At 37.6% G+C, this 72,089-nt stretch overlaps 1 protein-coding gene across 2 annotated transcripts; it reads right to left on the reverse strand.

The window, feature by feature from the left end:
• Positions 1–15,912: 15,912 nt before the first annotated feature.
• Positions 15,913–19,823, reverse strand: LOC122003986 (mediator of RNA polymerase II transcription subunit 20a-like). 2 transcript variants are annotated; one of them, XM_042558945.1, is made up of 4 exons: positions 19,689–19,823; positions 19,257–19,608; positions 17,213–17,302; positions 15,913–16,332 (listed from the first exon to the last, which is right to left on the reverse strand). In XM_042558945.1, the coding sequence occupies exons 1-4, from the start codon at positions 19,700–19,702 to the stop codon at positions 16,060–16,062; spliced, it is 729 nt and encodes a 242-aa protein (XP_042414879.1). In that variant the 5' UTR covers positions 19,703–19,823; the 3' UTR covers positions 15,913–16,059. The 2 variants fall into 2 exon arrangements, with proteins under 2 accessions (XP_042414879.1, XP_042414872.1); XM_042558938.1 differs by having other exon boundaries at positions 19,257–19,757.
• Between the last annotated feature and the right edge of the window lie 52,266 nt (positions 19,824–72,089).

The following is a 72,089-nucleotide window of genomic DNA, read 5'->3' on the forward strand; positions in this document are numbered from 1 at the left end:
CTGTTCGCTGGGAAAGGCCTGGATCGATCCACTGATCGATCCAGCTCTTGGTTTTTGCCCAAAACCAAGTCCCTAGCCTCTCAATCCAACATTCGGTCAACCTTGACCTATTGGTATATCATGCCTAGCATCTGGTCACTCCCTTGACCTGCCAGGACTCCCCACCAAGTGTCCGGTCAATCCCTTTGACCCACTTGGACTTTTCTCTTCGTGCCAAGTATCCGGTCAATCCCTTTGACCTACTTGGACTTTCACCAAATGTCTGGTCAACCTTGACCCATCTGGATTTCCCCATGCCTGGTTTCACTCACCTGGACTTTCACCTAGCTTCACCCACTAGGATTTCTCTCCTGCCTGGCTTCACTCACCAGGACTTTCACCTAGCTTCACTCACTAGGATTTCTCTCCTGCCTGGCTTCACTCACCAGGACTTTCACCTAGCTTCACTCACTAGGATTTCTCTCCTGTTTGGCTTCACTCACCAGGACTTTCACCTAACTTCACTCACTAGGATTTCCCTCCTGCCTGGCTTCACTCACCAGGACTTTCACCTAGCTTCACTCACTAGGATTTCCTTCTGCTTAACATCCCAGTCAAGTATCCGGTCATCCTTGACCTACTTGGCTCTTCTTCAATCAACCTTGCATTGTCAAACATCGAAACCCAAACCAAGACTCAAGCTTGGTCAACCAGGTCAACCTTAACCTGAGGGATGTTGCACCAACACACACTATCGGGGCATGCAAAATTCACGGTGTTTGAGGTGTTGATGAATTTAAATAATATTGTTTGAGGAATCAATGTTATTTTAAATTCAAAAGTTTTGACCAAATATTTGATCAAAGAAAGATCAACTATTAATTTTATTCGTCATAAAGTAAAGTTGACGAGATAATAAAATTAATGGATAAAATCTCTTCTTTGATTTTGTATATGTCCACACTATCGTAGCATACAAAATTCATGGGGATTTTAAGGAATTGATCTTGACCAAATATTTTTGTGATTCTTAGGATTTAAAATGTTTGTCAATTCCCTAACTGTTATACTATAGAAAAGACTTAGTAGTCTCAATTGTAATGATTGGAAATAGGACTTGGACATTAAGGTAGTCTGTCTTCTTAAAACTAAGAACAATATAGGTGTATTTAATTCATTAGTTGAAACATGTTTAGTGGTGTTATCTACCAGAACCTGGAGTGTAGATACAGATGCCATTAATCATGTCCGTAATTCATTGCAGGGTTCCAGGAAACCCGACAACTAAATGAAAATAAAAACACCGTCCACATGGGCACTGCTATAAAAATGGCAGCTGTTGCAGTGGGAGATGTTTATCCTTTGATAAGAATAAAATATGGATTTTAAGTAATTGTCTTTATGTACCAAGTTTAGAAAGAACTAGTTTTCAGTTTCTAAACTATTCAAAGAACTTGATATTCTGCCTCTTTTAATAACAAAGTTGTTATTAAGAAAAAGAGGAAAGTTATCTGTTCTGGTACGTTGGTTGGCAATTTATAAATCCAATAACTCCTACGATGCAACAAATGGAAATTAGTAACACATCTTCTAACTTTAAGAGAAATCAACCTTCGGAAATGAACCAATTATATCTTTGGCATCTAAGGCTAGGTTATATTAACTTGAGTAGGATTCATTGGTAGCTGATGAACTTTTGGGTTCATTGGTAGTGGAAATCTTTCCAACCTGCGAGTCTTACTTGGAAGGAAAAATAATCGAGAAGCTTTTAAGTATAAGGGTATGGAGCCAAAGATAATTGGAATAGGTTCATTCTGATTTGTGTGATCCTATGACAAGAGTTAGTATCAAATATTTCATCTATTTTATAGACAACTATTCAAGATACAAATACATTTACTTGATGTGCCGCAAGACTAAGTGCTTTGATTAGTTCAAAGAGTACAAGGCTGATGCGGAGAAATGTTAAAGTAAAAGTATCAAGTCACTATGGTAAGCTCGTAGTGGCAAGTACCTCTTGGGATAATTTAGAAGTCACTTATCAGAAGTCGGGACTCAATCCCAACTAACTGCACCTAGTACACCCCAACAGAATGGTGTAGTAGAAAGAAGGTATAAGACTCTTATGGAAATAAGTAGATTGATGATGAATTAATTACAAATTCGTTTTAAGGATATACACTAGAAACAGAAGTGAACATAATACCTTCTAAAGTCAGAACTCTCTACTCCCATAGAATTGCAGAATGGGCGTAAGCCTAGTCTGAAGCATATTCGGATTTGGGTGGTCTAGCACATGAGAGACACTGATAAGTTGGGTAGGAGTTCACTTGTTCGTGAGTTATCCTAAAGAAACAAAAGTAGGTTTATAGTCTTAAAAATCAGAAGGTCATTGTTAGAATCAATGACCGATTTTTAGAAAAGGACTATGTAATAAACCACAAGCCCATAAGTAAATTTGTTCTTAAAGAAATTATAAAGGACATGTCTAATTTAGTACCAACTGTATAAGATGAAATATCACAAGAAACTGCAACACGTGTCATAAATGATACACAGACAGTGGCTCATCGTAGTGGGAGGGTTGTCAAGCAAACCTAAAAAATTCATGTTTTGGGAGAGTTTTTGGACTTGATCCCAAATGAACATGAGTCTGATCCCGGACATATGATGAAACACTCCAAGATAAAGATGCAGTATCTTGGCAAAGAGCAATGAATACAGAATTAGAATATATGTATTCTAATAAAATCTGGAAGCTTGTAGAACCACCAGATGGTGTAAAAGTCATTGGGTAAAAATAGGTCTACAATAGGAAAAGATGGATAGACAGGAAGGTGGAAACTTTCAAAGCAATGCTTGATGAAAAAGGAAACATTTTCACTGGTAGCCATGCTTAAGTCTATCTGGATTCTTTTATCTATTTGGCAAGTGGATGTCAAGAGAGCATTCCTTAATGGAAGTCTTGAAGAAAGCATCCATATAAAGTAACCAGAAGAGTTCATTGCAAAGGGCAAAGAGAATCTTGTGTGCAAGCTCAATCAGTCTATGGACTGAGGCAAGGCTTCAAGGTCTTGGAACATCCGGTTTAACAAAATAATTCAGACCTATGGATTTATTAGTAACCGGATAAGTCTTGTGTATACAAAAAGTGTGATGGAAACGTGGTGGTATTTCTTGTACTATACGTAGATAACATTTTTGATAGTTGGAAACAATATCAAAATGTTGTCAGAAGTAAGGGTATGGTTGTCCAAACAATTCGATATGAAGGACTTGGGAGAATGTATATATTCTTTGGATCAAAGTAATAAGGGATCGCAAGAAAAGAATATTTTACTTATCCCAAGCTTCATATATCGAAAAAATCCTTGCTCGTTTTAAGCATGCAAAACTCCAAGAAAGGTATCTTACCTTTTTAGCATGGAGTAACTTTATCTAAAAAAATGTCTCCGTAGACATCAAAGGAGATAGAGGAAATGAAAGTAGTTCTTTATGCTTCGGCTGTCGGAAGCCTAATGTATGCACGAGATCAGAAATCTGTTTTGCCAAGGGCATAGTTAGCAGATATCAAAGTAACCCTGGACAAGGACATTGGACTGCAGTAAACCATATATTGAAGTACCTTAGAGGCACTAGAGATTATATGCTAGCTTACAATGCAGTTAATTTTGTCCCTGTGGGTTGCACGGATTTTGACTTCCAGTCGAATGGGGACAATAGTAAGTCAACCTCGGGGTTTTGTGTTTACTTTAGAAGGTAAAGTCATAACTACGGAAGAGTGATAAGCATAGGTGTTTTTTTGGACTCCACCATAGAAGCTGAGTATATGGCAAACCTCTAAGGTAGTCATAAAAGCTGAATGACTCAATAACCTCAAGATAGACTTAGATATGATTTCTGGTTTGTCCAAAGATTATTATAATTTATTGTAATACTAGTGGTACAGTAGCAAACTCGAAGAAACCATGAGTCTATAAGGCAAGTAAACACAATAGAGCGCAAGTACCACCCAATACGAGAAATCATATAAACGAGGAGAAGTTGTTGCTACCTAGATTACATCAGATGATGAACTATAGATCTTTTCACTAAGGCCCTTAAGGCAAGAGCTTTTGATGGGCATGTTGAAGGGTTGGGAATCAGATGTATGGCAGCAGATATAGCAGCTTAGTCTTTTAGTATAAGTGGGAGATTGTTAGGATGTATACTAAAAGTCTAGCTTTTGGTATAAACATTTATCTAGAAATAAGAATCACATTGGTCAAATGTCTACATTTATGATAAATGTAGTTGTTCAATTAATTTATATTGTAGATAACATGGTGTGTGGTGTCACACACAGAGGATCATGTTATCAGTACCTTATAAATTATAAACAGTAGCTCACGACCAAGATGGAAAGGAACAAACCATTGGAAGGTCGTAGTGTAATTAGGTATTAGTTTATCTTAACTATATAATTACACTAGTACACTTAGATTGTATTGAGTAGGACCATTAGAGGTCGTTTCTTTTTATGCTGACTTTATAAAGGAACAAAGACCTCAGTTATTATGGAAGTGTGTGCTCTTAATCCTAATATAATAACAAGCATATATATTTGATATTTATTTCTTTAATTTATTAATGGGTGAGAATTAGTTCGATAAATCAATAAACCCGATAAGTTGGGAAATGATATCACTTATAGTGTGTGTTGTTGATTATAGAAGGAAACTGTGTCCTAGTAATCTAGGTTGAGAATGTCCCCAAGAGGAGCTCATAAGGATTGTCATGTTAAACCCTGCAGGTGGACTTAGTCCGACATGACGATGAAGTTGAGTGGTACTACTCTTGGAGCTAGATATAAATTAAGTGAGTTGTCAGTAACTTACTTAATTAGTGGACATTTGTTATCTTAAACACAGGGAGACTAATACACTCATAATAAGAAGGAGCCCAAAATGTAATTTGGGATTGGTGCGATAGTTCAATAATAGTTCTTTAGTGGAATGAATTATTATTGATGAAATTAAGTTGTGTGTTCGGGCGAACACGGGATGCTTAATTTCATCGGGAGACCAAAACTAATTCCTCCTCTCGGTCCCTATCGTAGCCTCTTGTATATAGAGATTTATACCCACCACATACCCACCTTCTTACCCATCCAATGGAGCCGGCCAAGCTAGCTTGGAACCCAAGCTAGGGCCGGCCAAGACCAAGTGGATGAGCCAAGTTGGTGGTCGGCCAAAGTTTGGGTCCCAAGCTTAGGTAGCCAGCCACTAGAATATTAAAAAGGATTTTTATTAAAATTATTTCTTATGTGGATACCATGGTTCTAAAGAAAGTTTAAAAATTAAAAATTTCCTTTTATAGCTTTCTACAAAAGATTAAGAGAAGAGAATAATCTCTTTCCTTATTTGTAGATTAAAAGGATGGTTTTAATTTTTTTTTTGGTAAAAACTTTCCTTATTTGTAAATCATCTACATGTTTAAAAGAGAGTTTAAAAATTGAAATCTTTCCTTATTTGTTGATTAAAAGGTGGATTTAAAATTTTAAGAAAACTTTCCTTTTTAACCATGTTCATGATTTAAAAGAGAGTTTAAAAATTAAATATTCTCTTTTATAAGTTTCTACAAGAGATTAAGAAAAGATTTGATATCTTTCCTTATTTGTAGATTAAAAGATATTTTAATTTTTAGAGATAACTTTCTTTTTATCCACATGTTTAAAAGAAAGATTTTAATTTATAAAATTCCTTTTTTATTAACCAATCATGAAGGGATGAAAATTATTGGAGAAATTTTTATAAATTTCTGGAGACAAATTAGGAAGTTTTAATTAATTAAAACTCTCCTTGTTTATAGCTTTAATATGGCCGGCCATTATAATTGATGAGAAGAAAATTGTTTTGAATTAAATAAATTTTCTTTTTCAATGGCAAAAGAATTAAGGAAGTTTTTATTAAATTTTCCTTATTTTCCAAGACCAAGGATTATAAAAGAGGGGGTAGAGGAGGCTTTATGCGAATGACTCTATTCTATTTTCTCCCTCTTTTCTTCCTTGGTGTGGCCGACCCTTCTCCTTTTCTCTCTTCCTCTTGTGTGGTCGAAATCCTTTATCTCTTGGAGCTTGGAGGAGGTGGCCGGATCTAGCTTGAGGAAGAAGGAGAGAAAGCTTGCATCCCTTGGAGCTTGGTTGGTGAAAAAGGTTCTTCATCCTTTAGAAGATATGCTTGGCTGAAACTTGAAGGAAGGAAGAAGAAGGTGCCTTGGTGGTTCTCGTCTCGGAAGATCGTTGCCCACACAACGTCCGGGATTAGAAGAAGAATATGGTAGAAGATCAAGAGGTCATTATCTACTAAGTAAGGTATAACTAATATAGTTTTCCGCATCATGTTAGTTTTATCTCCATGTAAAAATACCAAATACAAGAGGCATGTGATTCTAGTATTTCGAATTAGTTTTCGATGTTGTGTTCTTTTGTTTTTCTTTTCTTTGTGATTTGATTGTTCCTTTTGGTTGACCTAAAGTTATTTAAGAAAATTAAATATTAGATTTCCTTAAAAGGCTTTGTCTAGGCGGTAGTGGTTGTTCCCATATCCAAGAAGGTCATGTGCCTCGCCATGCAGTCCTGGAAGCTAATTTTGGAAATTAATATTTAATGGAATTAATTGTTGGTGCAACCTTAGGTCAAGGTTAACCTGGTTGACCCGACTCGAGTTGACCTGACTCGAGGTATATTTTGATGTTTGACAAAAATAGAGAAGTTATATTTTGATGTTTGACAAGAATAGGAACTTGGGGGATTGTGGATGCAACGTTTGGTCAAGGTTGACCTGGTTGACTCGACTTGTGTTGACCTGGTTGACCCGACTTGTGTTGACCTGATTCGGGAAAAGTCCAAGTATGGAGACTTGGCACGGAAAAGTCCAAGCAGGGAGCTTGGCACGGGGAAAAGTCCAAGTATGGAGACTTGGCACGGAAAAGTCCAAGCAGGGAGCTTGGCACGGGAAAAGTCCAAGTATGGAGACTTGGCACGGAAAAGACCAAGCAGGGAGCTTGGCACGGGAGAAGTCCAAGTATGGAAGCTTGGCATGGGAAGTCGGAGAGGGCTCGGCAGCTCGTTCTCAGGACTAGGTCAGAGAGGGCTCGGGAGCTCGTTCTCTGGACCAGACGAAGTCGGAGAGGGCTCGACAGCTCGTTCTCTGACCAGGCCGAGAGGGCTCAGTAGCTCGCTCTCGGACCGGATGAAGTCGGAGAGGGCCTGTAGCCTGCCTCCGCACTCAGGTCGAGAGGGCTCAGCTCGCTCGACCGGATGAAGTCGGAGAGGGCTCGGTAGCTCGTTCTCCGGACTAGGTCAGAGAGGGCTCGGTAGCTCGTTCTCTGGACCAGATAAAGTCGGAGAGGGCTCGGAAGCTCGTTCTCCGGACTAGGTCAGAGAGGGCTCGGTAGCTCATTCTCTGGATGGGACGTGGAAATCGGAGAGGGCTCGGTAGCTCGTTCTCCGGACTAGGTCAGAGAGGGCTCGGTAGCTTGTTCTCTGGACCGGACATGGAAGTCGGAGAGAGCTCGGCAGCTCGTTTCTCCAGACTAGGTCAGAGAGGGCTCGGTAGCTCGTTCTCTAGACCAGGAAGGCTTTAGGATTTAGGGTTGGGAAGCTCTAAGGCATTGGATCGGTCTGGTGACCGATCCAGTGATACTCAGGGTTATCTGATCGGTCCATAGACCGATCAGAAAACGATTAGGAAGCTACTGATCGTTGCCTGATCGGTCTGTGGACCGATCAGGCTTCAAAGCCAACCCTCACAGAGATTGCTGACCGGTCTGGGGACCGATCAGCCTAGGGCTTGATCGGTCCACAGACCGATCAGATGGCTCCCAGACCGATCAGGGTGGAGCCTGATCGGTCCAGGCCTAGCCGTTGCGACACAACGGCTAGATTTCTGTGTTGCTCTTTGTCTTCTTCACAGGTGCAGCAGGTGCAAGATATATATCGAGGTCAAGGGCCTCTATAGGAACAGTTCTTGCTCTTCCTCCTTACTACGATTTGATCTTTGCTGAGCTCCTCTTTGCTGAAGCTTCGTGTGAGCTTCCCTCGACTGGTTGATCAGCTGCTGTTGGCATCATCCGTGAAGTTGCTGCTTCATCAACGGACTCCAGTCGACGAGAAGAAGGCAAGCAAACTTGGTAGAGTGTATTTACATTCATATTATCCATTGTTTCTTGCTTTATTTCTTGTACTCCTTTATTGCTGTTGCAAAAGAGATTGTGGCGAGGTTTCTCCACCCAGAAGGAGTTCATATTAGCCGGTTATCCGGGGTCTCATCCACCGACGGATTGATAGGCTTCGTCCACCTTACGGACACGCCGAGGAGTAGGAGTATCATCTCCGAACCTCGTTACATCATCGTGTTTGAGGTTTGATCTTCTCCACTTTCGTTTCTACATTGTATTTCCGCTGCGCTAACCTAAATTGTAGGAAGAAACGATAATTTGAGGTCGGCTATTCACACCCCCCCTCTCTAGCCGCGTCCGAAGGTCCTAACAAGGTTGCTTTTCGTCGGACTAACACCCGGGGGAGCACAAGCTAGAGAATGGATCTACTTGGAGAAGACATCACGATTCCACCCTTCTACGATCGTGACGACTTCGCGTATTGGAAGGTAAGAATGAAGTATTTTCTTATGACTAACCTAGTGAATTGGAATTGTGTACGAGTAGGTTTTACTCCTCCGGTGGATAAAAAGGGAGAACCTCTCGAGAGAAGAAGTGGACGAAGGAACAAATCCACCAATCCACAATCAACGATGAGGTAACGAAAATCCTTGAATTTTCATTACCTAATGATATCTTGTGTAAGATATGTGGATACAACGATGCCAAGGAGTTGTGGAACAACTTGGCTAAGTTCCATGAGGAGAGCTCCAATTCAAGTCATGAAGAGGAGTCAAGTGAGCCAAGTAGCTCACATCATGGAGGTATGGAATTAGAAGTTGAGGGCTACTCAACATCTAAGGAAGAAGAGGAGGAGAGTTCTTCATCAAGATTGGTGCAAGAAGAAACCTCTACCTCCGGAAGGGATGAAGAAGAGAGCGTATATCCATCCTCAACCCTAGGTAACTCAAGCAACTTAATTTCAAATAAATTACATATAATATGCTTTGAGTGTAGGGAATATGGGCATTATAAGAGTAAATGTCCAAAGAGGATTAGGAAGACTCCATCGGCGCCAAAGGTCAAGAAAGCCGGAGTCCCGATACGCAAGGGCAAGGAGCACGTGGTGTGCTTCCAATGCAAGCAAAGGGGACATTATAGGAGCCAATGTCTGAGGGGGAGGCAACCTCACAAGGACAAGAGACCAAGCACATCTATAGGGGGAGCTAAGGCAAACCCTAAGGTACCCTTTAAGGCACATTATTGCAATTCTAATAAGAAACATGCTAGTAGCTTTATTGCAATTGCCAATGATGATAAGCATGATAACCATAGAATCCGATACATGTGCTTAGGTGCCAAACATGTTAGTCTAGGTAAGGATAATACTAGAAATGTCAACCCTAGAATTAACTCATCTAAGGTTAAGGAAAACCTAGATAGGAATCCCAAAACAACTAGACATATGCCTAGGAATACCTCAAAGAAAAATGACAAATTAAAACTTGAGGTATTAGAGAAGGAAAATCAAGTCTTAAGGTCAAGACTTGACACTTTAGAAAAGGCCCTTAAGAATTTGGATAAGTCAACTCTAGGGTCTAAGGGTCAAAAACAAAAGCCCAAGGACATGAGAGGTTTGAGTCACAAACCTAAGTCTCAAGTGGTCAAGCCCACTTATCATAATGTTCCATTCGATTATGGAACAAGACTTAGGGCTAGGAAGACCATCACCAAGGTCACAAGGGGAGTCACCCCTAGAGTTGATCTTGATGAGTCTCAAATGACCAAGGCTTTAAAGCCTAGGAGGGTCATTAGGAGGGTTGCTAGGGAAGTCATCCCTAGTGAATATTTAGTGAACCCAATGAGCTCAAATAGGTTTTGGGTTCCTAGGAGCGTGATTCCATCACGCTAGATGGGTTAGGGTGTGCCAACCTTATTTGGATAGGTAGTTAACTTAATCATGGCAAAAGGTGACATTTTAGGAAGTTTCAAGGTATAACCAAGCCTTGAAAATGAAATTAAAAATTATTCCTAAGGTGATTAGGATGCGCCAACCACATTTGAGGAATTTTCTAGGGTCAATCTAATTGGCACATAGTGATATAAAAATCTTTAGCATATGATTTTAGGTCTATTACACTTAGGAATATAGAATTTATGGCAAAATGATCAAAATTATCAAAATGACAACTAAAGCTAGAATTAGGTATTTTCTATACCTTTATATGTTGTTTGCCATATGCCATGTCATGACATCATATTTAGTTTATTGTCATTTGAAATGTCATGCATAGGTTAGTTAGATGTCATGCCTTATTTAAGTTTCATACTTTATGCCATGACATCATGACATTGGCACATATGTTCACTTATGATATTATTTTATGTCATGTCATCATCTCTTGCATTTATGATCAATTAAATTGATTTAAGGATAAAAACTCAATTTGATATGGAAATCAAATTATTGTCTAGAAAATGCATTAGAACTTAGCTTAAGATGACCTAAACCCATATCTCACATCAAAATTGACTTGGATGTGTTTGATACACCTTAGATGTGTGTGAGATATTAGGATTATGAGTTAGGATCAAGGTGCATAGCTCTTGTACCTAGATGAGCCTAATTCTAAATTGGGGATCATAGGGAAAACTTGTGTACAAGTCATGTACATTTAGCCCTAAGATTGTGATCCTAAATTGAATGGTTTAAAATCATTTCAAAATTGATTTGAAAAACCTTGATGAAGCTTTTCTAGTGATAGAATTGATCATTGAGCAAGTTGATACAAAGATGGATTAACCTTGAACTATTTCAAAGTCTTTCGAACTTTGTATCAAGATTTAAAAATGGAAGTTATTTTCATAGAAAACTATTTTTCCATGATAATATATGTTATGAGGAATGTATTCTCAAAATTTTACAATTTTTGGAATTTTCTGTGATTTTTTTTAAGGGGTTTCTGAATTTCGGGAGAAAAATTAGAAATTCCTATCAGAGCTTTGTGGACCGATCAGAGGGGATGTGGATCGGTCCAGGGAGGTCTGGATCGGTCACTGGACCGATCCAGGGAAGTGTGGATCGGTCTGGACCGATCTGGTAACCGATCAGAGCGTGCCAAAATGCTGATTTTCGATTGTTGTCTGAAATTTCAGCTTTGGAAGTTGGTGTTTTTGATTTCTAAAGGGTTGAAACTCTCCAAGACATTGTTGGTGCAATGGTCAAGGGGGAGTTGACCTTTAGGGAGAGTTTTACCTATTGGTCAAAGGGGAGTTCACTTTTAGGGGGAGTTTTTACTCGATTTCTGAGGATGAGTGATATAGGATTATCACTAAGTTGATTATTGTCTTTAGTATCAAGGGGGAAATTAAGGGTTTCAATGAAAGGTATGGGACTTTCATTAGGAAGAAACTCTTAACCTTGATTCACTCTTTTTGATGTGTGTCAAAAAGGGGGAGAAATGTCTAGAGAATGTTCAAGGAAAAACATTGGAGTTTGGGGAGAATGTTCAAGGAAGAACATTGATTGGAGAACTATTAGAAAACCTAAGTTAGGTTATCGGGTTAACCTAACTTGATTATGGTTTTTATCAAACATCAAAAAGGGGGAGATTGTTGGTGCAACCTTAGGTCAAGATTGACCTGGTTGACCCGACTCGAGTTGACCTGACTCGAGGTATATTTTGATGTTTGACAAAAATAGAGAAGTTATATTTTGATGTTTGACAAGAATAGGAACTTAGGGGATTGTGGATGCAACCTTTGGTCAAGGTTGACCTGGTTGACCCGACTTGTGTTGACCTGATTCGGGAAAAGTACAAGTATGGAGACTTGGCACGGAAAAGTCCAAGTATGGAGACTTGGCACGGAAAAGTCCAAGCAGGGAGCTTGGCACAGGGAAAAGTCCAAGTATGGAGACTTGGCACGGAAAAGTCCAAACAGGGAGCTTGGCACGGGAAAAGTCCAAGTATGGAGACTTGGCACGGAAAAGTCCAAGCAGGGAGCTTGGCACGGGAGAAGTCCAAGTATGGAAGCTTGGCATGGGAAGTCGGAGAGGGCTCGGCAGCTCGTTCTCCGGACTAGGTCAGAGAGGGCTCGGGAGCTCGTTCTCTGGACCAAACGAAGTCGGAGAGGGCTCGGCAGCTCGTTCTCCGGACTAGGTCAGAGAGGGCTCGGTAGCTCGTTCTCTGGACCGGATGAAGTCGGAGAGGGCTCGGTGGCTCGTTCTCCGGACTAGGTCAGAGAGGGCTCGGTAGCTCGTTTCCGGACCGGATGAAGTCGGAGAGGGCTCGGTAGCTCGTTCTCCTGACTAGGTCGAGAGGGCTCAGTAGCTCGTTCTCCGGACCGGATGAAGTCGGAGAGGGCTCAGATCGCTCTCCGACTAGGTCGAGAGGGCTCGTAGCCTGCCTCGGACCGGATAAAGTTGGAGAGGCTCGTAGCTCGCTCTCCTGACTAGGTCGAGAGGGCTCGAGTCGCTCGTTCTCGGACCGGATGTGGAAGTCGGAGAGGGCTCGGTGAGCTCGCCTCCGGACTAGGTCGAGAGGGCTCAGAGCTCGCTCTTTGGACCGACATGGAAGTCGAGAGAGCTCGGTAGCTCGTTTTCCGCACTAGGTCGAGAGGGGGAGCTCGTTCTCTAGACCGTGAAGGCTTTAGGATTTAGGGCCGAAGTTTAAGGCATTGGATCGGTCCGTGACCGATCCGGATATCGGGGTTATCTCGATCGGTCCACGGATCGATCGAAAACGATCGTAGTTATCGATCGTTGCCTGATCGGTTTGTGGACCGATCAGGCTTCAAAGCCAACCCTCACAGAGATGGCTGACCGGTCTGGGGACCGATCAGCCTAGGGCCTGATCGGTCCACAGACCGATCAGATGGCTCCCAGACCGATCAGGGTGGAGCCTGATCGGTCCAAGCCTAGACGTTGCGACACAACGGCTAGATTTCTGTGTTGCTCTTTGTCTTCTTCACAGGTGCAGCAGGTGCGGGATATATATCGAGGTCGAGGGCCTCTATAGGAACAGTTCTTGCTCTTCCTCCTTACTGCGATTTGAGCTTTGCTGAGCTCCTCTTTGCTGAAACTTCGTGTGAGCTTCCCTCGACTGGTTGATCAGCTGCTGTTGGCATCATCCGTGAAGTTGTTGCTTCATCAACGGACTCCAGTCGACGAGAAGAAGGCAAGCAAACTTGGTAGAGTGTATTTACATTCATATTATCCATTGTTTCTTGCTTTCTTTCTTGTACTCCTTTATTGCTGTTGCAAAAGAGATTGTGGCGAGGTTTCTCCACCCAGAAGGAGTTCATATTAGCCGGTTATCCGAGGTCTCATCCACCGACGGATTGATAGGCTTCGTCCACCTTACGGACACGCCGAGGAGTAGGAGTATCATCTCCGAACCTCGTTACATCATCGTGTTTGAAGTTTGATCTTCTCCACTTTCATTTCTACATTGTATTTCCGCTGCGCTAACCTAAATTGTAGGAAGAAACGATAATTTGAGGTCGGCTATTTACACCCCCCCTCTCTAGCCGCGTCCGAAGGTCCTAACATTAATAACCTAGGTGATTTGGATCGAACGTGTTAAGTTCCGCAGGAGATCCAAGTCTAAACCTTAAAGAATAAATAAATTAAACTTAGGATCAAACGTGTTAAGTTCCGCAGGCGATCCGAATTTAATTTAAAAGAACATATGGTAGCTAGGAAAAGGTTCAGACCTTTGTACAAAATTTTTGTACAGTGGAACCATTAGGCTTTCCGAGTAGCAACCAACAGTAGGTACTTGTTAGTGCAGGGTGCATCAGAATCAAACCTGAGTTTTGATATTGTGTTCAAGTTAAGTCTTATTGTGATTTGATGAATTGACTAAATGTGTAGGTTGTTTATTCAACTAGGAAAGACCTAGTCGCGGTTAGGTAGGAAAGTTTTAGCAGATCATGGAAGTCAGGCAGGAATGTCTAGGTGGGTCGAGGACCTAACACTTAGTAGATGGAGTCGATAGGTTTGGAGGACTTGATATCAAGATGAAACCTTGGTGAGCCGATCTGATGCTGAGCCTAAGTCCAAACAGGCCTGGAGGATCCGATATTTGGCAGGTAGGTTGAGGTAAGCAACTAAAGTGGAGCGACGGGGAGGTCGTGTCCCGGAAAGGGACAAACCCTAGGTCGCTGATCTAACTGAAGAATCTGGGAGGTTTCTAAGTTGAGATCAAAACAGATTTTACTATCTATTCTTACTCATGCATCATATCTCTGCGCTAACTTTGTATTGCAGAGATATTTTTTATATACTATGCAACTAACCCTGTTTTGCAGATTCCGAAGGATCAGTGACCAAATAGGAAGGTTTAGTCGACAGAATGTAGTTGATGTGGCAGGGTTCAGATATCGCAGAGCCAAGATGGCATTTGGGTGGATCGGTTGATTGAATCTAGGGATTGGTCGACCGAACTTATTTTGGTATATGCAGTGGTAAATTCAGATCGTAGTGAAGAAGGAACTTTCAGGTATTGGTCGACAGATAAAAAATGATCAGCCGACCAAACAATAAATGTAATTAATGACACGAGGATAGGATCTCGACAAATAAGTAAAGGCGCACATTCAGTCGACCGATAAGGAGATCAGTCAACCAAACTAATCAGTTGATCAAATAGTTTTTCAGTCGACTGAACGTGGCTTATAAAAGAATAGCTCGAGGTCCGAGCCAGAACAACTTTCACTGATCCACTCTTTGCTCATCATTTGTGTTACTGCTGCTCAACTACAATTCAACTTCGTGTGTAAGCTACGACACTGAAAATTCTCCAATGATCTACATCTTCTATTTTTTTTGTCGATATATTTATATTTTAGCTTGCATCATCGTTATTATAAGAAGATAATAGTGTGTTACTATTGTTCTTTCTCATTGTATAAATTACCTCTTTTCCAAATATTTCGAAAAAAGAAATTTTAGTGGATTACCCAACGGCACGATCAAGGATCACGGGTCTTAGAGTAGAAGTCGACACAAGCTCATACCAATTGTGCCAACCCGTGGGGGATGTATTATTTATATTTATTTTTGCTAAACGTTATATGTTGACCCCGAGCACCCCACACAGCCAACCCCACAAACCATACGTAGAGAGGTAAATCAGGAAACCGAGCAGACTACCACATGCGAGGATATTTCCACAGCTTCGTTGGGGAATCAACCCTTGCCCATTTCTACAAATCTACTATGTGATGGCTAGCTTAGTTATGCCTTAGGGGTTGTATTATTTGGCAAAAAGTCATACGTTGATCTCGGACGTCTCACACGATCGCCCTCACAACCTTATAAAGAGGTAAATTAAGAAACTAAGTGGACTATCATATGAAAGGATATTTCTTTCAACTTTATTTAGAATCGACCATTACTTGATTTGACAATTCTATCCATGGTGATCAACTCAATCAAACCCTGTAACGACACTTGTGATGATCTCATAATTTTACTTGATTAAACAGACCAAATTGATAAATATTCCAATTTCTTCTATCAATTAAATAATTAAAAATATTAATTTTATATTCACTTAAAAGAAAATTAATTTTAAACCATCCATTCACAAAATTTACTAATTCCCAACCCTTACACTTGAATAAGATTTAAAACATTTCAAAAAGAAAGTCATCTAAAATATGAGCTTTGTTAGAAATAATGAGAATATTCTTAGATGTTTAAACTATTATTAAAATTTTATAAATATTTTGAAATGAATAAATGAGAGGAATGAATTTATTTATTCTTTTACTAATTTTCTTGCACTATTATACTTTATTGACTTTGATAATTGCAAGCTTTCAAACAATTGAAAACTCAAAAGAAAATCAATGCTAACATGCATCGTATCACTCCAATTTAAAACTAATAAGGAAAACAAAAATCAATGAATCAATTTGATGGAAGTATCTAAGCTATGATCTTCGAAGCAAGCAGTCCGAAATAATCAGATCGTGTTTCTTTCCACCACGTAAGGCGACCCCGAGTTGAAATAGGCATGCCGAATACTGAAGAGCAGTGTGCTGAGCAGTATAGTAATCCTGGAGACCAAAGCGCTCAAAGTGCGCCTCAATGTTAATCAAATGGCCTGGCACAGACATCTTGGAGAATTCTTCTTGCAATATTCCAAAGAATTCTTTCATGATTGGCCTGCAAACCTCCATCGATGATAGAGGAAGGTACTCTATCTGCAAACCAAAATTGCCAACTTTCACCGTCATTGAGAAAACGAGTTAAATAGCTAAAGTACAAGGAAACGAATTAATAATTATAACCAATATGATTTGCTAAAGTATAAGAAAACGAGTTTAATAGCTATCATCCGACTAATGAGTCTGACAGGCTACTGTTGGTAAGTTGTCATAAAATTGTCTGGAATATCACTTGGAAATTGTTTACAGACAGGCATTACAGAGCTAGGCCAATGGTTGAAAATAAGAGACAAGCATATTATGGAAGAGAGAAGTAAAACATGGCTATAGGCCTATAGCTGTAAGCTAAAAGTTGCTATTAACAAGCTCACAGATTTGGGATGAAAAAAATCTTTGGTCATTAATAATTATTGCACAAGTAAAGACAATAAAGTACTCACATCATGCAATAATACTGTTAAGAGCTGTAAGTCCGAACTTTGTTTTCCTCAACTTTTAGAAAAAAAAAGGTATTGTTATAGAGTAAAAACAGAACTACAAGACATGAAAGAAAGCCTGATGGACTTTAACCGTATCAAACAAAAATACTATCACAAATCTGATGACAATGTTGGAAATTAATGTCGTGACCAATTTATCTAATGGGAACATGAATGGGCTATTTCTCGGGTGAATGAAAATTTTGTGTTGAAGACTATTTGAATGATCAAAGATTGGCCCCAGCTTGATTAAACAAGAGCATAAGCTCGTACATGAGTGCGGTCCATGGAGGCAAATGCATGAACGCTAATTCAATTATGCATAAATGTTAATTCTCATAGGACTAATGAACCCACAATAGATAGTTGGGGTTTCTTCTCCCATAAGAATTTAGATCAAAATTAACTGATGCCACAAATTCATCTCTGTAACTTACCTCCAAAACAATACCCCTGAAATTTTCAGGCGCTGATCGAAAACATTTACCCACCTTCAGCTGAAAGTCTCCTAGTCGATACTGGAAACCCTGCAACCAAGAGAGGAGAAAAGAATGAAAAAAAATTAACAAATAAAGGGAAGAAAGAACTTGGTTTAGCAAACTAGATAACCATAGATTGTATGAGATCACAAAAATTTGGGCTTGATCAGAGTTTAGCCCATAAAATGTAATACCTAAAATGTACAATTTTCTGCAGCTCCATTCTTATTTTTCAGCTTTAGAGCAACACTATTGAGGAATAGTCATCATAATTCTTACCTAGGTTTCATTTCTGTTCCTAACTATGAACAATATCAGGTCCTAGCATTAGTTTTGCAGGCTTACATACATTGAAATATTATAGTTTTTGTTTTTTTTAGGTTAATTGAACAAAAGGCTATCAAATTGTTGGCAGAGAACAAGCGTGACTGCGGATCTAGTAATGAGTTGGTCAAGTCACCCGAGTTTATTCAAGTCTCGAAATGGTTCCACAACTTAAAATGAACCTTCCAGCAAATAAACATTTCCTTATGAGTTCACTTTAACCAATCATAAGGACATATCACAGAAAGTTAACTTTCCAAAAAAAGAATACCCTTTGACTCTTCATCAACTTAATTTTCTTATTTTCTTTATGCTTCTGAAAACCTAGCAAATGTCTACCTGCTGAAACCCACAAATCTTGTTCTAATTCTAATCCAAAGTTGATTCTTGATAATGACTAGGCATAACACATTACAGAGGTAAAGTTTAACTACTGACTAATCTTAGACAACCAGAACAAAGGTACTCAATCCCTCAAATGATTGCTTTACGTGCATAATTTTATTTCCTTGAAAGTAATTACATTAGGTTTTCCCTATTTTTGAAAATAAGTACCTTTGGATTAGAGAGTTTGCAAACACTACAACAATCTCAGAGCCTTATATAAAGCTAAAACTCAAGAATATTAGAAAAGTGGAGTTAAATTCATAATTCATATGTTCAGGTTTCCAACTTTTAGATGCACCCAATTAATGTCCAGAATTTCAATAAAAGCACAAGTAGAATAGTTTTAACTGATGCCAAGCATAAACATTTAAGTGGACTACCATGAAAGAGCCATTGTGGTGAATATATTCAGCGTGAATTTTGAGAAGTTCCTAAAGCATCAAAGTCTGCAGCTTGAATTCTTAAATATATTTCAAAGTAAGTGAACTATTGTTGTGAGGAAGTGTATGTAGGCTTGAAAAATTCAGATGGAATAACCTGTTTGATGAGCACTACAGAAGAAAGCCATGTCTTGTGGAATGATAAATGAACAAGTGAAGTTGAGAACTTAAAGAATAAGGCAAAAAAGAATTAAAAAAAAAAAGGTAAAAAAAGGCAGCAGATTCTTGGATACAATGTCGGGAGCAATGGAAATCTCTTTCTATTAGACATCAATTTTTTGAAGGCATTCCATCTCTTATCAGCTCACACAAACCAGCAGTAGAAGCATAAGAATGAAGAGAAGCATTATAAAAGGTAAGAAATCAACCGATTTGGTCGAACACCTAAAAGTGTAGGAAAACAATCCTTCCAAGACTAGACCTTGAACTTCACACTGACCCTTAAACAATCAGTAACGAAAATAAGGATAGAATACCCAATCTTGTGATCGTTACAGCAGGAAGAAGAACCTGGTGGAATGATAAAGGAGCAAGTAGAATTGAAAAATGTAAAGAAAGGGGCGAAAGATGCATCAAAAAGAAGAAAAAAAATGAGCAAATTCTTGGATGCAACCGAAATGCTTTGCATCCGACATCATACCAAACGACCAATTTCCATGAAACGCATTCAGTCACTCTCCATCATTGCTTGCACAATCCAGATGGGGAGAAGCATTAAAAAGAATATGAAGAATTGTAAACTTTTGTCGGTTAAAAGGAAATGCATACTTCTTGCTGCAAGTTAATAGAACTCTGAGCGTAACAGGAGTGGGGGGAAAAAATGTAAGAAATGGAAAGATTTGAGCAAAGACCTGGAAGTATCTGACACTCGAATGCTTGAACGATCCGAGTTGGCTCATGAGGATTTGGATGTTTGCGTCCGCCTCGAGAACGGTCAAGTGGCGTGGGAGTGGGATGACGAAGAAGTAGACCGAGGGGTGATCATGGAAGGCGATGCCCAAAAATTTGTGACCTAGGTTTCTGGACGAGGCGCTGGCATCGGAGACATATGCGCCTTTACGGTCGATGGCACGGTAGATAGTGATCCGGTGCAGCCAGTTCCCAACTTTGGTGATGCTGCCGAAGCCCTCCAAGCACAGGATAACCTCCGCCAGTAGCGGATTGGTAATCTCAGAGCCATATTTCGGCAGCCAGTTCATCAACCTGCGGGGAAGAACCATTGTTAGGGATTCTTGAGTACCTCGGATAGCGACAGGAGAGGTCGGCGAGGTTTTCTTGGGTACCATTTCACCGGCATAGCAGCGAGCGAGCGTCGTTCGCGCCAGAAAGTGGAGACGGTTCGCGATTTCAGGGCTCGGATAAAAAAGGGAAGAATAATTCGTATCGCCTCCCGTAATTTCTAGTTTCTTAAATTGCCCTTCAAATTTTAACACAAACTACGAACCTAAGTTACACTATTATTAAAATCGCACACCAAATTTATTTTTTATCAAATTGCGCGCTCTTTTCCTAAAGATCAGTCCGCCCATACTCGCCCATATTGTTTAATCTGAACCGTCCATGCAGAACTAGATTCATGTAAATCACCGAATCATCACTTCTACTTCCTTGCTAAAACAATTTAATTTTAAACACATAAGTTTTTCCCTAAAACTCTTGTTTAGGTGACATAACAACTACAAAATATATTTAAAAAAAAAAACCTTTTTCTACTATCCTATAGCATCAACTACCTCTAAATCTCGTAATATTGGATATTGCCCTGTGGACTGACGTAGATGGTTCATATAGTGGTATATCACAGATAAGTCTAAGGTCGATTCTCAGTGGATACGAAACCCTGTGGGCTACATCACCCCCTTCATGTGCTATTGTTGCAGGACAAAGTCTTCTATGACTTACCTGCCTATATCTAGTCACGGGACAATGATACTGGGTCACTTGAGATGAACGTTATCTCCTTTTCCCACAAACATAATATTTGATGTCGTCCTCTTATATGGGTTTAGATTGATAAAATCTTCACTTTCTTCTATCCGAGTTACTTCTATATTTGCACATCAATATGCGTCAATGGGTGTCGGAATGACCGATATAACCCCTTCGATAGTCAAATTATTACGGGATTGAAAAGAAAGAAAATAGAAAGAATGGCGAGAACTTGCATGCTTGCAACCAAGTTTACCTTACCTCCAACCACCTTCACCTATCTTTTATATTAGTGAGCCTTGATGTCCACGTAGCCCACCACATCCACCTATGAACTCTACCAAAAGTATGGGGTAGTATTGGGCGTCAAAGATATGATGTCAACATCGTACATCTGACACTGTCGGGGGTGGGCACCGTGAGTACCATCTACCATTGTTTGTTTTGTCAGTGATAGTTATCGACAGTTTTATGTCGGAGCCACAATTGTCAAGGACAATCGAACATCTTGATCAGAGGGGTCTATCTCAGTAAGGATGTTACCGATCAAGGATGTTCTCATGATAGGAGTGCTCTGTCTTAGGGACGTTTTTCATTAGGATGCTCCTAAAGTGTAACCTCTTTTAGAAGTATTTTTGGTCAGGGATATTCCCAAAGTGAGCGCATGGTTGGAGTAATGCGTAACCTATTTTAGGGATATTTTTGGTTGGGATATTTCCAAAGTGTGTATATGGTTGGAGTCCTGTGTAAGTTATTTCAGAGATGTTCCTAGTCGGAATGTTCCCAAAGTGGGTTAATGACTAGAGTCATATGTAACCTTTTAATGGACTATCTGCTCAAGGCATCAACCCGGATGAGCCATGCTCTAGGATAGAACTTCTCGAGCTATCCATGTTCCTAGATGGATATATCGAAGTATATCACATGCCCCCCCCCCCCCCATCTTGTTGGGTCAATGATGAATGTTGTCATACCTTGAGAGTATATTTGTTCGCTAGATTAGACGGTACCTCTTGTGATAATATAAGAAAGACTAGCAACATAACTCAATTAAGTCAATCAAATATCAATGTCATACGTAAAAAATTACTAAATTACTAAATGCATATGTAATGACGTTTGTACATAGCCAAAACTAAATGAAGGAAACACTATTACTAATTTGATATTCAATTAAGTCAATCAAGTATCAATGTCATACGTAAAAAATTACTAAATTGCTAATGTTAGTATTAGCCCTAGTACCAATTATGAGATGATTGTAAATGACACATTATTGTATCATATTTCATCATAAATAAAAAGGCAAGGTTGGTTATTATATTTATTTCAGTTCAGTGTCGATTGAATAAATATAATAATGTCCTTGGGTAGTAGGTTCTTATCTACAGTATATCAATTGGTTGAATTGATAGTGAGATATTGTAGAGAACACTACTCTTAACTATTCCTAGTCGAGCATTAATAAACAAGGACAATATTAATGCGTTGAGACTAGCATGTAGGTCAACGGATGACTTGATCTCACAAGTCATGGATATGAGATATCAGGTTGACACATGAGTATATATTAGAGAATATATACTGAATGACCGGCCATGAGAATGTTTCATGGATCATTATATGAGTGTCATAAACATTCTCATGTGACTATTGGTATGAATAGTCCTTAGACCTGAAGTCACTACGGTTCCCTACATAAGGAGTTGTGTACTTTGGTATCTGCAAACGTCACATGTAACAAGGTGGACAATAAAGTCGATTACTGGGTATGCAATGAATTATGCGGAGGGATGTGAGTGATGTAGATGAGATCTATCCCTTCCATATGACGGAAGCGATATCTGTGGGCCCCTTGATTAGCAGGAAACAAGAAAGCATGGTCATGCGCAAATGAGTTAATATGAGATATTGAGCTTATTTGATTAAGTATGTCTACTTAGAGATCAAGAAACACAAAGGTTGATAAGAGGATGACACGGTTTATGTCTCATTAATCAACCTAGATATCAAGGATAGAAGGACAAAGTCATACAAGATAATAGCCACGGACAGATTAGGTCAAATCTTGACCTTCTCGTCACTTGGGTAGCAATGATGTCTTGCTAGATGCCACTCATTGCTTATATATCTAAATGATAATTTGGGTACATTGCCAATGTTATGAGAACCTATTGGGTTACACACAAAGAACAAATAGATTTGGAGATGGATTCATATGATGAATCATTGGATTAGGTCTAATCCGAATTAGACTTATTGAGTTAGACTCAAGTGGATCTAATTGTTGGATTAAGTCCAATTCAAATTAGACTCAAGGAGTCAATTTGAATTAATGGAATAGTGACTCATTGAATTTGAATTGCATGAGGATTAATTGAGTAAGATTCGATTGAATTAGACTTGAGTTAGACTCAAGTGAGGAGACTGGAGTTGGACTCAAGTGAGATTTAATGAAGATAATTATTGAATTTTCGAAATTCAATTATTCATTTCATTCAATTTTCGAAATTGAATTTGAAATGAAGAGTTACACTCATTTGAAATGAGGAGTTACAAGTTTGGTTCTTAATGGAATGTAAATGCTCATTAAGGTTATTAATGCTAATTAAGTATTTTCATTGGATGAAAATACTTAAGATTTTTGCTCTTCATTTTGGTGTGAATTCTCTTCATTTTCTTTGCTCCTCTCCTCTTGGCCGAAATCCACCTTCAAGGTTGCTAGCACAACCTTTCTCCTTTTGTGAGTTTGTGAGACAAACGAACGCTTGTTCGTATGGATACCATACAGGTGCGAACGCGAGATTGTGCTGTGATCCGAACTGTCGAGAGTCCGTGAGCACGCAACAAAGGTATACTTCATCATGTTTTAGATCTAACTTAGTATAAAGTTTTGTTTCCCTTCGCATGGATCTTCTGGGGTAATAGGTTTTTCTGCTGCGTGTTTAGCAACCTATTATCTTACAACTAAATATATTGATCCTGTTTAAAATCTGAGTCAGACGGAGATTGGTAGAGATGGCGCTAGTGTTGACGGAGAGGCAACTTTCATGCACCCGATGTATACACGTTTGAAAGGCCAACCCCCACATGAAACTCCCTGATCTATAGTACGAGAACTGATGGTAAGCGAACTCTGCACATACTCATACAAGAACCTAGAATGTTAGAGACCATAAACCAAGGAAAAAGTCTCCGGCGCAAGCCTTCCAATGCTCAAGTCAGGTCATTTTCCCCCAGGAGAATAGTATACGAAGGAAAAAAGAACTATAAAAGACGAGTGCGAATGTGAGTGTACCTGGCTAAGGAAAAGGACCTCCCTTTTTATATGACGTTGTGTACCTTCAGAACTTGCATGTTGTCAGAGAATGTCGGGTGCCAAGACCTGTCGGGTGAGAGAGGATGTACTATGGCCTCTTATTAGTTGAAGGAAGGTTCCATTCATATATGACAGTTATTCCTTGACAGGAGATTACGATTCCCTGATATTATTGTTGCTTAGCGCTTTCCATCCCTCCCGAGCTTAGCTACAGATAGCTCAGGATGATCATTCAGATGTACCACCCGGCTTGAGTCTTGATGAGGAGGATAAGTTGTGGTGAACCGGCCGGGTTCCATCTGAGACTATGGCGGGAGACCCATCCTTCATGGTTTGACCATTGAAGAGCCGGTCGATAGTTGTATAAGTAACAGTACCGAGACCATTTATAAAGCCTGAGCTGGGGAAGTTCGATCAGTCAAGGGCAGGTCAGTAACTAGTACAAGCTCCATCTTATGTCTCAAATATGGGGGACCTATCCTGCCTGTGTCCGACCAGGAATTATGCGGCTGATAACATGAGGCAGTCTAACTCCCTCTTTCTCCTGACTGTTGACTGTACATCCCCTTGACTTTTGAGTGTCACGTCCTTTTGACTATTGACTTCTCTTTACTGTCACATCCCCTTGACTTTTGACTATCTGGCCTTATCGGACCCTCCCTTTATGCACTGTATCACAAGCCTCCCTTCCAAGTCTAGTTGAAAGAGGCTAAAGTCCGACTGACTAGATCCTAGCATGCTTGTGCCTCCACCTACATACAAGGGACTGGCATGTAGCTGATTATCTTTGCCAAGACTGAAACTGGTATCCTTGTCACTGTGCTGCTATCGTCCCAATGAAGGTGGCTAGTCATAGTATTGCCATTAGCCCGGTGACGTTAGAGCATATGAAGATGATCCAATGCTCATGTTGTTGACAAGTGTTCACAAGAGTAGTGTTGGCTCATACCTTGCCCCGGGGAGGAAGTTAGTAGCCCAACCGAGAAGTTGTTGGTTGCGAGAGCATCCTCTCTTATAACTCGCGTTAGGGCAAGAGTCTGGAAAGCCGACCGAGAGGTCGTTGGTCGTGAGAGCATTCTCACTTATAACTCGCGCTGGAGTGAGAGTCTGGAAAGCCAACTGAGAGGTCATTGGTTGTGAGAGCATGCTCACTTATAATTCGTGTTGGGGTTAGAGTGTGGAAAGCCGACCAAGAAATCGTTGGTCATGAGAGCATGCTTACTTATAACTCGCGTTGGAGCGAGAGTTTGGAAAGTTGATCGAGTGGTCGTTGGTCGTGAGAGCATGCTTACTTACAACTCACACTAGGGCGAGAGTCTGGAAAGGCGACCGAGAGGTCATTGGTCATGAGAGTATGCTTACTTATAACTCGCGCTGGGGTGAGAGTTTGGAAAGCCGACCAAGAGATCGTTGGTCGTGAGAGCAAGCTCACTTATAACTCGCGCTGGGGCGAGAGTCTGGAAAGTCGATCGAGAGGTCGTTGGTCATGAGAGTATACTCACTTATACCTCACATTGGGATGAGAGTCTAAAATACCGACCGAGAGGTTGTTGGTCGTGAGAGCATGCTCACTTATAACTCACGCTGGGATGAGAGTCTGGAATGTTGGCGAAAGGTCATTAATGATCAAGGGAAATGAGCCTGCGAACCTAACCTCTGCGACCCTTGAAGCAATTTGTGATCATGACTCCTACCTCACTACCTCCCAATTAGGCCTTGACCAAATTTGAATCTTTCTCTGATTCTGAGGTTGGGGTGAGGCACCAAATTTTGATCAACGACTTCCACCACCTTCTATTCCTTTTCCTGAGGTAGTCGCATGGAATTTTTGATCCTTGAGACACGGTCTCCTTGAGGCATGGTGCCAATGCTCCCATATTAGCACGATCATTTCTTTGTCCTTTCCATCATAAATATTATTTCATAGAAAACCGTCACATGTCCCAATTACTCCCTCTGATACGACGCTTTTTGCATGCTTTTTGCACATGACCCGATGGCGCTTCTCTTTCCTTGATCTGACGGCTACCGTGCGTCATGCTATTTCGATTGCCCGACTTGAATCCCTATGTCTCTTAAGGGTTTTGGTTTAAAAACCCTAAAAGCCTCAAGCGACTGTTCATTGACACTTCTTCTTCCTTCGACCTTTCTTTCTCCACTTGTTCATGCTTGTCCTTCATGTATCCCCTCTGTAAGTGCCTCTTCTCCCTCATCTTCTGCTCTTGCATTTTTCAATTTGGTAATGGTTGGTGAAACGATAGTCCCTTGGTATGCATACTTCCGTTCTGATTTTGATATGAGTGACATTAAGTCAGTACACTCTAGATTGCAGCTTTCTGAAGCATACAAGCTTCACCTTCCTGGGCCTGATGACCATCCTTGTCCTCCTCCTACCGGCTTCGTGACTTTCTTCAAGGACCAGCTTCTTGGCGGTTTGCGCTTTCCTATCCCTTTCTTCTTTTTATCGTTGAGTGAGTATTTTGGTATCCCCTATCTCAATTTGCCCCAATGCCTTCTGTGTCATGTGCGGAATAGTAATTCTATGACATCTATACAAGATTCCTTTAACTCCTCAGCCTTTTCATCATTTCTATTCCCTCAAGCAATCTAGGACCGAGTATAAGTTTTTCGAGGGCATACCTTCTTCCAATAAGGGGTGGAAGTCTCGTTTCTTCTATGTACAGTTGCTTGAGTCAGTGACTTGGACTATTAAATGACGTCCCAATCTTCCCTTCCCTTTTGATTTAAGTGACCATCAGCACCGACCAGATTGTTTCACAACTTCTAGAAGCTTAGATGGGGTGTAACTCTAACTCTCTTTCTTGCTACGAGAAAGCATATTGTATACCTTCGGGCTGAGCCCCATCCGGATGCCTCTGACTACACCTTTTGATAAGATCAAACGACTCTCCTTTCATGTCTTCACTAACTAAGATATTTTCTTTACCTATGGAAGTCATCATGTTCAGAGCTTTTGCTCTCGACTCCTCTGTAATGCCCAGCGAGATCTTGAGGAACAGAGGAAGAGAAATTATGTCTGTCCAAGTGGTTGCCAGGTCAGCGTCTCCATAGGGGCCTCCTCTCAGTGGTCGGGGGAGCACGAGGCTCCTGAGAATGAATCTCTCCCTTTAACGGAGCTTCCCTTCAAGGTAACTTCTAGTGAGAAGGCATCTTCTCTGACCTCGAGTGACCCTTGCGCCTTCAACGCAAGAGGCAACGTGTCACTCCCTCAGTCCAATATTCTCCCCAAAGGCTACCTTTGTCAGGAGTGTCTATGAAGGCCAAAACTCCCGCCCAGGAAAGTACTCTAGCTTTTTCGGAGGTTGCGGCCTCCTCTCCTATCCCTACCTCAGTCCAAGAGCAGACATCCTCCCGAGCGAAAGGCCAGCCCAAGACTTCCGTAGCTTCTGATCCTCCTTCCTCGAGCCAACGATCGCCCGCGGCTCCTATACCCCCTTCTCACCTCAAGGAGCGATCAAAGGGACGATATGCTTTCACCTCCTCATTTCAATTGTCATTCCTTCAAGTGCTGGGTCCAATCCCTTCTTTCAACACTTCTCCTAACTATAGCCAGGTACAACTGCATGGTGCCTTGGCTGACTCATGGATGAGCACCACCAGCGCAAGTACTTGTTACTTGCGCTGGGGCAAGAGTCTGGAAAGCCGACTGAAAGGTTGTTGGTATGCATCAATAGTGCAATACATCAGCTCTAACAACCATATAAATAGTAGGTTGGAATGAGGAATTGATGATGGAATGAAGCTAGAGAGTATTCCTCGAGAAATAATAACAATCAAAACAAAATCAGACTAAGTGCTAGTAGAGGATCCAATCAGTGAAAGCAACTTAAGACAACATGAGCATTATAGAAGGGATACCCAAGTGGGTACCCATGTAACATATAGTAAAATTCCTTCACATGTCTAGGCTTCTCACAATTAGTGCAACACCTAGTGTTAAATAGGAAGGAAAAGACATGCTTCTAAAATCTGACACTTCACCAATTTGGGCTTAGAATACAACCTAGAAAATATAATAGCTAGCTTCTAGTTTGTCCATATAATTATGCATAATGAGAACATCCAACAACATACGGTATACAGTGAAAACAAGTCTCTAAAATCAATGGCATAAATTTAAAACTAACTAATATGGGTAGACATCGCCTTGTTGGATTGACATAGCTAGAAGAGATACTAATCACCTCAAAAGCTTGAGAAATGTAACCTATATATGAATCACATGTCTGTGCTCATTTCTCACAGCAAGAGAAGCACTAAAAGATGCTCATGGGACTTAGATCAATCAATGGCTAAAAGGACTAGCCATTGTGAATCCCCACGACCGTCTTTGGGTTAAGAAGGTTGACAACTCTTGTTGTTGGGTGATCCAACTATCTATGAAATATAAACCACACACTACAACAAAAATGTTAAAAGACAACGGATTTTATCCGTCGTCGTAGGCCCTTAAAATCGTTGTAACTGACTATGTTGTTAAAAGTGGAGGCTATGACAACGGTTTTAAACCATTGTCTTTGAATGAAACGATAACAGTTTTGCAACGGTTAAAATCATTGTTGTTTGGAGCACTTTTAATAACGCTGCCAGTTACAACGATTTTTGGGGCTACGACAATGATTTTTAACTGTTGTCTTTGAGGGTGATAGACAACAACAACGGTTTTAAACCATTGTCTTTTAAACTATTATTTTTTAATACCAATATATCATATTTCAATATAAATATATAATAAAGGCTCATAATCACAAAAGAAAGAATATTCCCTATATCAATGTTATTCAAAATGTTACTTATACAAGAATTACAATCACAAAAGAAGAAACATGTCTTATATTCAAATAAAATTTATCCCAATACAATAAACAAATAAACTCCAGTTACAACTAATGAACAATAGCCAAAAGACTAGAAACTTGTGATGGTGGTTCATGCCATGTAGAATTGCACTTAATTATTATCAACCGAAGTCCTATCACAATCTTCAAGTTGTAGGATTTCTTTCATGCCAACCTTTTCCAATATAATATTGTTGATCATCAGTTTCATAATAAATCCAGTCTTCCCCACACCAGCTCTATCAAAAAGTTCATTCTTTCCACCCCTTTATAAGACACCAAGAGATCAACAACCTATTGATATAAAAAAAAATACACTATTATCTATATAAAAAAACTTGTTCTGAAAGAATAATAAACACACATATGTTTTTACAACAGTTACCATATGTGTGCCTTTGTTATTCTTTCAGAGTCATGAATGGTTCCATAATTTAAAAAGTATACATAAATTTGAGACTTTATTTCTGAATATGTAAAGATATGATAATTTAGGTTTTACATTTATGTTCTACATCAGTCATTGACCTTGTGTATAGAAACACTGAAACAACTTCCAAGTAAATTACAAGTGCTAACAATGCACAAGGCACAATTTACAATTATAGAAATAGAAAAAAGTCGTCAAATCTTGTAAAAACAATCATATAAATAAAAGAAATATTTATCAGATCTTGTAAAAACATGAAAACTATTTATGATCAAAAGAGACAAGTTTCAAAATCTTGGACAATTCACTTCAGCAGGTTAAAACTAGAACCAGTCACCAATCTTGTCTGGTAGGATTGGATGGACTCTGGTTAACCTAGAATTTTCACAAGTTTAACTTAGAAAGAATAGTCAGACCTCCAAGTGAAACGACAGTCAAGATTTTTCAATACAGGGGTCCAGACAATTTATAAGGTATGACATAAATCATGAAAGAACTTAAGAGCACTCCCAACTTACCGACAGATATCACAATTGTACTCCTCTTATATTTGTACATTTGGACATAGAATAGGAAATCTCAATTACAATATCAATCATTGGAGAACAAAAATATTAGTTACGTGTAAACAAGTACTTAAACATAAGAAAGGGAATGAACAAGCTCCTACAGGGAATCAGTAGTAAATCCATTCTCATCTATTGGCCAATTCTTTAAATAAGTTTTGCATTCGACTGATAGGGTACACCGAGTTAACAGTACATACGATACATACAACATAAAAATGAGGCTACGTACCATGCATGTAGCTAAGCCTGCATTTTACAAATCATTCTGACCACTAATACAGCTCACCAAGAAGTGTAATGAGGAGTTATATTATCAAAGAATTTAAAATTTAGTGAGTGAAATGACCATATGACTAAAGACCCAGGAACTGAAGAATGCATAGTACGAGATAGATGATGGGGTAACTCCTTAAAGTTATTAACTTTCTTCTTGTCTAGTTTGACTTCTATATTGACCTGAAAAGTCTTACTATCATGTATCATTTTTATATGGGTCCATACACAAAATGAAACTAACAAATCAAGATCGAATTCAACTCCTAGAAAAGCAATTCTTGGCAAAGATACAATGCCAAAAAAATCAAGAACTTCAAACTAAAGGAAACAATTATTTGAAAACAAAGATTCTGCAGACACACGCACACAAAAAATAGAAAGGGAAGCGAAGAGAAGATGAGACTAACTAGCCAACCATCAAATCCCAAAGCACTAGCTAGTTTTGTAAGTCGTTCGACATACATTTGGGAAGACTCCTTTGACGAAAGTAAGGTATCACAAATTACTCTACCTTCATCCCATTCAACCAAGAAAGTTCCTAAAACCTTCATATCCATTAAATCATGCAACAAATCAAAAAGAATAAGTCAAGTTTTAACGGAATAGAAAGCAACATCATGTGAATCAAGCTGATTGAATGAACTTAGGTAAGAGAAACTTCCACACTTTGATAAATGAAAGGTTAATAAGCAAATAGAGGATAGGAAAGTTCAAAAAAAACAAGACTGGATGAAGGAAAAAATGAATCTCAGAGACATAGAAACGTATGCATTTTGAGAAAAATTAAATAGAATGTCGTTGATCAATTATCTGTAGCGAAAACATGAATACCATAGCGAGGTATAGTTCATAAAGAAATCATCACCGTAATTATTAAGAATAGTGGAGATGGAGCATTTTAGACCAAACAATAACATAAAGGGGATGAGGACCATCAGGAGAGAATACCTTGATGCCATGGGTGTGGGCGAAGTTGGTCTAGCATGACGACAACAGCGTGACTAGGCCATGCGAGAAGTAGACAAAGACATCCATGAGGTACCAATGCCAAATCGTGTATGCTCCAGGGTTGCCACTCCCCTACATCGGTGCAAGTCTTATATCTGAATGCACCTTCTAGGTTATCTAACTAGGTATTAGCGGTCCATGATCAAAATCCCCATGGAATAGGATATATCAATTCTTTATTAACTAGGATAGTATGGGTATGCACGCTTTATCCATTACTCAATTGGTAGTGGTTGAGACAGTATTGTTGTTGATATTTCCCGAGACTATACTCCTTGATCTCTAATAGGTTATTGATGGGTTGAACCCCTACTTTCCAACTCAGTATCAATTGGTGTCATAAAAGAATCTATAATCTCTACATCATGTTCGAGTCCTAAGTGTCAACTGGTTGTATACATGGTCAACCCCGACCACGATTGCAAATAAGGCTGCTAAACCAAATCAGTGAGTATCTAATAGACAGGTATAGAAATAGTTACACAATACAACTAAATGGAAGAGTCTAACTAACCATACCTTAATTTCTATGACTTTCAACTTGTCTAACAATAACTTACACCAAGTAGTGAACACAAAAGGTAAAAGAATCCCCAGAGGTATATCTTACTTTCCTATATCTCAGAGATGTCCTTTGGCTTACCTTGCGTCCTAAACTTGAAAAAATGTAACTCGAAACAAGATGAAAATGCCAAAAACACAAAAAATTGGCATTCAAACTCGAAGCATGCTCTGATAATAATAAAATTATAATACCTCGAGGGTATACTTGTCCTCCAAATTGGGCAGTACCCCCTAGTGATAATATAGGAAACAATCGATATTAAACCAATTCAAGCCAAACCAACATTGATGCAATATAAAATCACAACTCATAATTGTTAGATCGTAGAGCTTGCTAGACCTACCCAAGGTGGGGGGTGAATAGAGATCAAAAAATTTGTACCAAAGTCAAATCGAGTATGTAGTGAAAATATGAAAGACACAATGCTAACATAAACTAATTTTACTTGATTCGGAGCCTTCGTAGACTCCTACTCCAAGGCCCGCATTCGTTGAGTGCTTTCGTTGGGTAATCACTAATAATTCGAAAAGATGTTTACAAAATAAGTACAAAACTTGCAAAATGAAATTACCGACAACAAGAAAATAAAGACTAAATCATTGGGTGTTGGAGAAGCTTCGCAGCATAGCAAGAGCATCTTGGAAGCAGCGCGCACGAGAGTAATCGTAGCAGAAGTTATTGTGTTTTACTCCAGGTGGTGGCCTCCTTATATAGGAAGCTCCGGGCGCCCGGATCCTTTCCTAGCACTTGGAGCGTAACGTCGGCCCAGCCAATCAGCGCGCTCCACGTTGCGTCGGGATAGAATTTTGCATTCTGAGTGCCCAGATTCCTTCCGGGCGCTCGGACCACCATTTTCCAACAACTCAATTTCCTACAAGAAAATGTTAGTCTGAGACAAATGCAAATTATACTACCCTGCAAAACAAAGTATTAGTACAATTATATTATTAAAAAAATAATAGTAATTAGATTCTGTTTCACCGAAACCAAAATCTAGTCACGATCTTAACTTAGATTCCTGAAATGGTTCTAAGTTGGATCGATGCCTACTATTCTCTCGAACAGGGAACGCGTCCTCACCAAGTCACTCCTCTCCAGTGACTTATCTTAACTTACCTGCCAGACAGCTGGTCAGCCCATCAACCTGTCTGAATTTCGTGCCAACTATCAGATCGACTCGTCAACCTAGCTGGACTTCGTGCCAGTTATCCGGTCGGCCCGTCTACCTGGCTAGGCTTCATGCCAGCTATCCGGTCAGCTCGTCGACCTGGCTAGGCTTCATGCCAGCTATCCAGTCGGCCCATCGACCTACCTGGCTTCGTGCCAGCTATCCGGTCGACCCATCGACCTAGCTGGACTTCTCCTGCACATTCAATCAATGTGTTAGATCACAATAAACATAACTTAACCTATTTTGTCATTCATCAAAACCTGAGTTAGACCGTTTGTGCTAACTGCACCAACAATAACAACTGATGTGTATATGTTTGCATGTACATGTGAACATATTAATTTAACCAAAAATATAAACAACAACATAAACATTTGATACAAAAAGAAAACCACAACTATAAGTAGCGGAAAGTAAACCAACAACTCATATAGAAATCCAAACTCGAGTGGGATAGGCAGCTAGGACCTCTAAGTGACACAACACCTCCTCTATCTACTAACCTGGAAGTCAAAGAAAAAGTAAAGGGTAGTGAGTACAATAACTTAGTGGGTAGAAGAAGATAATGCATGCATAATATACTGTTAGGAGATCAAAGGATGAAGTCTTAGGTAAAATGTTTACAAACCAACATAAGTATGCCAACATAATCATCAGCTAATCAAAAGTATAAGCAATAACCATAATACTTCACTAATATACTCAACCAAGTATAACCAATAAATCGAGAGTACCTACAGTACATCCAAATCTACAAAAAAAAAATGGGAGACAATGGTGTACAAATATACTAACGATCGTTGATGACTCTCTCAACCACAAATGAGAGACAATGGTCGATAAGATATATTAAAAATCGCTGACGACTCTCTCAACCACGAATGAAAGATAATGATCGTTAGGACATAACAACATAACGACGAGCATAAAAAGTATAATTACATCCGATATAACACTCTATAGACACATCTTGGTCTAACCTCGCTAGCGTATATGCATAGGCCTAAATAACAACAAGGGTCTATTAGGATATACAATACCCCACACTACAGTATAAGATGACAAACAAAGGTTCAGCAAGATACTTGATATCCTATACTATGGTATGATCATCCTAACAATAAGTATAAACTCAAATCATCTACCAAGGGGTCTAGCAGAATATCCAACGTCCTACACTACGATATGATAATATCATGCATATATATAAACACAATCATGAATAACAAATATAACTGCATAGCTATCAATAATAGGTCAACATATAAGGACAAACAATAAAATATCAAACTCAGGAGCAATATAGGATAGATTTAAGGTAAGCGAGTAACTGCGACCTCATCAAAACATGATAGTAAATAAACATGCACTATAATCAAAACTACCCACCTTAGCTATCATCATAATCGTCTTAAAGTCAGAGAGGTTTGCTTCGATCTCGAATCTTACATGTACAGGATACGAAGCAAAACTAAGTAAAGAATAAGTTCTGGTAACTATAAATTGTATATACGGTTAATCATTTGTTCTCCCATTTTGTTAATCAACGCATGAATTAATTAATCTACCTACCAATTAATTCATTTACACTTTAATCAATTTAATCAGTCAAACTATTAACATATTAATTAATATATCAATTAACTTATTAACCAATCTATTGATTTAATCCAATCATTCAACCAGTTAATGAATTAATTACCATATATTATCCTAATGAATTAATACAATTAATTAATCTCTAATCAAATCAATTCATTAACTTAATTACATCAATTTCATATGTTAATAAACACAATTAAATAAATCTGTACTTATAGATTCATCCAAACTCGTAGGCATTTACTTAATTAATCTACTAACTACTCTATTATCACATCAAGTAATTCCTGTTTATCATCAATAAATCAGATAAGCATTTTACTAACCTAATGTAGCAAGTTAATCATAAATCACTTAATAATTGCCTATTTTCCATCTCTGTCTATAGGGGAAATTCTTGAAATATACATATTATTTTAAATATGGACAACAATACGATTATTTTCAGCGGAGTTACCTATCTGTGTGTTTTGCATTTGTCAAATGTGAAATTTAATTAGTTTCGCATTTGATAAATGAGAAACTAAGAAAGAATTTATTTTAGTTTACAGATTTCGTATTAACTAAGAATATTATTTTTTTGCTACGAAAGCAACATTGATTTTGTATTCGCTAAATACGAAAGCATTAGGTTCGCATTTGCTAAATGCGAAAGCAATAGTTTCACATTTAGCAAATACAAAACTAATGCTTTTGCCAAAAAAAAATCTTAATGTGTTCGCATTTGCTGTTTTCTGATCCAAGAACTAAGGATTTTCTTTTTTTTGTTTGCTAAATGCAAAACCAATACTTTTGCGGCAAACAAAAAAAATTCTTAGTGTAAATGCTTACGCATTTGCTGCTTTCTGCACCAAGAACTAAGGATTTTCTTTTTTTTTTGTTTGCTAAATGCGAAACCAATGCTTTTGCGGCAAACAAAAAAAATTCTTAGTGTAAATGCGAAACTAAGAAAGAATTTGTTTTAGTGTATAGCTTTCGTATTAAAACTAAGAATATTTTTGTTTGCTTCGAAAGCAGTAGTTTAAAGCATTGATTTCGCATTTGCTAAATGCGAAACTAATTTCGCATTTGCTAAATGCGAAAGCATTAGTTTCGCATTTAGCAAATGCGAAACCAATACTTTTGCAAAAGAAATCTTAGAAATCTTAAACTTTGTCATGAAATTACTTCGAACATGTCGAAGGCAAAATCTATGATATGCAATTGGTTCCTTCCATTCCTCTAAATTTGACATAGCATGAATAATACCATGGTGTCTATCAGAAATAACACATAATTGTTTATCTTGTGCCACATAATACCTAAATTGTTCAAAAAACCAACACCAACTAGCCATAGTCTCTTCATCTACTATAGCATAAGCAACAGGTAATATACGATTGTTTGCAACCTTAGAAACAGCTATAAGCATCTTTCTCTTATAAGCCCCTCGCAAATGTGTACCATCAACACTGATAACCGACCTATACATGTGGAATGCATCAATTGCTGGTCCAAATGCCCAAAATATATATTTGAAAACTTTCACATTTTCAATGCTACTTGGGTGATGATGCCACTTAACAATAGTATTGGGATTAGAATGCTCTAAGGCTGCAATATACAAAGGTAGCTCAGCGAAATTACTTTCCCAATTTCCATAAACAATCTCTATGGCTTTTCTCCTCCCATGCCATGCCTTCTTGTATGAAACATCAACATGCAATGACTGTTTAATATCTGCCTGGGCATTTTTTACAGGATATCCAGGGTTCACCTCAATTTGATGGATAATGTGAGACGAAATAATAGCTGAAGTCAAATTTCTATTATTATTGCCACTGATGGAGCCAAGACAATTGTGCATATTCACCCATTGAGTGATTTGCCACATCTTATGTGTCTTCTTATGAACTGCATGAATACACCACAGACACGATGGCATGTAATTCTTAGGCCCGCTGTTAGAATCTATGTTTGACGGCACCACTTTGCATTTTGCAACCCATGTATTGATTCTGCTTTCAACTACCTTAAACTCCCGATTCTGACTGATAGACCATAATGTCACCCCTTTCCGCAATTGAGACTTGTTGTCAAATAGCATTCCTAGCCGAATTTGATTTTTTGATTCACTCCAAATATCAATATGAACATTATCTTCTCGATCAACATTGTCATCGTCATTTTCCTCCCCTATATCATTCATGAAGTGCATCACCCTTTCATTATATGGTGGAATCTCACCACGATTAAGATGAGTATCACAATCATCATCATCAGGAGAGTCATCATCCATAGGAATGCTCAAAATGCCCCCACCATCTTCAGAAGATTGAGAATGAAAAGATTCACTGCTCCGTGCCTCATCATCCAACTGCACCTCCGGTGGCAATGGAAAAGCAATCATGGTATCATGCATTAGGGATTCTACATGAGGAAGTTCAACAAAATCTTGAGATGGTAACGGAGGACCCATATTGATGTTTTCACCTACAGTCATCTGAATTGTAGGTTCAGATATCAAACTTGGTACATAATTCAGTTCAACAGAACTATTAGAAGGTCCAACATGAGACATTGGTCCCATAAAGTTATTAAGAAGCGCAACCATGCTCGTGTGTTCAGTTGGCAATAATGCTTCATGTTGGATCGAACTTTGCGGAATTTCTTCCATCTCAACATAGATGTCAGCCCAAAAATCTGTAATTGTCTGGGCCAAATAGAATAAAATTTGTAATGACTTATCATTCGTAATAAGGGTGGATCTGGATTTCTCATTTTGTTCATAATCCAAGATGATATTCAGCTTAAATGTTTTCTATCCACACCAACTTGTTGACAAATCTCATCTACCAGCTCGTCATAACTCAATTTATGTTCAATCACAATGGTAGCGTTAGAGATAGGCTGACCATGCTTAATTGAACCATTCTCATATTCAATCTTAGCTCCCCAAAGCAAGCTCACAGGAATTGGGTGTTCTAAAGCCATACTAATAAGCCAAACAACCCTAATTACATGGTATATGCAATACATCAGTATATTACCTTATGAACTATTATTTTTTTTAAAAAAAGATTTTTTAGATTATAAAACTCACTATTGTTAAGCTGGAGAACAGTTTGATGCCGACAAATTCGACGAGAATCGGGTCTTTATATTCGCAGTTGGGCCTTCTAATACTTTGCAACGAGTCGGACTTGCCTTCTAATCCTTCACAATGAGGCACTCTGGCGTGGCCTCATCAGACAGCTCATGAGGCGGCCAGCCACGAGATTGCGAGAAGAAGAAGAAGGCGGCGACGGTTTAGGGGCGTACGGACACCGCGAGAAGGAGGAGGAGGAGGAGGAGGCGGCGGCGATTTAGGGTTTACACACTCCGACGATGCTCGATCGGGTGGACAATCACTGTGATAACAAAAGAGGAGAGACGACGACTTTAAGGTTTGATACGTGAGAGAATCTCATAAATCAGATTTTATAATTTTCTATTCACATTTTCTAATAATTTTATAAATATCCATAAATAACACGTTACAACTGTCACATTTAAAATGCGAAAGCTGCAAAATTTAAAGAAATTTTTTAATTTGGAATGATTGATATTTCCCTCTAGTTTCGCATTTTACAAATACGAAACTTTATTAAGTTTCGCATTTTGCAAATGCAAAACGCACACATACGTAACTTCTCAAAAAATAAACACATTGTTTTTCATATTTTAATTAATTGATATATTTTAAGAATTTTTCCCTGTCTATAGTGGTACACCGATAGGCAACGATGGGGCATGGTTCAGTCGAGATGGGCAGGTGATGGAGGACGAGAGATAGCAACGGCAGTGAGGTTGTTAACGTCGAGGGACAGTAACGATGGAGGGTGTGGAATCACATTATAGTCGTGAACGGACCAGTGTGGTTGGAATTGGAACTGCTCGCGACGGTAGCACCAAGGGAAAACACCCAGCCACTTCTGGGAGATGTTCATGGTGGCCAGCAGACCCGTGCGAGGGTTACATGCACGTAGGGATGGCAGAGGTCGAACAGCGATGGTTGCTGCTCAAGGAAGACGACGCGGAGGGAGAAAACACACAGCATGGACTCAGATCGGCTGTGTGGTGGAGAGCAGCTCTACAAGCGCACGAGGAAGAGACGCGACGTCAGCTCGGATCGCACGGCAAAACTATCGTCGCAAGATCCCATTGAAGAGGAGGGGAGGAGACAGCCGGCTAGGCTGTCTGTGATGTCGGTGGCTGTTGAGGCGATTAGGGATCGCGATCGGCACTCGGCAGCGACGGCAAGCGCGTTCGTGTTGCGGCGTCCCGAGAAAGCAGAAGTTTCCCGCGTCAAAATAAGTTGGAAGTGGGGTTTAATAAGCTAACTTAGGTTTATATATTCAAGTAACCCCTACTTTAAATGGGTATTACTAAATAAAATTTTATCTTACCCGTTTATCTCACAAAATTTAAAATATTTTTTTTTAAATTCAGAAAAATTTCAGTAAATTTTGTAAGCTCATGTCAACATAATTCCTGTTAAATTATCCATTAAAGTATATTTATTTTTCTTAAAATTATGTAATTATGTTAAATTTTAATTATTTTAAATCTTTATATATATATATATATATATATATATAAAAGTAGGTAGGATATTTATATATATATATATATAAATATAAAAGTAGGTAGGATATTTTTTTACTGATTTTATTGAGAATGGACCTTTCATTTCTACCCATGCATATATATATATATATATATATAAATATAAAAGTAGGTAGGATATTTTTTTACTGATTTTATTGAGAATGGACCTTTCATTTCTACCCATGCATGTCTTTTATGTTTATAATTTGTGCGTTTTTTAAAAATTTTGCCTTTGGTCATATGGAAACTTTTCAACGGTTGCTAATGCCTAAGTCACGTTCGATGTTTTTCTATCTCACCTACATTCATATGAACTTGTACTTTAAACATATAAAATATAGGATGAATATTTTATAAATATTTTTATTAAAAAATATATTATTTTAGTATTTAATTAAAAATCAGGATCCTTCAATTAACTAATTTCAATTGATTTGGTGAAATCTAAAATTAAATTATGTTAATATTATTTTTTTTCTTTTCCCATTGAAAAAAATTTATTATTAGTAATTTCTACTTCTAATCCTTCTCAAATGATAAATACATAACTTAATTTCTACGGTCTACATCACATCTTCTCACTACCTTAATCCTCATCGATTCTTCATTGTTCTCTCCTCTCACCCTCTTCAATTTTTACTACAGCTTTCTCCTTCTAATCCTTTTTATATTACAACATATTAATTAATCTATTTTGGCTCTTCTGTATATTGTTCGTGCGGTTAGCACTAATGGTCTAACTCAAGTTTTGATGAATGACAAAGTAGGTAAAGTTATGTTTGTTGTGATCTAACACTTTGACTGAGTATGCAGGAGAAATCCAGCTAGATCAACGAGCCGACCAGATAGCTGGTATGAAGTCCGGATAGGTCGACGGGCTGACCGAAGATCTGGCATGAAGCCCAGCTAGGTCGACGGGTTGATCGGATAACTGGCACGAAGTCCAGCTAGGTTGACAGACTGACTGGATAGCTGACACGAAGTCTAGACAAGTCGACGAACTGACCGGATGTCTGGCAAGTAAGTTAATGTATGTCACTTGAGGGGAGTGACTTGGTGAGGACGCGATCTCCATTCGAGGAAACAGTAGGCATCGATCCAACTTTGAACCATTTCATGAATAGATTCTAGTCTCGGTGAGACGAAATCAAATTACTACTCTAATTGACTATAATTGTGCTAACACTTTGTTTTGCAGGGTAGTATAAGTTTTATTTGTCTCAAACTAACTTTGTCTTGCAAGAAAGCAGCTTGCTGGAAAAGAAGGTCCGGGTGCCCGGAAGGCAAATTTTTTCTCGACAGCTTGGAGCGCGCCGATTGGTTGGCTGACGTCACAGTCCAGGCGCTCGGAAGGGATATGGGCGCCTGGAGCACTCCTATAAAAGGAGCCTTCAACCAGAGCTTCGACACACACCTTCTCTCTGCAATTGCTCTCATGCGCGCTGCTTCCAAGACGCTCTTGCTACACTATGAAGCTTCTCAGGCAATCAATGATTCAGTCCTTATTTTCTTATTGTTGGTAATTTCATTTTACAAGTTCTTGTACTTAATCAGTAATCCTTTTGCGAACTACTAGTAATTGCCCAACAAAAGCACTGGTCTTAGAGTAGGAGTCTACGAAGGCTCCAAACTAAGTAAAATTGATTTTGTTAGCATTGTGCTTGCTATTTCCGTAGCGTACTCAACTTGATTTTCTAATTCTCGATGATCGCTATTCACCTCCCCCCTAGTGAGCTCTATGATCTAACAAGTGGTATCAGATCAGGTACCGCTCTAATTTGGTGCAACCACCATTCAGACAAAGGGGGTGAAAGTTTTTTCTTTTTTTCTTTTTTGGTTTTAAGTTTTTTGAAATAATCCGGATTGCTATCATTAAATCTTTGGAAATTTTTTTTCGTAGTAATTCAAACTGAACTGGTACAACACCAATTCAGTCTTAATTTTTTTTTTTTTACTTTTTCTCCCACATTGCTAAATCCAAAATCAAGTCTTGGGATCCTCTTCTTTATTTTTTGTGTACAAGAATTATGGCCCAAATCGAGGGATTCAGCACCATCCATCCTCCCCTGTTTAACAGTGACGACTTCCCGTACTAGAAGAAGCAAATGGAGGTCTATCTAAAGACCGACTTTGACCAGTGATTCAACATCACCAGAGGATACAAGACTCTTGTCGATAACTCCGGAAATCCATTGGACCCTGAATAGTGGAATCCTGAGATGAAGAAGAAAGCCCAGACAGACTTCAAAGCCCTCAACACACTACAATGTGGGCTAACAAAGGAGGATCTGAACAAAGTAGGCCCACATGAAAATGCGAAAAAACTGTGGGACAAGCTCATCGAACTACACGAAGGAACCAGCGACGCTAAGGTAACTAAACGTGATATTTATTTAAATAAATTATATAATATAAAAATACAGGAAGGAGAATTAGTGAGTCAACTCCACGCGAGGATAAAGGATATCCTCAACGGGCTTCACACCATCAACTACCAAATGGAGAACCACGATTTAATAAGGTACGCCCTGAACGCGTTTCCTCGAAATGCATTGTGGGCATCCATCGTGGATGCCTACAAGATTTCGAAGAATATTTCAAAATTAAAATTAGATGAATTATTTTGTGAACTTGAGCTACACGAATGAACTAAGGCTAGAACCGAGAAAGGTGTTGCTCTTTTTGCAGGTTCCTCCAAAGAAAAGTCAAGAACCAAGCCTGAATCTAAAGGTGAGTCTGACCAAAACTCAAAAGACGAAGAACACTTAGTGAACTTGGTAAGGAAATGTTCATCAGGAGAAAGAAGAACTTCAGCAGAAAAGACCTACAGAAGATCAACTCCACTACCGAACCAAAGAATGTGACCTGTTTCAGATGCAACAAGAAGGGTCACTACAAAAATGAGTGCCCGAAGCTGAAGAATGACAAGTCAAAGACAACCAAGAAGAAGACACTTAAAGCAACGTGGGACGAATCATCTTCAGAGGAATCAGAAGACGAAGAGCAGAGGCACTAAAGCCACCTCGCGCTGATGGCCCATGAATCAGAATCAGAAGACGAATAGTAAGACGGGTCCGAACCTGAATTGAGTTGCGAGTCCACACTCGTTTCTGAAGGTTCCGAGGAGGTATACTTTAGTTAAAACAAAAAGTTTTTTAAAGTTATTACATGCCTAGATAGAAAATTAACTACAACTGAAAATCAAAATAAAATACTCCTTGAAGAAAACCAATACCTCAAGGAACAAATTACAAAATCTAATCCAAATCAAGTTGTAAAACTTAAAGAGGAAAATTTAACACTAAAAGTTGAAATCAACAAACTTAAAGGGTTATTAGAAAATTTTACAACCAGATCCAAAAACTTGGACTTAATTCTAAAAAGTCAAAAAGGTATATACAACAAATTTGGTCTTGGATATAAGTCCAGTTCAACAAATAAATCATTTGTATCACTCGTAACCCAAAACAAAACACAAAATAAAGCTTGGGTTCCGAAAGCGTGCTTAACTATGCACGTAGGAATCAATCAATACTATATACCAAAAAATAAAATATATTATGTAAAATCAAATAACCTAAAACAAAAGCCAAAATATAAACCTAAATCAACTAAACTAAAACCAAACCATAGAAATAACCATAAACCAACTTAAACCAAGATTATAATCAAGTATATTATAATTATAAAAGTAATTGACATAAACTCAAAACTAAAACTTAAATCAGATAATTAATTCAAGGGGAGACTCTAGAATAACTGGCACCTCCAAAAATAACCTGCCCGGTAGGGTAATTAGGATTAGCTTAAAGGGACAAAGTTTAACTTGACCTATGGTACTGGTGAAGTTTTGGATGATAGTGTTGGTGCAATCGACCTCCAAGGTTTTAATGTCAAAAAAATATGTTTAAGTATGTTTAGGTATGGAGCTTGATCTAGGGAAGTCCTAGTTGTAGGCTAGGCAAGGGAAGTCCTAGTTGGAGGCTAGGTAAGGGAAGTCCTAGTTGTAGGCTAGGTAAGGGAAGTCCTAGTTGGAGGCTAGGCAAGAGAAATCTCGGTATATCGTGGAAGCCAGGTGGATAGGTCTGGAGGACTTGATCCCTAGGTAGCCGAATACTAAGTCTTGGTGAGTGAAGCCAAGTGGAGAAAATCCTAAGGGGTGGTAACCTTAGGTTCTGGTGAGTGAAGCCAGATGAAGTAAATCCTAGGGGTGGTAACCTTAGGTAACGAGAAGTCTTGGAGGAGTGAACTCCAAGCAAGGTTGATCGGATGGTTTCCGGTCGACCGGACCAGCGGATCTCGGTAAATCTAGGTTTAGGTTTATCATTGTATTCTGTATTACTATTATTGTTGTTGGCTAATGTAGTATTGCAGGAAAAATCTTAGTGGATCGGGCGATCAAACACTGAGCTGGCAAAAGTCCAAACAGGTCTGGAGGACCAATGTTTGACAGGTAAGTTGAGGTATGCAACTGGAGGAGCGACAGTGAGGTCGAGTTCCTAAAGGGAACAACCTTAGGTCGCTGATCCAACTGAAGAAACCAGGAATGTTTCCAAGTTGAGATCAAGACAGTTCTACTGTCTATATTACTCATGCATTATATTACTGTGCTAACCTTTGTTTTGCAGGAATATTGTTTAACTTTGTTTTGCAGATTCGGCCTGATCGGTCGACCGAACAGGAGGATCGGTCGATCGAACCAGCTTGACTCAGACCAGAGATCAGTTCAGACCAAATGGAGCACGTTCCGATAGAAGCTTGATCGGTCGACCGATCCAATTAGTATTAATGGAGAATTAAATGAAGATCTTAACAGATTTGGACGAACAGGGAAGCAAGCTGTTCGGTCGATCGAAAAAGAGGTTCAGTCGACCAAACCCTTAATGACCAGTTAATGCAGAAGATCGAGCTAACGTCAGACTCCAGCCAGGAAGGAAGGGAGCGGGTTCGGTCGATCGAACCTAAGGATCGGTCGACCAAACGTTGATGATTCTTATAAAAGTGAAGCTCCAGGTCCATAACTGGGTAACGGGTTCTGATATCATCTCTGTGAAAAAGCTGTTCATACTACTACTCTTCTACACATCCATCAAGCAAGTTGTTGTACCATCCAAGATGTGCTGATCGAGCTACATCTTCTATCTAAGTAATCGGTATATTTGTTTAACTTGCATTGTACTTAATTCAAGTAAGATAGTAGGTTGTTACTATCTTACTCTGCTCATTTGTACGATCTGCTTCTTTCCGAGGATCTTAGAAAGAAGGGTTATAGTGGATTGCCCATCGGTGCGATCAAGGATCGCGGGCCTTCGAGTAGGAGTCGAACTAGGCTCCGAACGAAGTAAAACAGACCTGTCTATTCTTTTACTTTCCGCTGTGCACGACTCTATTTTTAAAAGACTAAAGAAAAGTTTTAAAAGAAGCGATATTCACCCCCCCCTCTATCGCTCGCATCCGATCTATCAATTGGTATCAGAGCTTGGTAGCTCTGAAATTACTTATCCGTTTTTCGAGCAACTTTTAAAACTTTTTCTTTTCTTTAAATTTCTTTTAGTAATACTTTTTACTCTTAATCCCGCACTACTAATCCTAAGACAAAAGTGTTAGAAATTTGTTTTCTATTATTTTCTTGCAAGAATGTCAACATCCTATCAAGAAGGGAGAAGTATCTATGAACCTCCACCATACGATCAAGTTTATTTCAATATCTGGAGGCAAATGATGGAGTCTTTCATAGAAAGTGAGAGTTTTGACAATTGGATCGCACTGAGACAATCTTCTCAAAACTCACAAGCAAATACAAAGGTAATACATATATTAATTAGTGTTTTGCCTAACAAAATTTTGTGTCAATTAGAAGATTACAAAAACACGTTTGAGATGTGGACCAAATTGATCGAGCTTTACGAGACTCTGTCGAGGCTAGAAGATCAAGACGAAAGTGAGTTCGAATACAAGTCCAAATCCGGAGAGCTATCCTTAGAGCCGGATCTAGAAGAACAAGACCAAATCAACTTCATCTCACTAGTGGCTGAGGAGAAGGCTGATGGATCTAAACCCGAGTCCGACCAAACACTTGAGCCTGAATCTGAAACGACAATGGTCAAGGGGGAGAATCCTAATGAGGATTCAAAAGGTAATATTTTAAATTTAAAATTTAAAGAACACATAACATGTTTTAATTACAGTGAAAAGAGGTACTACAAAAATAAAAATGCCCGATGAACCAATTCGCACAACTGGAGGCAAAGGAGGAACCGATGCCTAGAGTCCGGAAAAGGAAGGACCACATCAAATGTTTCAAGTGCAAAAAGATGGGACACTGCAAATCTCAATGTTCGGAGAGAAGACCCAAGGATTCAGGGGGAGCAATTAAGGTAAAACAATTTATGTTACATGAAAAATTGTATGATTTAGATCCTTCTTGTTTGAATTGTACTATGAATCTAAAAATGCATGAAAATCCTACCTTACTTAACAAAACTAATTTAATTATTAAAAAATTAAATAATTCAAATATAATTAAAATTGATCAAATCAACTCAAACTTTAATCAAGACCTCGATTCAGTTAATCAAAGTTTATTTATTCAAGATATTTGAACTTAAATCAAAATAATAATTATCTAGAATTAAATAACAATAAACATAATTTAACAAAAAATTTAAATAAAAATAAGAAACTAAACTATAAATCAAAGTTTAGAAAATTAGAAAAACAAAATAATGTTTTGAAAAACAAAATTAATAAATTAGAAAACATTATTAATAATTTTATCAACTCACAAAATCTAGATTTAAGTTATAAATCAAAACCAAATCTAAAACAAAATCTCCACAAACCTAATTATAATTATGTACCTTTTAATTATGAAACTAAATGATAATAATAATAATAATAATAATAATAATAATAAAATAATAACAAAAATAACAATGACAATAATAATAATAATAATAATAATAATAATAATAATAATAATAATAATAATAATAATAATAATAATAATAACGAAACAACAATAATAACAAAAACAATAAAATATAATACAACAACAATAATTTAACTTAGCTTGTTTGAATTGTGTGACTTGCCATGATCATACATAGTTATCTGCTATGTCATGCATCTTTTCTTCATGCTTAGAATGGTTAGATTAAAAAGGTTTACCAAACCCTACAACTGTAACGCCCCACCCCTCCTGCTAAGGCGACGGGGGTTACTTTACTCATACATACTTAGTACAACGGAAGTCTTACTTATAGGTTTTAAAACTTTTCTTTTCTTTAAAATCACCATGACTAATCAACTGGACGTATAAAACCACATAGCATACTTAACATGATTTTTAGGTCATAATACCCAAACACAAAATTAAATGTCAAAGAGTCATAATGCAGTAACATAAACTAGGCATAGTTCTTATTAAACAAAAGCAGATCTTTCTCCTTTAGCCAAGCCACTACCACACACATCTTTCTAGCCCCTCCTGCTGCTCCCCTAGTTCATCCATTCCTTGACTTTATCTGTGGTACAAGAAAGTAAGCTGTGAGCACTCATGGCTCAGTAAGTTCCTTTCCTACTCACAAAAATCATATAGCATATCAAAATCACAAGACATAACACATGGAGACAATTTCATCATAGCATGTAGTATATCATGGCATATCGTAACATAATCGTAAGGTATCATGGCATAACATAACATAACATAATCATCAAATGCACCCTGACATATCATAACATCATCATAAATATCATGGCATAATCATAAGGTATATGCAAGGTGAATTTCTAAACATGTATCATGAAAACATATGCAACATGTCTTTTGAAAACTTATAATATACATACTTAAACATAATCTCAACATAAGGGGGGCCCCGGCTTGTACCACATACATAAATGCGCGCGTCCTATGTAGGTCCAAGGTAGCAAGTCTTGAACCCTACAAGACATACATACTAGGCCCGTTTCTTAGTCCATCGACCTAGGGGCACTTAGGAGCCCATCCCTAACGAGGCTCGTTTCTTAGTCCATCGACCCCGGGGTGCTTATGGAGCCCACCCTTGGTACAAGCCTTAAAAGTAAAGTAGCATGTCATACATATCTTTAATTCTTAACCTATCATTCATGTCATAATCATATCATGAAGAGTGATCCTAGTCTCAATTGATAGGGAAGCAACTATTAGGCATAACATAAAGCATGTATAATTGGCACACAGCTCATCATGAATTTTTGGGCACACAGCACATCATGATCACATGCATAATTGGGCACACAGCACATCATGAACTTGGGCACATAGCATATCATAGATTTGGGCACATAGCATATCATAAATTTACGCACATAGCATATCATAAATTTAGGCACATAGCACATCATAAACTTGGGCACATAGCACATCATCATACATAGATCATAAGCATACATAAGTATAGCAGCATATCAAATTCCTATCATATCATAAGCATTGCATATGAAGCATATGGGAAAAAACATAAGTAGGTCTCTAACCCAAAGGTCATGTGGTGGCCGAAACATGTAGTTGTAGCCTAGGTTAGCAAGCAACATAAGAGCATGTGAACCCTAAACCTTTATTATATCTTATATCATAAGGAACACCTTAAGCATATTTGGTTTGGGTTCCAAGCTTCCTAGGTCTTTACTTATATCATGGCCGAAACCCATCAAGCCTCAAATTAGGTTATAAGCAACATATAAACATGTAAACCCTAACTAATGTCATATCATATATCATAAGAAACAACTTGAGCATGTTTAGTTGGGTTCTAAGTTCTCTAAGCTTTTAACCTTAACATGGCCGAACCCTAGCAAGTATGATTCTAGGTTACAAGTAGCATGAAAGTGTTGAACCTTAAATCCATATCATAATACATATCATGAGGAACATCATAAGTACATTTAGTTCAAGTTCCAAACTTCCTAAGCCCTTTAATCCAAGTTGGCCGAAACTTATCAAGCATGGGAATTGGGTTTTTAGTGGCATAAGAGTATGAAAACCATAAATAATTTCATAGCATTTATTACATGAACATCATGAGCATATCTAAGTTGGGTTCTAAGTTTCCTTAGGCCTTTAACCTAATGGTGGCCGAAACATGTAAGGCATAGACTAGTTTTCATGTGCCATAAAAACATGTAAACCCTACATAAATTTCATGGCATTTATTACAAGGAATAACATGAGCAAACTTAGTTTAAGTTCTAAACATCCTAGGTCTTAAAACCTTGTGTGGCCGAAAGTTGTAGAGCATGTAACTAAATTTCTATGCAACAAACAAGCATAAGGACATCAAGTTAGTTTCATATCTTTTCATCAAGAAGGTCATGAGCATTTTAAACTTGTTTTAAACTTTCCCTAGGCCTCATATCTCAACATAGCCGAATCTTCATAAACATGAAATAGAGTTCAAATCAACATAACTCATGGGCATATCATATTAGCTTCATATTTTTATCTTAGGGAAAAATCATGGCATACTTAGTTTTAGGTTTAAAGCTCTTCTAAGCCCTTAGTTCTACCATGGCCGAATGTTCATGAGCTTGAAGATGAAGTTCAAATCAACATACAAGTGGAAGAAAATGTTAACAACACTATTATCATAGGGCACATATCATAAGAACAAGGGGGCATGCTTAGTTTGAGTCCTACGCTTACTTAGTTCTTTTGTTCATGCTTGGCCAAGAATCTAAGATCATAAATCTAAGTTCTAACTAAACATTCTAGCATAAAAACATTAGGTTAACCTCCTACCATAAAATACATATCATAAGAAATATATTGAGCACATCTAGTTGAATTTTAAAGTTCCTTAGATTCTTCTTTTTATCTTGGCCGAAATTTCCATGAAGCAACCCTAGGTTTTTAAGCAATCTATCTTCATGAAAACCATATGAACTATTGTACCACAGGTGAGGGGAAGCTTACCTCCTTTCGCTTGTGGTTTTTCTTAAGAAGAAAAGTATCCTAGGTGCCAAGGAAGGAGAGAGCTTCTTCTTCTTGTACCTCCTTTTGTTCCTCTTGCTTGGAAGGGATAGATCTTGAAGGTCTCCTCTCTAAACTTAGTTTTTCTTGAAGAGAAGCTTAGCTTAGCTCTCGGACAAAGGAGAGGGAGGGAGTTCTTGGTTCGGTGAGGAATGAAGAAGAAAGAGGAAGGAGGAAGAAATGATTTAATCCCTTATTTTTCTTCTCCCAATCTATTTATTCCCTTGCCCATGAAACATGTCCTCATTCACTCCCTCAACTCCTCTTTTCCCCCACTCCATTAATTCCCACGAAAATAGAGAGAGGGAGGGAAGTAGTAAATCCTTCTTTTGCTTGCTCCTTTTCTTAACCAAGAGGGAAAAGAAGGTAAGCAACTTGATTTTCTCTTGTTCTTTTTGCTTAGTTTTCTTTTCTCCTTTAACTAAATTTTTCATTCTTTTCTATCCAATTATTTCTCCTTATCCTAATGGTTATCATTCATCAATTTATCTCCATAAATTGTGGGAGGTTCAAGGTTCAATCCTTGACCTCACCTCTTCTTATTCTATTTTTTTTCTGTTTTTGTTTTCCTTTTTCTTTTATTCTTATCATTTCTTTATGCTATAAGGAAAATAATATTCATATACCTATTTTATAATTTCGTGGGTGTTACAACAACATAGCACCGGAATGGATTGAGATGATAGTACGTCAAGGAAACTTTGTCGAAGGCATATCTAGGCTGAATATGAAATTCTACCTGGTGCACTAGACATATTGGATCTGACCGAAGCTACCCCAGTCAAACATGGGATAATTAGACCAAAATTTAGTATTAAGTTTTTTGGGCGGGAACAGTTTGGAAAGTCTTCAGTAAGTGGTCCACCGTTGATACACAAGAAGGCCATATGCCTCGCCACTGAACTGAAAGTTTATCCTTAGGATGCCTGCTTGATTAACCCAAAGCTAAGTTTGAATCTAGCAGGGGTTCAATAACCTTTTTCAAAAATTCAAACTTGAATAATTTCAAACTTAATCTTTTTAAAACTTAATTAAAAATTATTTTAAAACTTATTTCAAAACTCAATTACAAATTTAATTATTTTAAGCTTAATTAAAAACTTATCTTAAAAATTAAGTAAAATTATTTTAACTCTTTTTTTTTAAAAAAATAATTAAAATTATTTTAAAATTCTTTTTTAAAACTTAATTAAAATTATTCTAAAACTTATTAAAAACTTATTTTTTAAAAAATAATTAAAATTATTTTAAAACTCTTTTTAAAACTTAATTAAAAATTATTTTAAAACTTATTTCAAAACTCAATTAAAAATTTAATTATTTTAAACTTAATTAAAAATTTATCTTAAAAATTAAGTAAAATTATTTTAACTCTTTTTAAAAGATAATTGAAATTATTTTAAAATTCTTTTTAAAAACTTAATTAAAATTATTCTAAAACTTATTTAAAAATTAATTAAAAAACTTATTTTTAAAATTATTATAAAACTCTTTTTAAAACTTAATTTATTTTAAAACTTATTAAAAACTTAATTATTTTAAACTTAATTAAAAACTTAAAATTAATCAAAATTATTTTTAAACTTAATTAAAAACTTAAAATTAATCAAAATTATTTTAAAACTTAATTAAATTATTTAAAACTTATTTAAATTATTTTAAACTTATTTAAAATTATTTTAAACGTAATTAAAATATTTTAAAACTTGATTAAATTATTTTAAAAACTTAAAAATTATTTTTGAAACTTAATTAAAATATTTTAATACTTAATTAAATTATTAAAAAAACTTTAATAACTTTAAACAATAAATAAATTAATTTAACTTTAGCCTTAAAAAATTAATTAATTAAACTTAAATAATCATACTCAATTGAAACTAACTTTTAAACCAATTATTAATCTAACAATCAACCTACAAGCATAGCAATTAAAATTAATTCTTAACCTAATTAATAATCATTGAATTATAAATTAATCCTTTATTAATTATCTAATAACTTTAAAATCTCTAAACTAAACATTAATTCAAATAATATTACCATTAATTAATCCTAATAATTCATTTTAACCCAAAATTAACTTAACATAATCAAAGTTAAACTAAAATTCAATTTAAGTTTCAACAAACTCAAAATCATTAAAGTCATCTCACACAATTATAGGATTACCATACTTGAAAATTTAGAATGGGTGAGATGCCAAGAAAATTAAAATTTAAACTATTTTCTTAAAAAGGATTTTGAAAACTTCTAAATCTATTTTCTTAAGAAATATTTTTTAAATTTTGATTGATTGATTGATTTGGTGTATTATATAAATTATTATTCACCATCTAAGTCCTTAGATCTTTAAGTCAACCATGACTCTTAAACACATCTAGGAATATCTTCCTTGTGGGTAATAAGGATATCTAACAAGAGTGTCTAGTTAAGGAGGAGAGACTTGACTAAAAGACATATTTTTCAAAATTTTACTTTTGAAAACATATTTTGAAAATTATTTCAAAACACTCTTTGAAAGATGCTTGATAAAACTTCTTTTCAAATATTTTTTACTTTTACATATTTAATTGAAGAATTCCGGTGTTGAAATTAATTTAAAAAGTTTTTGAAAAATTGCTTACAAAACTCAAATACTATCTTTTCACCCTAATTCATGCATTATCTTCTCAAAATCATATTCTTCAAACTCATACTTTTTGAAAAATCATAGTTAAAAATTAAAAAAAAACTTTGAAAATCTCTTTAAAACTTTATGTTTCAGACTTTGAAAAACTCTTTACAAATATTTTTGAAAAATAGTGTTTGAAATATTTTTAACAAATTCTAAGAAATTTTGCAAGCATTAAGTCTTCTATATCATGATTTTGCAAAAATCCTTTAAGTCTTGAAATACTTTTTAAAACATATTCTTGAGAGATTTTACTTAGTGTATTCTTCAAAATTATTTAAAAAAAAATAAAAAAAATACTACAAATTTACTCAATTTTTTCATGAATTGAGGCTTTTTCAAAATTTCTACGAATCATTTTTGAAAAGTATAAATACATCTTATTATTATTTTCCAAAGGGGTGAGGGAATACCTTAGGCATATCTTGAAAATATTTAAAAGCATTCCATCATTGTTGGTGCAAAACTTAGGGATCCTTAGCAATTAAAGCCATTTATGAAGAGTTCTTTTTGTTGTATGACAAAAGGGGGAGAAGAAGGGTTTAAGTTAGAAATCTAAATCTTTTTGAATTCACCTAACTTAAACATATTTATCAAACATCAAAAAGGGGGAGATTGTTGGTGCAATCGACCTCCAAGGTTTTAATGTCAGACAAATATGTTTAAGTATGTTTAAGTATGAAGCTTGATCTAGGGAAGTCCTAGTTGTAGGCTAGGCAAGGGAAGTCCTAGTTGGAGGCTAGGCAAGGGAAGTCCTAGTTGGAGGCTAGGCAAGAGAAATCTTGGTATATCGTGGAAGCCAGGTGGATAGGTCTGGAGGACTTGATCACTGGGTAGCCGAATACTGAGTCTTGGTGAGTGAAGCCAAATGGAGAAAATCCTAAGGGGTGGTAACCTTAGGTTCTGGTGAGTGAAGCCAGATAAGGTAAATCCTAGGGGTGGTAACCTTAGGTAACGAGAAGTCTTGGAGGAGTGAACTCCAAGAAAGGTTGATCGGATGGTTTTCGGTCGACCGCGTGCGGTCGACCGGACCAGCGGATCTTGGTAAATCTAGGTTTAGGTTTACCATTGTATTTTGTATTACTATTATTGCTGTTGGCTAATGTAGTATTGCAGGAAAAGTCTTAGTGGATCGGGCGATCAGACACTGAGCTGGCAAAAGTCCAAACAAGTCTAGAGGACCAATGTTTGGCAGATAAGTTGAGGTATGCAACTGGAGGTGTCACGCCCCAGAGGAGTCCCTGCCAAACAAAAATCCGACAGCATCTCCCCTGTACGGGTGACAATATAGAACAATAAATACACACAATACATCTATATAACCATCAGCCCACACGGCTGGAACATACATAAAGTTAAAAACAACATAACCACGCAGTTAATATACGCAACCTACCCGGCTGGACATAAATGAATAAAACAACCACGTAGTTAATATTTAGCCCACACGGTTGTATCAAAAATACAGCGGAAAAATGAAGAGAAAATCCATAATCCATAACTAAAATTTACTAGCCAATTAGGCTTACACAACCACAAGAACACGAAAGCAAAACACTACGAATCAAACTCCAAACACAGACAAATGCATACAATACCAAAATTGTTGTATACTAAAAATACAAATAAAGCGGAAATAAAATCGATATAACGCAGGACCCAAGACTGGCAGTTGGCATCTCTCCAAGCATCCATGAATCATCTACTGCTACCTGGCGAAAGAAAACTATTTTACGAGGTGGTGAGTATTGGAACTCAGCGGGTAAGGAAAGATAGTGCATGAACATAACATATAAATAGAGAATAAGCCAACAGTATACAGTCTCATAAAGGGAATAGCAGATACTACCGTGATGTTCACTTAAGTGTTCATACCTGAAGCCATGTCCTAGGCTAACAACAGAAGGTCAGGGGTGGCACAGACCTGCTACCGTACTGCTATAACTACAAGGTAATATGTAAGATGTGTCCATTTTACCATTAAATATACCAGTGTCTAAACACCCAAAACGAGTGTATATCTCAAACATAAGAAAGCATATTAGCATAAGAAACAACAGTAGTATAAACTAGCTACCTCAACATAAGCTCATAACATCAGCATAAATAAACAATACTAACAGCAGATATAATAACAACGTCTGCACGGATGGTCACCCCGCCCACCTCTCTACATCACGACCCCTGTATGGTCGAGAGGCCGGATCGATGACAACTGTACCACCCAAAAGCCGCCACTCCTCTCGAGTGACCGGATGGACAGGTGCTAAGTAACTATCTAGCTACCAAGCGAAGGAGATCCCTGCTGCTCACAACTCCAGCTACCACTACCCATGAGTTGCCGACTGCGGCACGACAGGACAAGCGGCATCTCCTCCAGCTATCACTATCCATGAGTGGCCGAGTGTGCGGCGCGACCCGACCGCTCACTCCCCCATAAGGAAGAAGTGGTCGCCTGCATGCATGCAATGACATGATGCATACAATGCAGTGGTCATCATATAAACATAAGCTAAAATTAGATATAAGGTATGCTACATGAAGCCAGCATGCTAAATACGGTACATTAAGTAAACAACAAACAAAACATACAAGGTTGGTATATAGTATCTGCTAAATATCATTGATAGCAATAAGAGACTGTATGGATATAAAAATGAATATCTCAAAGGTTTTGAGTGGAAGTATCAAGCATAGGAAAAATTACGAGTGGAGTCAAGGTAAAGTAGTTCTTATCCAAAATAGCTCATGCACTAAGTTCAAAGAACTAAAGAATCAAAGTAAGAAGTACCCGCCTTTATATATAGATCATGTCAACCGTCTTCAATCAACGTCCTGCAAATCACGTGATGCACAATTTAGCTAATTACATAAACAACAACTAGCTAAACTCAAACCCAACTTAATTAGGAAAAAAACTCTAATCCAACTATGAACTTTGATTCATCCAAATCCATCCAAAACCCTGAGACTCACTTGCCAAACTAGAACCAACATCGGAATCATCTCACAATCTTCCAAATCTATCCAGAATTCCCAACTATCTTGAAGAAACAAGAACCACATCCAAAAGGAGTTACAATCTACTAGGTCAATCTAGAATTCTAGTTAAAAAGAAGCAATGAACACCGCATCAAAGATCAACTCACCATCCCTCAAATCCGTCCGAAAATCCAGCATCATTACAAGGACCAAGATCGCAACAAGGAAACAAATCACCACCTTCCAATATATTTGGAACAAAACTATCATAAAGGAGCAGTGCATGGAAAACGAATCAGATATCAAAACTCTCAAATCTGTTCCAAGTAATCGAAGCTGCTACAAGAAACAAAGCCACATTGAAAACCAATCACCTTTCCCCCAAATCCAGAGCAGAAAATTGAACACATAAACACAATGAAGAAAACAAGGACATCCTTCGCAATCATTCCGCATACCAACTCCCAATCAACCTCCCAAATCCATTCTGATGAATCAGAGCCAAGCAAGGAGCAAAGCAATCCACCAAAAGAAAACAGTAACATTTCGGATCAGTTAGGGCATGACTTGGTGGAAAGGTCGCCGGATGTGGTTGCGGGAACTCGCAAGGAGAAGAGGGATGAAGGCTCGGTCGACGCTGGGATGAGCAACGCCGGCACGATCCCGTGCTGTGGACAGAGGCGGCGGTTTGGTGATCGCGTGAGGGAGTGAGGGCACGACTGTGGTGCATGCGTGAGGAGGAGATCACCGACTGTGGCTTGAGGGAAGAAGAAGGCCGGTGGCGTCGCGAGGTGAGTGCTCGGGAGAGGAGGATTTGACGCGGGTTTGGGAAGAGTGGGATTGGCGAGAGAAGAAGGGGAAAAAGAAATTAGGGAAACCAAAACTTAGGTATTGGTTTTATACCTTAGGTTAATAGAATTAATCAACTCCCAAATTTGGGTATCCCAAACAGACCTTTTCCAAAGTGTATAATTTTATCCCCTCAAATAGGCCCTACGGACTCCAATTAAATCCCTGAAAATTTCTAAAAATTTCAAAAAATTCTGTTATGATTATTTGAGAAATAATCTTATTATCTAATTATTATTTGGGTAATGTATTTTACAGGAGGAGCGACAGTGAGGTCAGGTTCCTAAAGGGAACAACCTTAGGTCGCTGATCCAACTGAAGAAACTGGGAAGGTTTCCAAGTTGAGATCAAGACAGTTCTACTGTCTATATTACTCATGCATTATATTACTGTGCTAACCTTTGTTTTGTAGGAATATTGTTTAACTCTGTTTTACAGATTCGACCTGACCGGTCGACTGAACAGGAGGATCGGTCGACCGAACCAGCTTGACTCAAACCAGAGATCAGTTCAGACCAAAGCAAAGCACGTTTCGATCGAAGCTTGATCGGTCTACCGAACAAGGGATCGGTCGACCGATCCAATCAGTATTAATGGAGCATTAAATGAAGATCTCAATAGATTTCGATGAACAGGGAAGGAAAGCTGTTCGGTCGACCGAAAAAGAGGTTCGGTCGACCGAACCCTTAATGTCCAGTTAATGCAGAAGATCGAGCCAGCGTCAGACTCCAGCCAGGAAGGAAGGGAGCGGGTTCGGTCGACCAAACCCAAGGATCGATCGACCGAACGTTGACGATTCTTATAAAAGTGAAGTTCCAGGTCCGTGGCTGGGTGACGGGTTCTGATATCATCTCTGTGAAAAAGCTGTTCATACTACTACTCTTCTACACATCCATCAAGCAAGTTGTTGTACCATCCAAGAAGTGCCGATCGAGCTACATCTTCTATCTAAGTAATCGGTATATTTGTTTAACTTGCATTGTACTTAATTCAAGTAAGATAGTAGGCTGTTACTATCTTACCCTGCTCATTTGTACGATCTGCTTCTTTCCGAGGATCTCGAAAAGAAGGGTTATAGTGGATTGCCCATCGGTGTGATCAAGGATCGCGGGCCTTCGAGTAGGAGTCGAGCTAGGCTCCGAACGAAGTAAAACAGACTTGTTTATTCTTTTACTTTCTGCTGTGCATGACTCTATTTTTAAAAGACTAAAGAAAAGTTTTAAAAGAAGCGATATTCACCCCCCTCTATCGCTCGCATCCGATCTACAGATAGTAGGTTAGGGAAGCTCTGTCTATGCATGTCTAGAAAGATATGGCGTCGACCTGGTGCATTTGGCTGAGTGGAACTAACTAAAGCTACTCCTTACGGATCCTAAATAGTTAGACCATGGTTTTGTACTAAGTTCAGTCGATAGGACTATTTGGAATTCTCGAAGGTATTGTTACTCTAATGATGTCCAGGTGACTCACCATAGCCTAGAAATTTATCCAAAAATGCTTGTTTGTCGAGCCCAAAATTAAACCTGAATCTAACACAAAGTTAAACCAAATCTTGAAATTAAATTTAACTCATCTCACAAAATTAAAAGATTCCCTGATTGAAAACATAAATCGGGCGAGGTAACTAAGGATATAATTTAAATTTAAATTCACTTTAAAATTAAATTAAAACAAAATTTATTTAAATTAAAATTAAAATTAAAATTAAACTAAAATTAATTTAAATTTAAATTAAATTAAATTAAAATTAAAATTTATCTTAAATTAAATCAAATTAAATTAAAATTAAATTAAATTAAAATTTACTTTAAATAAAATTAAATTAAAATTAAACTAAATTTAAAATTACATTAAAATTTAAATTAAAATAAAAAATAAAAATAAAAATAAAAATAAAATTTACTTTAAATTAAAATTGAATTAAAATTTACTTTAAATTAAATTAACTTAAATGATTAAGATTAAATTAGATTAAAATTAAAATTTACTTTAAAATAAAATAAAATTAATATTAAAATTTACTTTAAATTAAAATTAAATTAAAATTAAAATTAAAATTTACTTTAAATTAAATTAAAATTAAACTAAATTTAAATTTAAATTAAATTTAACTAAATCGAATTTATTTTAATTTAAAATTAAATTAAAAATTCAATTTCAAATTATCTTCAAAATTATTTTAACCTAAAATTTATTTTAAATTATCTTCTTAAAAATTATATTAAAATTATTTTCACATTAAAATTATTTTTTTTAAAAAATATTTTATCTTAAAAATTATCTTGAAAATTATTTTAACTTAAAAATTATTTTTGAATATATATATATATATATATATATATATATATATATATATATATATTAAAAAATATTTTAACTTAAAAATTATTTCCTTTTTTAAAAAATATTAAAAAAAAAATTTTATTTTTTTTAAAAATAATTAAAAAAATTATTTTAACTTAAAAATTATTTTATAAATTATGTTATTTTAAAAAATATTTTTTAAAAATAATTAAATAAATTATTTTAACTTTAAAATTATTTTTTAAAAAATATTAATTTAAAAATTAACTAAAATAATTAATAAATTTAAAATTAAATTAAATTAAAAATTAAATTAAATTAAAAATTAAATTAAAAACTAAACTTAGATAACAATTAAATTAAAATTAAAAATTAATTTAACTAAAAATTAACTTAAAAGTTTAAATTAAACTTAAAATTAATTTAAATTTAAAATTAAAATTTAGAATAATTAAATTAAAATTAAAAATTAAAAGTAAAACTAAATTAAATTAAAATTAAAATTAAATTCAAATTAACTTAATATTTAACTTCTATTAACTTAAATCAACTTAAATTAAATTAATATTAAAATTTTATATAAAAAAAAATTAGAAACCCGAGTCATAAACCTGGTGTGGGCGCCTCTGGTATTCAACTCTAGGCACCCGAAACACGCTCCAAACGCCTTGAACATGCTTCGGGTGCCCCGCCTCGCCCTTTCTCTAGGCGTCCGGACCTTGTCCGAGCGCCCGGATTGCCCTATATAAGGGGCAGCAGGGGTGCCCCCAATAGTTGCACCTTCCCTTTCTCTTTTGCAAAGGCCTTCACTAGGCTTTAATGCAAAAGAAATTAAATTTTAAATTTTCTTTTTCTCCTCTAGTTATTACGCTGTTGCAGAACAACCGAGGTTGTCAGATCTATTATTTTCAGTGCCGATGCCTCGGTAAATTTTATTTCCCTTCATAAGTTTTTAAATTATTTTGTTTCTGTATTTTATTCTTAGTTCAATTTTCTTTGATAAATTAGGGAACGTTCTAAACTTGATGTTAGGCCCTCTACCACTAGTACTGACCTAGATTTCCTACTGAAGAATTTAGGATTAAGTTTGCTAGTACTATCTACAGTCCTATATGGACTAGGTGTTTAGATAGACAATTTTTTATACGTTCATGAATTCCTGCTATAGAAGTCATCGACTACTACAGCTTACATCATTTGGTTTATTGTACCAGTTCAATTAACATAGGTTTATGTACTGAATAATACAATATCCTAGTTAGAGTAGATGACCTTATATACACCACTAGGGTAGCTGGTATTGATATCACGCTATCTCCTGCTGTCATCCATACCTTTCTAGGTTTACATCCATCAACATGCACTTTTCAGTGCTATCTCCCTAGGGATCCACCATTTGGTGATCCTTACTCACACATCACACTTGATATGATTTACTCGTATTTTTTTTTGGGGAAGAGCGAGTACCTACAGTTACCCTATTCAGGTCAGTCTCCCTTAGAGTTCAGGACTATGCCCTTTATAGAGTTTTAGTCTCTTGCATTTTGCCGTTGACCACTCGCGACATCGTGATGATGCGTCCTTTCACTCATTCTTACTATACGCCCTATGTCATAGATTATATATAGATATTAGTCTATATATTTTTCATGCCATTATTTACTCAGTCGGACTCATCACCAATAGATAGGTTCACATGCCTTACTGCCACATCTTGACCGCATACCTTGCATCCTTAGATATTGATGTCACCAGAGGTGATGTCAGAGTCCTGACTGAGTTTGATATGGTAGGATCTAGGAACTTTTTATTAGGTGGTATCCATACAGATGATGAGGGTGTCTTGTCCTAGCGGAGGGGGGGGGCCTAGCACTAGCTTGACCCAGACGACAATCCACAGTCAGATGCCGATCAGGGGGAGGAGGCAGGGGTGGATGAGTTCATGGATGTGCTTTTTGGTGATCCCTCTATTCTAGCACCGCCTCCAGTTCGAGCACTACGTCCCGCCCCTCACACTCTAGCCAGTCGAGTTACTGGACTTGAGACAGCTATGACTGGTCTTTGGTAGAAGGTCTCTAATTTTCGGCGGGGCATGCAGTGGGAGATTTCCGATCCGGGACGAGACATGTGGCAGGATGTCTCCGATCTTCGACGAGACATATCCAACTCTCGAGAGGATGATCGGTCTCGTCATGCCGAGTTGATAGAGATGTCATGCCCCAAAGGAGTCCCGGCTAGAGGAAAAATCTGACAACATCTCCCCTATACACGTGACAATTTGAATCATTTCTACATCCACAAATATACATCAGCCACACATAGCTGGAATATATACACAACAACGCAGTTTATATTCAACCCACTCGGCTATAACAAAAAAAAAAATACAACCACGCAGTTATATATATCTAACATCCCACTCGGTTGTACTAAAAAGAAGAACACAGTGGAAATACAACAAAAAACATTACAAACCAAAAGAATGACTGCTAACCGACTAGACTTACACAACACAACAAACAATACAAAACACCACATCACAACTCTCCGGAACAAAAATCAAAATTTTACATTGCTAAGTAAACCAAAAACATCGACCAAATAAAGTACAAATGAAAACCAGAAACAGGTATTCGGATGTGACGTGAGAACCGGGAGACAAGATACTCCAAGTGACTACAAAAATCTACCTGCTACCTAAAATAGAAATAGCTCAACGGTGTGAGTTCAAAGAACTCAACAGATATCAAGCTGACATGCCTAATAAGATATAACTATCAGTAATAATCTTGGAGTACAGTCTTCTGATCAATAATAAGAAATGCAAAGTGAAAAGATAATAGAAGAAGAACTGTACTCACCAGGACCTCCTATCCAGATGTAAGGGTCGTTAGACCAAATATATAATGTCTCATGTATGCATGTCAATCATATACAACACCAAAATGCAGCATACAAAGTGCAACAATCACAAACAAAAAATGCAATCAATGCATATGATGTAAAAATGACATGTGTCACCCCTGACGCAAGTCAACCATCTCACATGTGATGGTGAGACCGAGTGGGTAGAGCTATGACAACTGTGCACTCTGCCATCACTGCTCCAGAGTGACCGAGTAGATAGGGTGCTGTCGGAGTACACCTATCCTCCTACCCTAATCAGAGTGGGGGAGCGCAATGCTCTCATCTCCCTAAGACAGTTCAGAGGAGAGATCCCTGTCGTGCTACCACGCTGCGCCACGCTACCCATGAGTGGACTAGTGGATCACTAGCAGAGCAAACTGCCACACATCCTGCTTGATATACCAATAACCCATGAGTGGTTGTGTGTGCAGATCATGTAACTGGAGATGTGCTCAACAATAATGGAGCCGACAATCGCATAGTATGCAATCATGAAAAATGGTGTATGACACTAAGCATGTAAATCCTAACCATAATCACCTCCATATAATATGTAGCAAACAGAAAAATAAATCACATCATGACCTAGGTATCACAGATCTAAGTACACATGCCAGATAATAAAATCCAGAAAACTAGTCCTATACTCAGTGAAGCTTAGTATGTCACTTTCTCTAGGAACTAAGGTACACATGACAATAATCAAGAGATATAAACATGGATACATAATAGGTAACAAACAGAACATACTATAGGTATCAAATAGTGACATACCAAGGGTAAATCTAAGCATAATCATTGCTACTAGCTATAAATTACTATGCATATCAAAGTGACAATATCATAAAAGATAAGTCAAGAGATACCCGCCTCAAAATGAAGATAGTATCAGATAGATCCCACGTCGAAACGCTCGTCTCGAATTAAAGTCCTGCAAATCATATAATATACAATTTAGCTAATCACATAAGCAACAACTAGCTAAACCCAAAGACCCAAACCCATAGATAAAACCCTAATCATAACGATCAGTAATTATCCTAAATAAATGATTAACTTCAATTACACTCACTTATGAATCCTCTAATCTTTTCAATTATAATCCAATCCTTTTCATCCACTTACATAGATTAGGTTTTATCACATTATCCAGAATATCCAATTAATATAAAATAATTCCTTAATTCTCTCTAATCAATCACTAATCAAATTCCATCATAATTCTAATCCATTCCTACACACCACAATATCAGTCCAATGAATTCGATTAACGATCATGTATTCATCTACAACAAACCACTCAACTAATCAACCAAACCGTAACAACTTACAACTCCAAGATTAACAACTGAGTATGACTTAATCAACTCAAATTCTCATTCCAAACACATATCTCCTCATCAACAACTAGTTAATGAATCCAACACAGAAATGAATTTAATTCTAAACTTACCCAAATCAGTAATCCAACAATCAATTCAATAAACTTCCAATTCTAACCACAACTTACCCAACTTGGATTTGCTCCTCAGAAGACTCCTGGCCGAAGAGGTTCACTGTCAGAATAGGATGGCTGGAACTGTGGTTCTCCAATGAACAATGTTGGCCAATGCTACAAAGACCAACCAAGCATCAAATCTCCTCATCTCAATACAAAGAATGGAAAATTGATCTCTGTTAATCGAATATTAAGCATACCTTACCTCAATCCGAATCCATAAATTCTTCTCGATGAAAATCTAATTGTTGCTGTGGTGAAGAGTTGTGGCAGAGGAGAATGGCGACCCTGCTTGGTTAGGCTCGGCACCATGAGTAGGTCGGGAGCTAGTGTAACGACCCGACCCTCTTGGCCCATTTGGCGACCCTCGGGTCGTCGACCGTCGGCCCTTATGTCATCGGCCCATTTGGCGACCTCTCATGTCGTCGACCGACGACCCTTGGCCATGCGGTTACTCACTAGGACTTTCCACCCCTGACAGTGGATTTTTACCTCCCCTAGGATTCGAATTCTAAACCTCCAGGCTTAAGTATTAGAGTTTATGAATCCTGATAACCAAGTGAGATGAATCTCACTTGGTTACCAGGATTCATAAACTCTAATACTTAAGCCTGGAGGTTTAGAGTTCGAATCCTGGGGGAGGCAAAAAGGTCGACGACCCAAGGGTCGCCAAATGGGCCGCCAAATGGGCCAAGAGGGCCGGGTCGTTACAATAAAAGGCGCCTTTTTATTGTAACGACCCGGCCCTCTTGGCCCATTTGGCGACCCTCGGGTCGTCGACCGTCGGCCCTTATGTCATCGGCCCATTTGGCGACCTCTCATGTCGTCGACCGACGACCCTTGGCCGTGCCGTTACTCACTAGGACTTTCCACCCCTGGCAGTGGATTTTTACCTCCCCCAGGATTCAAACTCTAAACCTCCAGGCTTAAGTATTAGAGTTTATGAATCCTGGTAACCAAGTGAGATCAGTGGCCGAAGGTTATAGACATGTAATCATCTTTCTATGCAACAAATAAGCATAAAAGCAACAAGTTAACTTCATATCATTTCATCAAGAAGGTCATGAGCATCTTAGACTTGTTATAAATTTTCCCTAGGCTCCACATCTTAATATGGCCGAATCTTCCTGCATATGAAATAGGGCTTATATTTTCATACAATCATGGCACATCATAATTACCCTATCTTAGAGAAACATAGCATGCTTAGTTTTAGATTTAAAGCTCTCCTAGGCTTTTAGTTTTATCATGGCCGAATACCCATATGAATGAAAATTAAGTTAAATCAACATACAATTGGGAACAAATATGTTAACCACACTATTATCATAGAGCACATATTATGAGTAAAAGAGATCATGCTTAATTTAGTTTTGAAGCTCTTCTAGTTCTTTTGTTCATGCTTGGCCGAAATATTAAGTTCATGAACCTATAACCCTTTTAGTGTAAAAACATAAGGATAAACTCCTACCATAATATACATGTCACAAGAAGTATATTGAGCACATCTAGTTAGGTCTTTAAACTTAGATTCTTTCTTTTGATCTTGGTTAAAAACCATGGATTTTCATGAAACAATACCTAGGTTGTTAAGAAAATCTATTTACATGAAAAATCCCTATAAGCTATTGTACCACAGGTGAGGGGAACTTACATCCTTTCGCTTGTGGTTTCTCTTAGAGAAAAATGTTCTAGTTGCTAAAGAAAGGAAGAAGCTTCTTCTTCTTGTGCCTCCTTTGGTTTCCTTTGCTTGGAAGGGCTAGAACTTGAAGATTTCTTCTCGGAAATTAGCTTTCTTGGAGAAGAACTTAACTTAGTGTTCGGATCAAGGAGAGGGAAGACCCCTTGGTCTCGGTGGAGAAGAGAGAAGGGAGAAGGAGGAGGAAGAAGGAGAAAAAATGAGAGATTTCTTTTCTCATTTTCTATTTATTCATCATGAGGGGAATTTATGCCTTCATTAATCCTTCCCTTAATTCATCCATCACTCCTCTTTTGATTCCCACGAAAATGAGGAGAGGGAAGGGTGAGGAAGGCAACTTGCCTTCTTCTTGTTCCTTCTCTTAACCAAGAGGAAGAGGAGGTAAGTCACTTGGTATTCTCTTGCTCTTTTGCTTAATTTTCTTTTATTTTTCTTCTCACCTTTAACTAAGATTCCATTCTTTCCTGTATGGTTGGAAATGTATATCCCCTATAAGTTGGTATGAAGGCGGTGAAAAGAAAGAGATGGGATTTCAAACGGAACTTATCGATAACACCACCCGTGTTATACAGAATATCCGCCAAAGAATAGAAACTGCTCAGAGTCGGCAGAAGAATTATGCGGATAAGCGATGAAGGCCATTGGAGTTCAATGTCGGAGACTCAGTATTCCTCAAGGTAGCTCCTATGAAAGGAGTAATGAGGTTCGGTAAGAAGGGAAAGCTAAGCCCGCGCTATGTGGGACCATACCAGGTTCTGAAAAGAATCGGCAAAGTAGCTTATGAAATAGAGTTACCTCAAGAGATGTCAGCCATTCACAACGTGTTCCATGTTTCGATGCTAAAGAAATGTATTCCGAGTACAGACCAAGTGGTTGAACCACGGACAGTACAAGTGCAAGAGGACCTAACCTACGAGAGCCGACCAATACAGATATTGGATCGAGACGTCAAAGGACTAAGGAACAAAGAAGTACCCTTATTAAAGGTCCTGTGGCAAAGCCAACAGTATGAGGAAGCCAAGTGGGAACGAGAAGATGATATGAAACAAAAATATCCGGAGCTATTCTAAGTTCGAGGACGAACTTTCTATGAGGTATGGGGTACTGTAACACCCATGAAATTTTAAGATAAGTATATGAGAATTAATCTCTTTAGAACATGAAAGTAAGAGGAATCAAAGAAATAAATAATAGAAATAAAAAAAAAAGAAGAAGAGGTCAAGGTTTGAACCTTGGACCTCCCACAAATAATGAAGATAAATTGATGCATGACAACCACTAGGATAATGATTTACATATGGATAGGAAAGAATGGAATCTTAGTTAAAGGTGAGAAGAAAAATAAAAGAAAATTAAGCAAAAGAGCAAGAGAATACCAAGTGACTTACCTCCTCTTCCTCTTGGTTAAGAGAAGGAACAAGAAGAAGGCAAGTTGCCTTCCTCACCCTTCCCTCTCCTCATTTTCGTGGGAATCAAGAGAGGAGTGATGGATGAATTAAGGGAAGGATTAATGAAGGCATAAATTCCCCTCATGATGAATAAATAGAAAATGAGAAAAGAAATCTCTCATTTTTTCTCCTTCTTCCTCCTCCTTCTCCCTTCTCTCTTCTCCACCGAGACCAAGGGTATTCCCTCTCCTTGATCCGAACACTAAGTTAAGTTCTTCTCCAAGAAAGCTAATTTCCGAGAAGAAATCTTCAAGTTCTAGCCCTTCCAAGAAAAGGAAACCAAAGGAGGCACAAGAAGAAGAAGCTTCTTCCTTTCTTTAGCAACTAGAACATTTTTCTCTAAGAGAAACCACAAGCGAAAGGATGTAAGTTCCCCTCACCTGTGGTACAATAGCTTATAGGGATTTTTCATGTAAATAGATTTTCTTAACAACCTAGGTATTGTTTCATGAAAATCCATGGTTTTTAACCAAGATCAAAAGAAAGAATCTAAGTTTAAAGACCTAACTAGATGTGCTCAATATACTTCTTGTGACATGTATATTAAGGTAGGAGTTTATCCTTATGTTTTTACGCTAAAAGGGTTATAGGTTCATAAACTTAATATTTCGGCCAAGAATGAACAAAAGAACTAGAAGAGCTTCAAAACTAAATTAAGCATGATCTCTTGTACTCATAATATGTGCTCTATGATAATAGTGTGGTTAACATATTTGTTCCCAATTGTATGTTGATTTAACTTAATTTTCATTCACATGGGTATTCAGCCATGATAAAACTAAAAGCCTAGGAGAGCTTTAAATCTAAAACTAAGCATGCTATGTTTCTCTAAGATAGGGTAATTATGATGTGCCATGATTGTATGAAAATATAAACCCTATTTCATATGCAAGAAGATTCGGCCATATTAAGATGTAAAGCCTAGGGAAAATTTATAACAAGTCTAAGATGCTCATGACCTTCTTGATGAAATTATATGAAGTTAACTTGTTGCTTTTATGCTTATTTGTTGCATAGAATGATGATTACATGTCTATAACCTTCGGCCACTTAAGGTTCCAAGACCTAGGATGATTAGAACTTGAACCAAATTGCTTATGTTATTTCCTTATAAATGATACCATGAAATTGTGTAGGTTCTCATGCTTTTTAGGACACTTGAACTTTGGTTTTGAGTCCTACACCATTCGGCCATATCATGTTTAAGGGCCTAGGAAACCTAGAACCTAACTCAACTATGCTCATGTTAGTCCTTAAAATGTTTGCTATGAAATATGTTTAAGGTTCTCATGCTTTTAGGACACTTGAACCTTGGTTTTAAGACCTATACCATTCGGCCACATCATGTTTAAGGGCCTAGGAACCTTAGAACCTAACTCAACTATGCTCATGTTATTCCTTGAAATAATTGCTATGAAAGTTGTTTAAGGTTCTCATGCTTTTAGGACATTTGAACCTTGGTTTTAAGACCTATACCATTCGGCCACATCATGTTTAAGGGCCTAGGAACCCTAGAACCTAACTCAACTATGCTCATGTTATTCCTTGGAATGTTTGCTATGAAAGTTGTTTAAGGTTCTCATGCTTTTAGGACACTTGAACCCTAGCATCAAGTCCTACAAGTTTCGGCTATGATGAAAGTAGAGACCTAGGAATCTAAGAACCCAAACCAAACATGTTCAAAGTATTCCTTATGATGTAAGATATGATAAAGGTATAATGTAACGCCTCGCCCCTCCTGCTAAGGCCACGGGGGTTACTTTACCATACTTACTTACTAATTACAGCGGAAGTCTTATTCGTAAAATTTTAAAACTTTTCTTTAGCTTTTAAATCACCATGACAAATCATCTAACATATAAACCACACAGCATACTTAACATATTTTTGAGACATGATACTCAAACACATAATAAAATGTCATGGAGTTATGAAGTAGTGACATAAAGCTAGGCAAAATTCTTATTTTTTTTTATGAAAGCAGGTCTTTTCTTTTTCGTTAGCCAAATCACTGCCACACGCATCCTTCTAGCCCCTCCTGCTGCTCCCCTAGTTCATCCATCCCTTGCCCTTATCTGTAGTACAAGAAAGTAAGCTGTGAGCACTCATGGCTCAGTAAGTTCCTTTCCTACTCACAAAAACCGTATAGCATATTACGAACACAAGTCATATCATATGGAGATAATTTCATCATATCCTGTAGCATATCATGGCATGATCACAACATAAACATAAGATATCATGGTATCACACAACATAAACATCATACATGTCATAAGCATCATCATAAATATCATGGCATCATCATGACATAAACATAAGGTATCATGACATCACCTAAGGTATATGCAAGGCGAACTCTTAAACATGCATCATGAAAACATATGCAACATGTCTTTTAAAACTTATAACATACATACTTAAACATAATCTCAACATGATTAGGGCCCCGGCTTGTACCACATACATAAATGCGCGTGTCCTATGTAGGTCCAAGGTAGCAAGTCTTGAACCCTATAAGGCATACATACTAGGCCCGTTTCTTAGTCCATCGACCTAGGGGCACTTAGGAGCCCATCCCTAACGAGGCCCGTTTCTTAGTCCATCGACCCCGGGGCGCTTATGGAGCCCACCCTTGATACAAGCCTTAAAAGTAAAGTAGCATGTCATAATAATATAATTCTTAGCATAACTTTCATGTCATATTCATATCATGAAGAGTGCTCTTGATCCCACTTGTAGGGAGGCAACTCTTAGGCATATTTAAAGCATGTGAAATTGAGCACATAGCATATCATGAATTTGGGCACACAGCATATCATGATCACATGCATAATTAAGCACACAGCACATCATGAATTTGAGCACACAGCATATCATGATCATAAGTATATTTAAGCACACAGCATATCATGATCATAAGCATAATTAAGCACACAACACATCATAAATTTGAGCACACAGCATATCATGAATTTGAGCACACAGCATATCATGGTCATAAGCATAATTAAGCACACAACACATCGTAAATTTGAGCACACAGCATATCATGAATTTAGGCATATAGCACATTGTTACTCATAAGTCCTAATCACATAAATGAGTATAGCTACATAGCATATTCTTATCATGTCATAAAGCATTGCATGTGAGGCACATAAAAGATCATAATTAGGTTTCTACCCTAATATCATGTGATGGCCGAAACATGCTAATTTGTGACCTAGTTTAGTAAGCAACATGAAAGCATATGAACCCCAAGCCTTTATCATATCTTACATCATAAGGAATACTTTGAACATGTTTGGTTTGGGTTCTTAGATTCCTAGGTCTCTACTTTCATCATAGCCGAAACTTGTAGGACTTGATGCTAGGGTTCAAGTGTCCTAAAAGCATGAGAACCTTAAACAACTTTCATAGCAAACATTCCAAGGAATAACATGAGCATAGTTGAGTTAGGTTCTAGGGTTCCTAGGCCCTTAAACATGATGTGGCCGAATGGTATAGGTCTTAAAACCAAGGTTCAAGTGTCCTAAAAGCATGAGAACCTTAAACATATTTCATAGCAAACATTTTAAGGACTAACATGAGCATAGTTGAGTTAGGTTCTAGGTTTCCTAGGCCCTTAAACATGATATGACCGAATGGTGTAGGACTCAAAACCAAAGTTCAAGTGTCCTAAAAAGCATGAGAACCTACACAATTTCATGGTATCATTTATAAGGAAATAACATAAGCAATTTGGTTCAAGTTCTAATCATCCTAGGTCTTGGAACCTTAAGTGGTCGAAGGTTATAGACATGTAATCATCATTCTATGCAACAAATAAGCATAAAAGCAATAAGTTAACTTCATATCATTTCATCAAGAAGGTCATGAGTGTTAGTTAGATCCCTAGAGCCAATCATTTGATGATTGTATGGACTCATGTATATCATATTCTTATATATATATTAAGGCATTTGGTTTTTGGTTATTATGCTTATTTGTATTAGTGCCAGATAAAATAAGTATAGTAACATCCTTGAGTAGAAGGTTCTTACCTATATCAATCGATTGGTTGAATCGATAGTGAGATGATATAGGGAACACTACTCTAAATCATTCCTAGTCGAGTATTAACATTCAGGGACAATGTTAATATAATAAGACTAGCATGTAGGTCAGCTCGATGACTTGATCTCATAAGTCATGGATATAGAGATATCAAGCTGACACATGGGTATGCATTAGAGAATGTATACTGAATGACCCGCCATGAGAAAGTATCATGGATCGTTATATGAGTGTCATATACTTTCTCATGTGGCTATTAGTATGACTATTAGTCCTTAGACCTGAAGTCACCATGGATCCCTACATAAGGAGTTATGTACTTTGGTTTCGTCAAACGTCATCCGTAACTGGGTGGACTATAAAGGCGATTACTGGGTATATAACGAATTATGTAGAGGGATGTGAGTGATGTAGATGGGATCTATCCCTCCCATATGACGGGAGCGACATCGGTATTCTTGATAGAGTGAGACCACTAAGTGCATGGCCATGCCCAAATGAGTCAACATTAGATGTTGAGCTCATTTGATCGAGTGAGTCTACTTGGAGTTCAAGATTTAGATTGATTAGAGGATGACACGGTCTATGCCTCACATTGATCAATCTAGATGTCTAGGATAGAAGGACAATGTCACATATTGTGAGGAGTCACAATTAGTAGTCACAAGGTGATGTTGGATCTCAACATTTCTTGTAACTTGGGTAGCAATGATGTATTGCTAGATGCCGCTCATTGCTTATGTTTCTAAAAGAGTTTAGAAACATTGGCAACGTTACAAGAACCTATTGGGTCACACACAAAGAACATGTGGATGGAGATTAGGTTCATATGATGAACCAATAGGATTAGGTTCATATGATGAACAAAAGATTGGATTCGAATTAGACTTATTGAGTTAGACTCAATTAGATTCAATTGTTGAATGAGTCTAATTTACATTTGATTCATTGAGTCAATTTATATTAATGAATTGAGATTCATTAAATTAAAATTGACTTGAATCAAAGCTTGGATTTAACTCAACAAGGAAGAGATTGGGTCAAGTTTGACTTGACCAAATTGGAAGTTGAAACATCAAGTTTGACTTGATGCATTGCCACATCATGTAGGTTGACTCATCCTACATGGCATGACACATAGTTGCCACATCACCTCCACCTCATGAGGTGTGCCACCTCATTGGAGGTTACACTCTCCTTTTCTTTAATGTGGCCGGCCACATTAATGAGAGGAGTTATGTGGCCGGCCACACTTAATGGTGTGGAGTTTTTTCATTTGTGAGTATTGATGTGGTTTTATTGTATCATCTTCCTTCTTGCTTCCTCTCTCCATGGCTGATGGTTGCCGTGCACTTCATTGGGAGGAGAGGTGTGAGTTAAGTCCAAGACAATAAGAGAGTGTGAAGGTCACAAAGGAGAAGACTACTAGAGGAGTGGTGAGATTCTTCTTGTTTTCTCTTGTTTTCTCTTATTTCCAATCCCATCCGAGAGCATTTAGAGAGTGCTAGCACACTTGTGGTGCTCTCTCTTCTCCATCTTTGAGTGGTAGAAGACCACTCCTTGTTCGTGTGGATATCACTAGAGGAGTGTCTACATTGACACTCTCGAGATCCAACGCTTCCTTGGACGAGCGGGACTAAACGAAGGGCACGCTTCAAGGGTAAACACTTTTCTCGTAGATCTAAGTAGTAGATCGGTTTTTGAACTCGTACAAGAAATAGTTTTTCAAATTTTGTATACGAATCTTTGCACGGATCTACGGCTTTGGGTCCTTCGGGGTTTCCGCGACGCGAAAAAGCGGTTTTCGCGGCCCGAAGAATCCAACAATGAGCATCTTAGACTTGTTATAAATTTTCCCTAGGCTTCACATCTTAATATGGCCGAATCTTCTTGCATATGAAATAGGGTTTATATCTTCATATAATCATGGCACATCATAATTACCCTATCTTAGAGAAACATAGTATGCTTAGTTTTAGATTTAAAGCTCTCCTAGGCTTTTAGTTTTATCATGGCCGAATACCCATGTGAATGAAAATTAAATTAAATCAACATACAATTGGGAACAAATATGTTAACCACACTATTATCCTAGAGCACATATTATGAGTACAAGAGATCATGCTTAATTTAGTTTTGAAGCTCTTCTAGTTCTTTTGTTCATGCTTGGCCGAAATATTAAGTTCATGAACCTATAACCCTTTTAGCGTAAAAACATAAGGATAAACTCCTACCATAATATACATGTCACAAGAAGTATATTGAGCACATCTAGTTAGGTCTTTAAACTTAGATTCTTTCTTTTGATCTTCGTTAAAAACCATGGATTTTCATGAAACAATACCTAGGTTGTTAAGCAAATCTATTTACATGAAAAATGCCTATAAGCTATTGTACCACAGGTGAGGGGAACTTACATCCTTTCGCTTGTGGTTTCTCTTAGAGAAAAATGTTCTAGTTGCTAAAGAAAGGAAGAAGCTTCTTCTTCTTGTGCCTCCTTTGGTTTCCTTTGCTTGGAAGGGCTAGAACTTGAAGATTTCTTCTCGGAAATTAGCTTTCTTGGAGAAGAACTTAACTTAGTGTTCGGATCAAGGAGAGGGAAGACCCCTTGGTCTCGGTGGAGAAGAGAGAAGGGAGAAGGAGGAAGAAGGAGAAAAAATGAGAGATTTCTTTTCTCATTTTCTATTTATTCATCATGAGGGGAATTTATGCCTTCATTAATCCTTCCCTTAATTCATCCATCACTCCTCTCTTGATTCCCATGAAAATGAGGAGAGGGAAGGGTGAGGAAGGCAACTTGCCTTCTTCTTGTTCCTTCTCTTAACCAAGAGGAAGAGGAGGTAAGTCACTTGGTATTCTCTTTCTCATTGCTTAGTTTTCTTTTATTTTTCT

Source organism: Zingiber officinale, chromosome 1A (assembly GCF_018446385.1).
Source record: "Zingiber officinale cultivar Zhangliang chromosome 1A, Zo_v1.1, whole genome shotgun sequence".
NCBI classification, from domain to species: domain Eukaryota; kingdom Viridiplantae; phylum Streptophyta; class Magnoliopsida; order Zingiberales; family Zingiberaceae; genus Zingiber; species Zingiber officinale.

What these genes read in the sequence shown, in the direction of transcription:
- LOC122003986 (XM_042558938.1), bottom strand. Translation starts at nt 19,691, where the DNA reads ATGGTACCCAAGAAAACCTCGCCGACCTCTCCTGTCGCTATCCGAGGT. An exon ending in CGAGTGTCAGATACTTCCAG is followed by an intron (nt 17,303 to 19,256) that starts GTCTTTGCTCAA and finishes TCTTGGTTGCAG; the next exon opens with GGTTTCCAGTATCGACTAGG. An exon ending in TCAGGGGTATTGTTTTGGAG is followed by an intron (nt 16,333 to 17,212) that starts GTAAGTTACAGA and finishes TTTGGTTTGCAG; the next exon opens with ATAGAGTACCTTCCTCTATC.